This window comes from Pinus tabuliformis, chromosome 9, assembly GCF_031772625.1.
Source record: "Pinus tabuliformis cultivar Carrire ecotype Pingquan chromosome 9, CPIR1, whole genome shotgun sequence".
Lineage (NCBI taxonomy): Eukaryota > Viridiplantae > Streptophyta > Pinopsida > Pinales > Pinaceae > Pinus > Pinus tabuliformis.
Window position 1 is genome coordinate 1706264150 of NC_142307.1, and position 71714 is coordinate 1706335863.

The window sequence follows — 71714 nt, forward strand, 5'->3', positions numbered from 1 at the left end:
TGCAGGTGGCGGTGGCATCAGGTCTTTTCACTGTCATTGCAAATGAAGGTGAACACTTCAAATAGTCGAAAACATTGATATATTTCATAGGTGTCAGCTGCAATTGGTTTGCCATCGCGGGTACAAAGGAATCGATAAGCCAACTGCAAGTAATAATATGCCAAATCCAAGCGATAATAAGTGAGCATGCTGCCAAATATGTGAGAAAACATTTGCAAATTAACGCTCTCCAATACGCTGCTCCATGTACCATAACGTTGCTTCAAGACTGCTCCAATGAACGCTTTGTATATTCTATCCGAATTAAGGCATACAAAAGAGCACATTTCAAACGTCGTCCATTCATGCTTGTTATTTCCTGTCATTATATTGTTGGCCTTAGAACTAGAGGCTCTTCTTTTTGGACGAATTAGAAACTAAGAAAGCTCCAATAGGGAATACAAACATATATGTTTGATTTCAGTATGTCGTTCTGACAACAAATACAAAGGTGCGGAATGAATGCATCTTTGTATAACCTTATGCGTGTGCAGAGGCAGTGATTTGGGTAGCAACAGCTGGCTCATGAATATGGCCCAAGAGCGCTATTCAAACGGAGCCAAAATACTTTAAATTGGAACGAAGATATACATCACAACAGAAGACATAGGATTCGATTCCTATTTCAAGACTTCAGTTAACGATTCAAAGGGATCTGCGCTCCAGCATTTATCTCTTAATTGGCCATCAGAGGAATTCAAGGGAAACGATGCTCTGTTTTTAGAAAAAATGGTTTTTCATCGACCTGTAGGGGAAGGTTCTTGGTCCATTTACTGTATGTAAAAATGGTTTTGTTTCAAATAGTAACGTGGCTTGATTTTGCAATGCGCTTGTCAAAAAGGCGACCTCCACATTCCACATGCCATTTTGGTCTAACAGCAAGAGGAAATGGAAAGTATAACGTGGCAGTCTAGGTCGAAAACAAAATTAGAACGAAGACATCGATCATAAGCAGAAAAATAGGACTTGAGGCCTATTTTTATTTTCTGTTGCGATTTAAAGGAGTTACACCTACAGATTTCACTTTTTGGTCATCAACAGTTTCAAGGGAAGCGTTGTGTTGTCTTCATAACAATCCCTTAGTTGTAGTGGATCTGTTATCCCACAGATAGTTTATTTAATGTATTGAAAAATCATTTGTTTGGGAGAGACTTCTGAGAGCTGGTGGAGAACAGAGAGCTTCCATTGTACAGTCTTTGACAGAGATTTTAATGAAAATACACAGCTCTGGCTTCTGAGATTCCTATTGTATGAGATTTAACATTTGTGTCCTCCTTTGTTTCATGTAAAACCTGTTATGTGTTCATTCCATTTCATGATCATTTCCAAATGAACAAATGAAGTGTTAAGGTAGAATTCATATTTTGTATGCTCTGCTTTTAAGTTTGTTCATATTTAATGTTTTCTTCTGTTTGACAAGGATTCATCCTCTATGCCCTTGTCAGCGCCTCAGCAGTCTTGCCATTCCATTTAATCTCAATTTGATGTTAAACTTTCTTGCCTACCTTGCCTCAGGAGACAATCTGTTTTTTTTATTACATTTCTCTGTTCAAGCTGTTTCTTTGCCCCATGCAGCCCAGAAAAACCCCATCATTTTATTAAAAACCCCTTTTTTATCAATTTACTAGCCTAAAATCAGTTTCTTTTAAAGTCATCTCAGCCCCTTTTAGAAAACTTTTTGCTGAGATACACTGGAGAGAGCCCTCTTTTGTCCTCGTAGGGCTAGCTACGAGGCTGAGCTTGGTTTGATGTTACCTTGAGTTTCGCCTTCTTCAGCCTGAGGCAAATTCGAGTGCTAACAGAGAGCTTTTCTAAAATTAAAAAACAACTAAAAAATAATCTAGCCAAGGAGCAAATAAGTTCTCCAATATGGTCATGGTCAAACACATTGTTTCAATATGGTCATCATCAAACTTAATGCTCGTTCTCACTGTGATCAAACTCTATTTTTCAACCAAGAGTTGCATTATGATCATCCTCAAATTCAATTGTGCCAACCAAACCAAAACCCAAACATTTTCACTGTGATCATGCTCAAACTCAATGAGTCAACCAATGAACCCAAATAGTTTCACTATGATAATGCTTAAACTCAATGTGTCAACCAAAGAAGAACCCAAACAAGGACTTTCACATGATAATGCTAAAAAACAGTTTTACTATGATCATGCTCAAACTCCATGTGTCAACCAAAGAAGAACCCAAAAAATGACTTTAAGATTAAGCCAGACAAGGACCAAATAAGGTGACCAATACATGTTTCACTATGGTCATGGTGAAACTTAATGTTTCAATATAATCATGGTCCGGTTATGGTCAAACTCAATCTTTCAATATGGATACAGTCTAGTTATGGTCAAACTCAATGTTTCAATATAGTCAAATTCAGTGCTCTTCTTCACTATGATCAAACTCAATTTGTCAACCAGAGTTTCACCATGAGCATGCTCAAACTCAATGTGTAAAACAAAGAAGAACCCAAACAAGGACTTAGATTAAGGGAGGAATTTTCCACTTGTTTATGTAACTCTGTAATTTTTGACATCTTGACATCTTTGAAGAATTTATTTTAAGAAAAACATTTGCAGAGTTTTCGACATATTGAAATAGATTTATAACTTCAAAGCAAGTTTATTTGTTTTATAATCTCAAAGAAAATTTATTTAGTGCATACTGAAATTGATTTATATACCCGAACTCCATCAAGATATCCATTTGCAACTCATTTATTTTGCTTTTGGAATAAATGTTGCCTTGAAACAAGGAGTTTGCTTATGGATTAAAGCGTACTTTGAACAATGTACACTTGTTTAACTACATACAAAAATGTACACTTATTTTTCCCAAATGAACTACTTAAAAAAATATACACTTGTTTTCCAATGGAAGTTTGGAAAAATGATACTATGAATCCATGAAAGTTTAAATTTAGAAAAGAAAACGAACTTTAGTGGTATGCCTTTTATGAATCCATGGAAGTTTCAATATAAATAGTTGATTGAGTTTGGCCAGCATAACTAAGGCTGTAAAAGAAATAATAACTAAGGCCGTAAATGTAAAGGATATATATAAAGGATTTGTGTGAACACTTTTGCATGTTTGCAGCATATATATATTAATGATATCCGTGAACACCATCTAATGTTTGCAGGATATATATTAATGATATCTGTGAACACCATCGAATGTTTGCAGGTTGTATATTTGTGAATGCAATATGCAAAATTCAAATGCAAGTTGATTGATTGAAATTCTTAATACGTTCAATGATAATGATGATAATATTGATAATGATAATGATAATGATAATAATAATAATAACAATAATATCAACAATAACAATAACAATAACAATTACAATTACAATTACAATTACAATTATAATTATTTCCACAAAAGAGAAGAGAAATTCATGAACATAAACAAAGAAATAGCAAAGTACTACAAATCTAGTTCACAACAAGATCACATGAGTTTGCATTTCCGGAATTTTAGTCATAGTTGATCTACATGCCATTCAATTCTCAAACTGCTTATGCTCTCTTTTATTATGTTTTCTTCTTACAACCTTTCCACATAGTAAACTATGAAAGTTTTTTGGACATATGTTGTTTTTAGTTTTGGATATGCTGCCATTAGTACTGATCTTATGAGCTTAAGTCTATTTGGACTAATGGCCTTATATAACCATCTCAGATGTATCTTCTTATTTATATCTCTCGTATAATATAAAGCTTTTTCGTTTAAAAAAAAAACAAGATCACATGAGTTTCATTATTGGTACCATTTAGAAAAAAGTGGCTTGAGTTTTATTATGGGTAACATTTAGAAAAAAGTGACTTAACCACCAGATTCATACAAACACAAGACTAATTGAAATGCAATCCCATGTATCTAGCGTTGTACCACACAAGACAATTTTTAATATGTAATAATACCATGTATTCTATTGAAACTTAATCAAATCTTTTCCAAATTGAACATGGCTTTGACTTATTATCATATCATCTAAAATAAAATAATTAACCCTAATCCCATTTCAATAATAAATTATTATATTAATAGTAATAATTATTATTTCAAATAAAAATAATTATTAATTTTATTAATAATTATTATTATGAATTTATGAGGTTTACAATAATAATTATTAACCCAAAAAATTAATAACAATAATTATTAACATTATTATTACTATTTTTTTTTTTTTTTTTTTTTTTTGAATCAGACTATTTCTATTAATGATACAAAAATTTTACATAGGGGCGGCAACCTCTTGAGGTCTAGCCAGGATATTGGCTATCTCGCCTGAAGGATTTGAAAAACTAAAAACCAGACTGCCTGAGACTAAACCCAAACTGTCATTACAAAACGCATACTGACTGAGGTTCCAAAACTGCTGAACATAAGTAAAACTATTGACGCGAACTGTTTACATAGACAGTGGACCATTAAACAGAGACAAAAAACCAGTAAGCATGTTCTTTGACTAGACACTATGATTCCAGAGGAAGACGACATCCAGATCAGGTATCGTGAGCATAGGAGGGCGATTCTTCCACAATTTAGCAACCATAACGGGAGAGGTCATCCTCGTTAGATGAAAGGCCTTTATCATATGGCTGATACCCGACATCCGGAGGATTTGAGTGCGCCATAGCCGGCTGAGCCAGGAGAGAAGAATTTTTAGGTACCTAAGACTGCTGGCGATGATTCTGAGATGTGCTTGGCATATCATTCGTCTTCTGCTCTGAAGTTTCATGCGTAGTAGCAGCAGCCACATCTGCGACGCCTTCACTGAGCTGAATCGTGACAGTAGCGACGAAGGAGTGGTTGCTAAGCCTGCAAGGGATTTGAAAGCGGGCTGAGTGCTCATGAGAATGATGAGGATTCGAAATTGCAGCCCGTTGTCCCCTGCCACGGCCACGACCACGACCACGACCACGAACAGGCGGACTTTCAGTAGTGGTATCCTCGGAGGAGGCAGAGGCATGGCGCAGGGGCCGACCACGAACGCCTCCTCTGCGGCAACCCATTCTCTGTCTCAGGATGGTCATTATGCCCAGAGGATGGAGAATAGAGCAAACAACAGAACTGGGCTGAACAGGATCAACGAGAAGGGGGAGAATTGACTTGAATATCAGAGAATTGGGAGAGCTTACAGGGGAGGAGAATGCTGAATGGGCAGAGGCGTTCCAGTAGAGTCTTAACAGAAGGAGTATCACGAGCCTGTATACCTTGGATACCTGAAACCTCCACCGGACAGAGCTCTGCATCTGCGTGGAAGCCGAAAATGCGAGAGGAGGGAACAAATCTGGGATGGCTATGCGCCATCGGTTTAATGCCAGAGAACCTGTGGGGAATGTCAAACCAAGAGAGCTCGGCTTTGAATGAACTTGGCAGAGAATTGAATGCCATCTGCAGGTGGAACCAGGTGGCACGAGGCGTACTCCACGCGTCGACTGCTTCCGCCGCCATCCTCCGATCATCTGTCCTGTGCACCCGCATCTGGGAATTTTTATTATTATTATTACTATTAATTAGCTTCATTATTATTATTAATTAAGTAATTAATACTAATATTAATAATAAGTAGTTATAATAATAATGAATAATAATAATTAATTTTATTATTAATTATTAACAAGAAAAATTAATAATTAATCTATTATTAACTTTTATCCTTATATTAAGGATCAAAACTTATAATAATTATTAATAATAATTTAATAACATTATAAACAATTCTTTCTGTTTTGGTGTTTGGTTCATTCCTATTTGATTTCTTCCATCCTATATTTATTCCTTTCTTTCTCGCTCTTCTCTGTAGGAATCTGTCGTGATGATGAGTCTTGTTGTAGACTCGAAACATCGACACAAAAATGGCCACTGTGGAATTTCCAAGCACTAAAAATTCTTAACATTATTATTAATGGCTTAGTCTAACTAATACACAAAATAGTTTTTTAGCGAGATTGCGATTTCTTGTTGTTTAAAATACATTTTTGAATTTATAAATAGATTCAACAACTTGGGACATGTGATCTTTGCAAATTAAACCACTTAAACTTATGATTTTTAAAAATATGTATCCAATTTTGAACAAAATTGACTAGAAAAAAAAAATGCTCGGAAAATGGTCATTTTGTCAATTAGTTAGACTCCACTATTATTAATAATATTAAAGATTATTAAAATTAACAATGTGACTCCATATTAGTATCATAACTTCTTAAATAAACATTTTAACTAAACTTATAACCGATAATATTAATAATAGTAACAAAATTACATTATTAATAATATTAATTAATTAATTAATTAATATAGGTAATAATGTTGATTTAGAAAATTTTAATTTTATTTTAAATTGATTTGTATTACATCAAAATATCGATTACATAATTCTTTCCATAAGCACAATACTCTCGAAGATACCTTTACTACCTTATTGGTCTTAAATCCCAAGATTGTAAGACTTTGACCTTCTTTCCTTTTCTCTTATGGACGCATATCCATTCCGAGGAGTTATTAAGAGTAGATATGGAGGAGACAATGACAACATTTCCTTTAGACACTTCCATTGTTAAATGTTCTAGCATATTTGTTGTTACCTTGTCACTATCTGAGTGATCTGATTTGCGTGTACATTTGTGCCAACTCATTGGAGAAGCCAAAATTATGGCTAAGTATCTTTCCTTTTCGATCGAAGGATGAGCTTCTTCCCCGAGGGTTGACATTTTTCTACATGAGGTTGAGCTAAGTTTGAAGGTGTTGATTTGGCAGTAGGTGACTTCTGTTGTTGTATGTTTTCTTGCTTGTTAGTTGCAATAACCTTAAATCCTTTTGGTTCCCTTTGGATCTTTCCATCCACAGTTCTTTGCTTACATTTGGGTGGGTATAAGGCCTTGCGTAAAAGGGCAGACATTTTGAAAATGATCAGGCTATTGACAAGTCTTGCGGTGAAAAGCAATGTTTTCATAATCCAACAGTTGTAAACAAACCCTACCCTTGCATTGAGAAGGACTTTATCAAGCAATCATTTATTGAGGTCCACTTTGATTCATATGTGAACAAATGTGATAATTCCATTGCAATTATTTCAGTGTCAATTTTGATGAAATGACCTAGTAACATTCCCACATCTTCTAAGATACCTGGATATGACAAATAGATGAGCAGGTTAGGAGCCTTACCCAAATCGAGGTTGTTAGAGCTATCATGGAAAGAGGATTAAAATCCGGAAACCATGGTTGAAAAGAGAGACCAGAGTGGCCCCAAAGCCAATGTCCCTGAACAAAAACCTTCTACCGATCTTCTAAGTTTTTGAAGAGCACAACAAAGAATCCCTTTGAGTACAAATTCAACACAATAGTTTGGGACCAATTGTGATGCACCCACTTATGAAGAGCATGTGTTGAAGGCCAAAAACCATTAAAATGGTAAATAATTGCATGGCGTTCATAATATGCAACCAAGAATCTACATATAACGTTATCCACTTCAGGAGACGGGGTTTTGTTGCCCGATCACCATGAAGGATGGTCTAGAGATATATTTAAGGTTTGGACGTGAAGGTCCTGATTTTAGGACATCCTTAAAGGATTTGGGTTGGGATGAAGAGGACGCATCCCAACCTTTGGCTCCACCTCTTACTCTTGATACAATAATCAAGGCATCCTTGGCTATGTCGTACTTGCTAAAGGATTTTATGATCCCGAAGTTGTCGACCTCTGTTTAGGAGTCAAATACTACCATATGAGATTCTCACCCAATCGTGTATTATGGTTGTGAGCGATAAAAGAAGATATGTGGCTTTAGATTGTAGACAAAGGGAATCCTTTGAGATTGGTTTCACAAAGATCATAAAATTCACAAAAATTGGGGTAATAGTCTCATGCTAGGAGTAGAAAGAACCTCACAATAGACATGATTTCCCCTGTGACCACCTCTGGGTGAATATTACTGAGAAGGAGCGCAAAATTAATTAGTGGTGGGTGTTAAGACCTACAAAAGGGGTGGCCTTGAGATTTGAAGTTGCATCAAGCTTGATGAAAGGCCTCCAATTCCTATGATGGAATCAACTAAGCTTAGTTGTGCATGAGTTGGGAGCATCGTGGGGATTCCTCGACCCACCGCTTTGCTTAAGCTAGGGCGGTAGTGACTAGTGTGGCTCATGTTTCATCGGGCAAGGGCAAGCCTTTAATTGTCACATGGATCACTTATTCCCCATGGAGGAGGATGAGAAGGAGGGTTCATCTTTGCTCTTATGTAACACCCTCATCCCACATCTACCGAAGCTAACCGGTCCATCGGGGTAAACATGTGACAAAGAGTTACTATGATATGATTCAACCTCCTATATCACCTTAAGGAAGTGTAATCGACACAAGAAAACCTTATTGACCTTCCTCAGGAGCTACAGGATCCCTAGAAGCTAAACCATCCCTCCAGGTGCCCAAACCTTGAGTCAAATTGCCTTTTCACTGAAAAAACCCCCAACCGCTCCCACAATGCCTGCAAGGGAGAGACTACAGTCTTTTTTAGCTAGTTTTGTGCTAGAGGCTACGAGATTTAAGCCACTTTTTCAGGGCTAGTCTCTAAACCACTGCGTGGAACTTAATGAGACTTTATGAGACAATAAATGACACCAAGACAAAGCCTCTACCAAAAAAAATGATCAAGGACTTGACCTAACCAAACCCAACCATGACAGGGATTTCATCAAACATGTCACAAATATGTCTTCTACATGTCATAACAACAACTAAGCATAGGGGCCTCATACTCATTTGAGAATCACTAAGAAGCATTGATGCCTTGTCACATTAGTTGCATTATCTTGTATTAGGTCACATATTCATTGTTCATTCATTTACAAATCAAAACATGATGAGATCCATACATCACCATTGTCATAAAACATGCTTATAACTAACAAATAACCAGAGATATATCAATGAGGAAATAGCCATTAAATCCACATAACATCAAGTAACTTTACTTATGAATATGCAAAGCGAAGATGCTCTTATTAACATATGCAAAATGCAACCAGGTCTGGGACTTCCATGAATCATCCGACCATAGACTAGGCTGAATCAATTCTCTCTTTCATCCAGTCACCCTCGTGCCATATTCCAAACATGAGTGTGGGATCTCATGGAATAAATGAACATAAACCAAACTAGGGCTTCCATATTCCAAACCACCTCAACCCTCAACCAATGATTCCACCTCATGGTCAGACATAACTAACCATCACCAGATTAGTCTCTACCCAAGTTGACTCGGGCTCTATAGCGTTTGTTCTAACCAAGGCTCCAAGACTAGTAAATCAACCCACAACTACTACCGGGCTCGAGAGTGTTTGTCCAACCAAGGCTCCAAGACTAGTAACTCAACCCAAGCTGTCATAAGGATCCAGAGCGTTTGTCCAACCAAGTCTCTAGGAACTAATAACTCAACCCACATCCAAAGGAACATGAGAACCAACCAGAAAACAAAAGGGAAAGACTCCCACAACACCATGACTATCTGGGAAATGGCAAGGCTAGGCAAATCCACTGTCAATCCAGGAAATCCTCCATGCCAATGACATATCATAACCAAGAAATCACATGCATATGCCATGCATGCCAAAACTAGCGAGGAAAACATACATGCAACTTGGTACTTGCAAGCAAAACCTGTTGTAGTTGTTGATCCCGATGTCCTCTTGCACTTTCCTACTCTTTCTTTGCCTTGTTGCTCCAAAACTCCAAGTATGCCACACTCCTCCAAGAGTGCTCCAAGAAAACTTTAAGTGTCTAAGAGTATAACAGAGAGAGAATAGAGAGAGAGAGCTCTAAAACTGAACTGACAAAAGGTTGAGCAAAAACTTTCCAACTGATCCTCAAAAACCTTTTTATTAATGAGGCCTCTATTTTCTTCATTTTCCATTATTTTCCTTCAATTTCTTCCTCACATGCAACTGGTGACCTTTCACCTTTTTTTATTTTTATTTTTCTTCTTAATTTCCATTATTTTCATAAATAAAATGTGAATTAATGCGATTTTGCCTTTCCAAAGCCTTTGCATTTTCCTTTAGCCATAATAAACCAAATGAACACCCGCTAGGACGTTTTGCCCACCATTCAACTTGGAATATGTGTCCCATGACCTTAGTCTTATATTATTTTTACATGATTTTTTAACATCTTGCTCCTCTTTCTTGTCTACAACTACTATTTTGTGAAAAAACCCTAATAGCACACCAAAAGTGGTAAACGAAGTTCTAAAATTTTGGGAACAATGACCTAACTAAATTTAATTAATATTACCAATTATTTCAATAATATTTTTTAACAATACTAATAACATTAATAACCTACTTCTTCATATTTCCCCAATTTTTTCTCCTTTTCTTATTAAAATTAATCTTTTGAATTCCTTTTGTCCATTGAAATATCAATAAACATTTTAAATCTTTTAATTATTTTCTTTTCTTCTTTCTTGGTTAAATTAAAAAATTCCTAACATTGAATTATCATCAACCTTCCTCTTTTTTCTACCATGGTGAATGGGTAAGCCTAGTCTCTATGAGGGTGGGGGAGCCTATTCCTCAAGCTTTATCACAAGGGGCAATGTTGTCCCATGACATCTGAAAATAGGTGGAGGGGATATCATTCCATCATGCTAATTGCATAGAAAAACAACATAATTGACAATCACCTTGATATCAAAGTATCGAAGTGTTATGTTCAATGAGATTCCAAATTCAAACCCCCTATAAATCAACCAACAAAGTAAACAAAAAACATTCCATTATCCCAACCAACAAAATAAAGAAAAAACATTCCCTTATACAAAAAAAACAAAATTTTATTTAATAAATAATAGTGAGTAATTTCCAAAGAAAAATTGAATAGATATAACTAAAGTAATATCAATAATCTATACTAAAAAAATTAAAGTAATATAACTATTTTAAAATAATATAAACAAATTATGATTATCTCATATTAGATGCTGATTCATGATTTTAAGTAAAGAACTTCGAGAGAAATCACATAAAATTCATAGGGTCATGAGTTTCGAACCTCTATTGAGGTGTATCATCAAGATAAGGTTGATTAATTATGATTAATTTATTTTTTATTATTTTAATAATATTTCTAACTGATTTTGATAATGTCTTTCAGATTAATCACATTTCATGTTGCTGATTGAGGTTTCGAACTAACTAATGTGGTTCATAGTCCACGTTTCGAAACAACTAATATAGTTCATCTTTTAGACAAAAGTTCAACCACATTAGTTGATTCAAAAAATAATCCACCAACATAAAATAAAATATGATTAATTCAAAAACATTATCCAAATCAATATAAATCACAAAAACCTAAAATAAAATATTTATAACTCATAAATGGAAAATAAAAATTCAATTATTTTTATACCTTTCAACATCTTTAAATATAAATTACAAAACCAAATTGATTTCCACAGCCAGATTGAAAGTCTTTTCTAACTTTGGAATAAAGTGTATATTTCCATGGGAAAATTCAAACTTTTTATACCCTTCAAAATTTATAAATATAAATTACACGACTAAGTTGATTTCCTAAATTGAAAGTCTTTTCTAACTTAAAAATAAAGTGTATATTTCCATATCTATAAAATGTACTTCAGTATTTCCCCCAACTGTATATTTCCATTTATATTGTAATGTTTCCACCAAACTGTATATTACCATATCATATTTCAATATTCCCGCATCCAGTGAAAAGGCAATCCACCACCACTGCGATAATTTCTATGGGCTACATCCATATTTGTCTGGATTTTAGACCCTAGACTCGTAAATGATTTGAATGGGCCATGTCCATATATTTATGGATTTTAAAGCCTAGAATCGTACACACGTAGGAGCGCTAATTTGTCGAAGCCGAGCTTCCTATTTGGCAAGTTGACATCAAACCTACCGAACGATTCCAAATGAAGCTTTGATGGCCATATACATTTGTGCGGCAATTTTCACCACCCATTTCAGCTGCATGGCCATATATCTAGATAAGTCCGCTCTGAACTATAGGGAAGGTACTGTAGTGAAGCCCTTAAAAAATTTAGCAAGTCGTCGAGAAGCAGAAGTCATCTGCTGTTGAAGTAAATATGTCTGAAGGTGGTGGCAACGAAAGCGATGATAGCATGAACAGCAGAGCCAACAGGGACTGGGAAATGGTCTCCCTCACTTCATCCACCTGCGCTGAAAATGGTTCGAATGGGGTTTGCACAGAGATTATGGAGGGTTTGGACTCCGATACCTTCATTTTCCCCCCTAGCCGTCACGAGGGCTTGCCAATTGAATCTGAAGATCATTATGGCATCGAAAGTCCTCTACTTGGTTCCGAGAATTTGAATGAAAACATTTCAGAAAATGAAGAAGAGGCTCCTTTGGTGGGTCCAGAGTTTGAACCCCCAAGGGCGGAGGAAGAAAATTCGGGGAATTTCGATGAATTGAGGGATTCGGGCGTTAGTGGAGAAGAGAATCGTGTTTCAGAAGCTGAGGAAAATGTGGAATTGAAGCACGAGAGTTTTGGGAACGAAGGTTGGGCGGATGAGAGTTTTGGGGACGAAGGTTTTAGGGGCGATGGTTGGTGGAAGCGTCAGGCGGTAGCATTGGGACAACCCAATACTCTGTGGTCGATTGCGGTGGCTACTGCTCTGTTGGGAATCGTGTTTTTGGGGCAGCGGTGGCAGCACGAACGCTGGAACAACAAGCAGCTAAGTTTACAGCTTTGTGCGAAGGACGAGGTATCTTGAATTTTTCATTTTGTCATGTTTATGCTTACTTTTAACGTCGTTTGAGTCCTACATGCTCTATAAGAACTCTTCAATTCATATCAAAATGGAAAAGTGAAATTTATCAGGATTTAGTCAAATGCTTCAATCTGTGTTTGAAAATCCGATTCATGAAATTTCTTAGTTCATTTTATTTTTGGCTGGGTAATGTATGTTTGAGAGAAAAATATGGTTACAAATACTTCGTATTTACTATTTAGTATGTGGTTTCACCCTTTAACAAGAATGTTGTTCTTATATGATGCGCATGAGTGTTTTCCAATTCTGAATATTGTAATATGGTTTGAGATTGTGTTAAGAAAAATGGATCTGTAAACAGTCATTACACCTAGGTGCTCTTACATCCCGGGTGGAAGAGGTGTCACAAACATTTGAACCTGGCTTGTTTTAACTCCTTTCCATAAATATATAGATTTGGAGTTAAGATTGATCTATGTTTGTTTATAGCTCAGGTGTAAATAAATATATATAGATTTGGCATTAAAATGGATCTATGGTAGTTTATAGCTCAGGTCACAGGTGTATTTGGGCCATCTAGTATAAATGCTGCAATTGGTGCATTCAATTTGGAGTCTGTGCAAATATATCTTAACCTGGGTCTTATCCATCTAAACTCCAGGATGCTATGCCTGTCACTGTATTTGCAATAATCACCGAATGACCACTGGCCATCAAATGATGCTTGAAAGACCAAGTGATGACCTTAGGTGTTTTGTGGGTGAGGAGGAGAAAAGATAAATGATGTTTCAGCTACCTCGATCCCTTGTTCTTCCCTCTCCTTGCCAGATCCTACACTTTCCAGTGAACAATTGATGAGTGGCGAGCCTCATAAATCCTGCGGTATGCATCAACTCTTTTGAGTAGTGGGTTTTTCCCCTTTTTAATAGCTGGGGATTTTCCTTTTGATAGGTGGGTTGCTGTCTTCTTTAATGTTTTTGGTGGATTGCCTCATGCGTGGGTTCTTCCGTGGGGGTTTCCTTCATAACTTTTTCATCCAGGCTCGTTAGGGAAAGACTTAAAGTGTTGAAATGCCCTTTCACCCTAGGTCTGGTCTATGACTTAGCTAAGCACATAAACACAATACAATAGAGATGCCCAACTATAAAGCACTTTGCACAGCGGAATATAATAGCAAACAGATCAATAACAGTACACAAGATATTATGGCCCAAATCACATTTTTAATTAGTCTATCAATAAGAAAACATTAGGGCTACTGTACCAGGGATCATGGCCCTTTACAAACCCTCATACAATGCTATAGTACATACTACACAGTATACAGGGCTGTCCTTGGACTAGATACAACTAGGGCCGAGGTCTATTCCATCAGGTCCTCATCTGCCCAAATACAAATACAAATGGATGTCCTTTGCCTACAAAAATGACCAGCAAGAACTTGACTCACCTGGGCTGTTCCATTAGCCTTCAGTTCTCACACAAGTCTTGCTGTACCTTGCTGTAGCTCACTTCCTTCTGCTGCTACAGTCTTCCTTCATCACCTGGTCTGCTCCTTTGGAACATAGATCAGCTGCTGTTCACCAGTGTGCTGCTCCCTTTAGCCACTGTCCATACCAACCACTTGTTACCTTGTTGTTAGCTCCCTCTTTTGTCTAACAGGCTTTCCCTTGTAGCCCTTTCTGCTGCTGTCCTCTGCTGTAGGCTCCTAACCACTCAGCCAGCCTTGTAGCAGGCCTTAATTACACTGCCCAGCCCTGGTCCAGGCCATGGCTACCTCTGTCCTGCCCTCAGCTGGTCTTAACCTTAACCCTTAGGGCCTTGGCTCTGTTCCTTGGGCTGAGCCAGCCTGCGATCAGACCTTACCCCACTTAGCTGACTACCTTTTAAATAGGGTGCCGTTACAACACCTTTGATTTGACCAAGGTTGCACGAAATGGGGACGAAGCAGGGATGTTCATTGGAAGCAAAGTGTCATTTTCCAAAAATCCTTGAAAGCAAAGCATCCCAAAAATGTCTTCATATATATATATATATCATTGCATTTATATTCAAAAAAACATTTAGAGTGCCAAATTAGTTGTAGAATATATCAAAGCAGGGATATTGTACACAAATCAAGATAGAAATGACATCCATAGTACATTAATGATTATTTATTCGAGCATCAACCATCTATAATCTAGAGTCCTCTCCTCTTGTCTAGCCTTTGCCTTTACTTTGATTCTCTAGGGACATTAGTCAACATTGCCCAATTTTGATCAAACTGCCTAATCCAAGTCTTATAATATGGTAGAAAAAACTTAACATGCTTGATCAATGATTTTGACTTGAGTGAACGATACATTTTTGCTAATGCTATGATAAAGGAAGTCAACAATCAACACCATCAACACTAGGGTACATATAGGGCTTGGTGCTCTTGATTAAATGGCAATCACATACCCTCATACATGATATAATCTAATGAAATGCTACAATCCCATTGATCCTGAAATCTTGAAAACTGTTAAGTCTGTTGAATTTTGAATGGGATATGAAATTCTATTTTCTCCATGAAGTCTGATGAGGTTGGAATCACTCTCAAACATCCTGGCTAATTTCATGGTAATGTTAAAAATTTAAGTAAAATGAAAATTAAAGATAAAGGAGAATGTCACTGTTACTTTAAGAATTTAATATTACCATTGGGGAGCATCTAGGAAGCGTCTAGGGAGCATCAAGGGAGCACTTTGGGAGTGTCTGGGAAGCATGGTTCCTCACATAGTGGTTTGAAAATTCCGGAAAAAAGAAAGAAAATGCCTTGCGGAACCATGTGAGCAGTTTTCGGAATCATGGTGAAATAACAGTTAAGGTCTACGGAATCGTGCCAGAACTGCAGTTCAGAACTGTCACTGTTCCAAAAGTCCAGGAACTGCGAAAAAAAGGTGGAATCGTAGTTCTGATTTTCAAAACCGTGGTTCTGCTTGAGAATTGGCTGCGGATCCGTTCAGGATGTGAATCCGCCTCCTGAACCAGCGGGGGGGGACAATTACTGCAACTCTGGTTTCGACTGCGACGTAACTTCAGGAGCCCTTTCAACCCCATGACCAGCCTCCTAACAGGTCCAGAGGCCCTCAGTTTTTTCTGTTTGATCTTGATCTCCTTAACAAACCTCAGCCAAGTGTTCCAGCCTTGACTGCACTCCGTCCAACTATGATTCAAGCTATGGCCACTTTAAGCCGAACTTGGTTGCCATCCAAGCACAAAGCAGACCTGTGGGTGGCCTTAACCCACCTCGGCCTTCGAAAGCTAGGCCTCGGTGCTGTTCCCCTAACCTCAAACAACCCTCTCTAGCTGTGGCTAGAGTTTTGCTTCTCCAAACCACAGACAAACATTAAACAGACCTCCTACTCAACCTTCTCTTGGACAACTGCAGCGTCTTTCCAGGATCTGCTGCTTCCTTGGGCAGATTTCGGCCTCCTCTAGTGCTCTCTCACTCCACACATGAAGTTCTTCTCAACCTTGTAATTTGCCTCTCCTTTGGCCTTCTATTTATACTTTTTTCTTAGGTTACTTAGTGAACCCTTGGTCCTTTAGTGTTTTTCCCGCTCAACCACTTAACAATAAATTAGAATATTAAATTCATTATCCTGGGTTCGAAGCCCACTCCTTTGGGTCAAGACTCAAAACCCCAAACTTGGATACCTTGGCCAACAAACTCCTTTTTTGTGGGTTTCCTCCACTCGGAAATACCTTCTGAGCTACCCAAATTTCAACAGAAAGAACAAGTGATGACCTTAGGTGTTTTGTGGGTCAGGAGGAGAAAAGATAAAGGATTCTTTAGTTACCTCAATCCCTTGTTCTTCCCCTTCCTTGTCAGATCCTACACTTTCTAACTAACATTTGATGAGTGGGGACTCGGGAGCCTCATAAACCCCGTGGTATGCATCAACTCCTTTTTAGTAGTGAGTTTTTCCCCCTTTTTAATAGCTGGTGATTTTCCTTTTGATAGGTGGGTTGCTGGCTTCTTTAATGCTTTTGGTGGATTGCCTCATGCATGGGCTCCCCCTTGGGGGTTTCCTAAATTTCTTTTTCATCCAGACTGTTAGGGAAAGAAAGTGTTCTTGACGCCCTTCCTTGTCTAGGTTTCAGACAGTTTTGTTCTCTTCTTCTCTCATCTTCTTTTCTGGTTCCATCTGTAGGAGGAAGAGGACTCTGTTTAGATCCATTATTGTCTATTCTAGATATGTGAGAGATGAGCTGTAAGAAGTTGATTCTGAGATGTGGATTGCTGCGGTTGGGAATGTCAAAAAATAATGGAGGATTGTCTTTCCTTGCAAAGAAGTTTCGAGAGGGATGTACTGTGGGATATCTTCTCTCTCCAACTTTTTTTATTGGCAGGATCTAGGATTTGCCTACTCACTCATGTCTCTCAATTTTCATCCTCATGGAGATTATCCTCTCAATAATAACAATCATTTTAGAGGTGTCCCATCCTAACCTTTCAGTAAATGCCTACTCACTCTGTTGATTGAGCTTCCTTCCTCCTTATGTTCATTATCAATATGGGTTGAGCTAGATCTCAACCCCCCTCAATCATCAACAATGGGGTGGGAAGCATTATTATCCCGCATTGGGACCTCTGTGGAACCTGGGTTATTTTGGTCCTAGCTATCTTTAATAGTCAAACTTTTGAGCTTGTTGATATTCACATCTTCTAGTAGTTAATTATAGGCCAATATTAACGGTTCCACTCCATAATCGACTTCAACACTGAATATAATTTTTGGTAGGCCTTAGAGAGAACATGGGGGTGAGATTGGGTCTGAAATATGTACACATGGGTCCCAATCCTGTCAGGCAGCAGCATAGTCTCATTTATGTGTATGTTGTTTTCTCCTTTCCCTTCATTGTTTCTACCATATCTTTTGAATGATATTCAATTAAAGAAAGGTAGAATCTTGTACATGAACGATTCTTTGGTTCTCTAGCTTGTACTTGTAATGGTGAATGTTGGAACTAAATGTCCTACAAGATTGCTATTAAACCTTGTGCGGAATTGATTATAGGCGTTGTCAGGTCCATTTGGACAGACTCCAGAGATATTGACGTAGAAAGTGCTTGTAGATTAACATAAGAAAACACTCCTTGTGTTGACTTATGATTGTACCTGTTGGAAGGTTTGCAGGTGTTAAAACTCTATTGGCAAGAAGCCATTTTTAGTAAAGTCAAGTAACCTAGTGCCAGGAGATTGGAGTGGTTTGAAATAATTGCCAAGGGCACAGCAAAACTTTTGTTTTGTTTATCCTATTTGTGTCATTAACGTCTTGGAATTGGCAGAATCACTATTATTGGTTTTCTGCTAGATTTATTTCACTTGCTTTAGGAGATTTTAGTCTAACAATTGAATAACTCAATGGTTGGCAGTCTGGAAAACCTAATTGTGTGGAACACAGATGGTCTCATGGTATCTGGGATGGCCAATTGAGGTTTTGTCTGTATGATGATTATTTCTTGGATTAGAGGATATTGCATTTGTAGTTGAAAGTAATTCCAAACCAGAATTATCAATCGGTGAGAGAGTTTGGTGTCCATTTTCATCATTGGTTTGAAATTCATTCTTGCTTGTTGGAGGAACAAATTCAGATATCTGGCAACTACCTTTTGGTTTCAGTATCACCTTTGTTATATATATACATATAAAGTGTGTCCTGTGTAATTTCTTGAGATACTGTCATTTTTTTTCTATGCCTGGAATTGTTATGATGGACTAGGCCAGCTCAAGACACGGAATTAAAGAGCAGCTGGTTGATATATCCCGTGGATTTTTTTTTGGTGATTGTAGTATTAGCTTGTTAACAATATTTGTTTACTGTCATGAATAATTTTATGTAAATAAAAAATGAATAAGATGGCTAGGATTGGTTGAAAATATTTAAAGCTACGGCGAGAAAATGCAGAGAGAAATCTTATCAAACAAATATTTGTGCTAAGACCACATCATCATCATCATCATAATTGTACTTATTGTGTATTATTTATCGTTGAATGTCATTATTGGCTTGATCTATAATATGATGTAGAACGTTGCATTTATTGCATTCAACTTTGAAGAAATAATGTTCATTTGTTTCTTTAATCAGATGAATGAATGTTATACTTTCTCTATGCTTATTTTGTTAATCACAAGGTAAAAAGACATAATGTTTGATCATTTATGTGTAGCTCGAAAGACATTATCAATTTTTTGTATGTGGTATGAGTTTCATTTATGAGCTTTTGTTTTAACAGGACATGCTTGCAATGGGTGAAATGCTGTGAAATTTAGGCAGTCAGTTTGTAAATTAAGGAAAAGCATTTTGTTTTAATGTCTTTGGGGTGTTTCATCAAGTCATGCTATATTATACTTTCCTATTGAGAAAACAGTAAACAAAAAGTATTATGCCTCACATTTCCATACCTTCTTGTGGAGTGTATTAGAACGGATCCATGAGTGGATCTTATATCTGTTGGTAAAAGATAAGATAATTTTTTAATGTCCGACAAGTAACCAAAAGGTAGGTCTATCGGACTAGGAAGTACAACTAGTGATACCAATCTTTAAGAGTTTCCTAGGCTACTTCGAAAGTATAAATGTATAAAACATGAAATACAAGAACTAAATATTATATTTAAACAGAAAATCAATTAGATATCTTTATACAAGACAGAGAAGTAGAGGGTGACGAGGAAGAAGTATTTGCTGCTGCTTTAATCACTAAGGACTCAATGCACCATCTGATGATATTGTTTTGAGATAATATAAGATAATTTTATTAATGTTCACAAATGCAAGGAGCAGGTTATTGGGACTAAAGGGACTAAAGAATACAATAAATGGTCACAATACTATGGGAGTGTCTAGAACACTCCTATATGCTTAAAAGGTATCCTAAGTGTTGAAAATAATTGAGTGTATCTCAGTTGGTTGGGAGGGCTTAATGATAATTTCTCCACTCAAGTTTAAGTCCCACTTTGACATGATGCTATATTGAAAGCTATCTTTGTACTAGTTATCTTGACTATGTTGACTATGTAACTCTTCCTTATTCTTGTAAATAGCAAGAAGAGTGATATTGCCTTTAGTCAAGTCCCTCTAGCACAACCGATTGAGGATGGGCCTCGTTAGCAAGGTGACCCAAAATCAAACCTCACGAAGGTTGTTACGCCCGTGCTAGGGGGAGGAGACACACTAGAATCTAGTCAGCTTAGGGCTGGTGTGGCCTATGCCTGGTAAGATCCCTGGGTGACTTTGACGACGTAGATGCCCATGCGTTGTGGTTTCTCAAGCCATAGGTCAAGCCTGGAGGAACACAGACAACTTGACAAAAAAAGTGTTGAAAATAATAATGAGAAAGGGTTCCTTGATTTGTGCCTTAACTCAAAGAGCCTCAATGAGTTTCTCCTTAGCATACTCGAGTTCCCTATAAGTTAGGACAAATTCTTATAATTTAGGATTCGTTCCTAAAAGTTAGGACAAATTTCTATAATTGAGGAGTTGTTCCTAAAAGCTAGGACAAGTTATGAGGCAATTAACTAATGGGCTGAAGTGGAAGGTTCAGTTTAGTGTTTTCTAGTGCGAGTTAATTGTGGAAGCCAACATTCGTGAGTTCCAAGTCTAAATTTGGGCAGATCGAGTTACATGAGTCAGTTAGACTCACTTAACTCACTCAATCACCAATTTGACTTTCCAGAAATAACAACTTGCTAATTTTAGCCATTCGAATTGCCTTTAAAAGGAGGAACGAAGGCACAATTTGATCATTGTCTTGTGAGCACGAGTTGGTGAGACAAGATAATAGAGCTCACGAGTTTGTGAGAAGATTGTATGAGTTTATGTGTGGAGCTTGTGAGAAAAAGGTGTGCCAAGAGAAGCTTGTGCGCATTATTGGAGAGAGGAATTTCCTTGGGAATTGCACATGAGTTTAGGAGCAACCTATGCACAAGGATTTAGGAGGAAATCAAGGAGCAGGATCATGATTCTTGCAAGGGTTTCAGCCTTAGGACAAGCAGAGAGAACAAATGTGTTCTCTAGTGAAACTAATTTGTTTTTGTAAGAAATCTATTACTCAAATTTCTTCAATAAAGTTCTCAAACAAGCAGAGGGTTTTCCCAGTTGGGTTTCTTAGAAAAATTGTGTGATTGTGTTTATTTCTGCTCCTATTCCTTGTAAAATTTGTAGGAATTTACAGGGTAAGTTCCTCAAACAGAACACCAAAGGACATCACTCACAAACATATCATAGATCAGTACACTAGTATTCTTGACATGGTTAAAACCCTCAAAGAGGGAAACAGTCCACGTCTTGAGCCAACACGACCACTTCAGGCAATTTATTATTAAAAGAATGAAAATTTACATAAGCTTCTCTCATGAACGGTTACCCTACAAATGACCCTCCATGCTCTTAAGTAGAGATCATGGACCAATCAAGTGTTAAGCCACGGATCAAGTGTCGGTAATACCAAGGAGAGAATGAACTATCGGATCACTACATATCGTGACCATCAGATTGTAAGTTACAAAAGTACATAGTAAAGAAACACACTTTACCTAACTCTACACTAGACCAAGTTATACTTAACTATTTCCTATGTGTCGGAATATCCTAACATCCCCCCTTAAGAACAACTTGGGATAGGATTGAAGGATGTACAAATATGACACAATAAAAGAAGGAAGGAGGCATTAGAGCCTATCCCCCTTAGTGACAACTTCCTGAACTCCAACCATAAATCGAAGTCTAGTAAACATTGCCTCTGTGAGAGCCTTTGTAAAGATGTCTGCAACTTGATCATCTGTTGAACAATATTGCACTTCAAGAACATGGTCATGAATGAGCTTTCCGATGAAGTGCATGTGCAGTTCAATGTGTTTGCTGCATTGATGTTGGACTGGATCTTTGCATAGTTGAATGGCACTTTGATTATCACACCAAAGTGTAGTCGGATGCTGCTGCTGAAAGCCAAACTCTGACAAGATCTGACGAAGCCACATGGCTTCCTTATTATCTTCTACGGCACCATGATACTCTGCTTCTGTTGAAGAAAGAGAAAAGGCACTTTGTTTCTTGCAAGCCCATGTAATAGGTCCTGAACCAAGAGTGAACACATAACCTGCAGTAGACTTCCGATCATCAGGGTCACCAGCCCAATCGGAATCAGTGAAACCAACCAATAGAGGAGATGCTTCTACACTGTAATGAATCCCAAACTGAACTGTACCTCGAACATAACAAAGTATTCTTTTAGCTGCTTTCCAATGACTTTCATGTGGGTTTTGCATAAACCGAGCAATAAGGCCAATAGCAAAGGAAAGGTCAGGACGAGTATGGGTCAGATACAAAAGTTTTCCTACAAGTTGACGGTATAAGGTAGCATCAACTTCAGGGGAAGTACAAGTGATTGAAAGTTTGGCTCTAGACTGAAAGGGAGAAGGGGTTGGCTTACAGTCTTCTATGTGAAAATGGCATAGAAGATCACAGGCATACTTGGATTGGGAAAGGGAAATACCTTCCTTGGATTGCAAGACTTGAAGACAATCCAAGTGTCCTAAGTCTGTCATTTCAAACTTCTTTTTTAGGCTGGACTTCACATGGTTTATAAGGTTGGGATCACTACCAGTAAGGATAAGATCATCAACATAAAGAACAAGAATGATAAGAGATTTGCCCACTTTTTTGGTGTAGACAATATTTTCAGAATGACACCTAGAAAAGCCAGTTTCTAAAAGAAAGCTATCCATTTTGGCATACCAAGCCCGAGGGGCTTGCTTGAGACCATAAAGGGATTTCTTAAGCCGACATACAAGACTGGAGTCTGTTTGTATAAAGCCAGTAGGTTGTTCCATATAGATTTCTTCATGCAAGTCCCCATGCAAGAAGGCAGATTTAACATCCATCTGATGGACTTCCCATTTGAAAGAGGCAACAAGGGAAAGAACAAGGCGGATAGAGTTCATTTTGGCAACAGGGGAGAAGGTTTCAGTATAGTCAATGCCTTCAACTTGTGAAAAACCCTTAGCAACAAAATGAGCTTTATGTTTATCAACTTTTCCATCTGGTCCATACTTGGTTCTGTAAACCCATTTGCATCTAACAAGTTTTCATCCCTTTGGAAGAGGAACAAGATCCCATGTATCATTTGCCAATAATGAACGATATTCTTCATTCATAGCTGCGTCCCAATCTGGATGGCCTGAAGCTTCTGCAAAGGTGTCAGGATCATAATTCATTGAAGCTTGAGCCAGTAAAGAAGAGGCTCTATCAAAATGAGAACGTGTACGTCGTTGATCTGTAGGATCACCGGCAAGAGCACCTGCTGCATCCCGAATAGCACGGACCCATTTTGGAAGCTGAGGAGTTGAAGGAGTATCCTGAGAAGGTGGGGGAGGATTGTCATCCTCGCTGTCATCATCTAAAGAAGAAATATTTTTAGAAGTAGAAGGGATAGAGAGAGGTGGCACATCCGCCGAACTAGGCTCGTAGGCCGATATATTTTCAGCAAACTTTACATCTCTTCTAATGATAACATTTTTAGACTTAAGTGGAATAAGTCTATATCCTTTGACATCTTCAGAATATCCAACAAAAATACATTTTTCACTCTTAGGTTCTAAAGCTTTATGTTTCTCATCTGGAATATGGGCCCATGCTTCACTTCCAAAAACACGAAAGTGACTTACATCTGGTTTAATTGAGCTCCATGCTTCTTCTGGAGTGATATTCTTTAAAACCTTAGTAGGAGTGCGATTTACTATGTAATTTGCACAGTTAATTGCTTCTGCCCAAATATTAAGACTAAGTCCTTTAGATTGAAGCATACAATTATCCATTTCCTTTAAGGTGGGATTCTTCCTTTTAGCTACACTATTTTGTTGTGGAGTATATGCAACAGTATGTTGCATTTGAATTCCATTCTCAATGCAAAAGTTGATGAATTTGTTGTTAACATATTCTCCGCCATTATCAGATCTTAGCTTAAGAATTTGATGTCCAGATTGTTTTTCAACAAAGGCCTTAAAGGCCAAGAACATGTTAAATACTTCCCTCTTGAGTTTTAAGAAGTATACCCAAGTGCGTCTGGAGAAATCATCAATGAAAGTTAAGAAATACTTGTAGCTAGAGAATTATACAATTGGAAGTGGACCACATAAATCACTATGCAGTTGCACAAGCTGTAAAGGGGATGAGGCGTGCCAAGAGGCACATTTTTCAAAACTATCCCGATGATGTTTTTTGAGTACACATCCGGAACAAACACCATCTCTGCAAGATACCATTGGAAGACCTGTCACCATATTTTCCTTACATAGATTCTGAAGGGAGCGATAGTTTAAGTGACCAAATCGCTCATGCCAAAGTTTGCTCACTTCATCATTATGAGCAACAAATACCGAGGGAAGATTTGATGACCCAAAGTTCTTAAACTTATACAACGTTGTAGAATCATCAGTAATGCTAGTAGCTAAATTCTGTCTAGGATCTCTCAGGTCCTTAATTACAACATCGTGAGGTGAAAATTCAACGATTTTACCTTCACCTGAATGAGTTATCTGATATACAGATAGAAGGTTGCAGGATAAGCTTGGAACACATAATACATCATTAAATTGACCATTGTCTAGATGAACAGTTCCAGTCCCTACAACACTAAGGGATCTATCACCACCAACATATATATTTTTGGTGTTACAATCATTTAAAGAAGAAAACATGGCTTTGTTTTTGGCCATGTGATAAGAAGCTTCATAATCAATGAGCCACTCATGAGAATGAGAAGAAGAAGATACATTTAGTGCATAACCAGATCGAGATGCTTGACAACCACATGCAGAAAGTGCTATTCCTGAAGATGAAGTTGAAGTTGAAGAGTGCTCCAAATGGATGTTATGCTTCTTCATTGCTGCTTCCAAGGCTTCCATCTTTTTAAAGCATTTGGATTCTAAGTGGCCATCTCGATTACAAAAGTGGCAATGTCTATCAGTGTTCTTCCCTTTGTTTTTATTTGCCTTATCATTTTGTTGAAATGATTTTTCATTTTGAGGCTGAAATTGCTTAGGACCTAAGTTGCATGAAACGTCGAAACGTTTCGGAGTTTTCGAAACGGGTACGTTTAGAAATGTCACCTCCCAAAAATGGAAACGTCAGCTGAAACGTTATATATGTATATATAAAAACATATATATAAATAAATAAGTGAATAACACATTATCTTGCAAGAAAAAAGGGTATAAGACCCATAGATGACAATTTAAAAGGAAAAAGAAGCCTATATTAACTTTCATAGATGATTACATGATGGTCGAGTTTCGGCCAAGTTTCAGCCAAGTTTCAGAGTTTCGGGTGTGGGTATGGCCCGAAACGTCGGGCTCTTAGAAGTTTCGTGCAACATAGCTTAGGACCCTTGTTTGGTTTAAGATCATTCTTTTTAGGATACTGCTTCTTAGGATTCTTTGAATTTGGTTGCTGCTGGGCGGCTAAGGCTTTCTTAGAAGAGTTTCCAAGATTAAGAAGACCAAGATATAAGAGCTTTTCTTGTTCTCTTATTAAAGAATCACAAAAGGCATCAACAGAGGGGGACTTGTAGTCTTGTCTTTGAGAAATAAAGGCTTCTTTAGTAGAATGGAAGGTGGAAACAAACACAGAGTATGCTGGTCCCAATTTAGTAAGAATGGAATAGATAAGGCTACCATCTTCTTTCTTAACTTTAACACCTTCCAAGAGAAGTTGAAGGGTCTTGAACTTGGACAAAAAATCTTCAATGGAAGAAAAATTATTGGGGTCCAATGTAAGCAACAATTTATTTTCGAGTTGATGGGCTCTAATTTCATTTTTAATTTCAAAAACTTTAGTGAGCTGTTTCATTGCTTCATTAGGAGTATCAAGTTCTGTGATATAGAATCTAAGGTTTGGAGAAATAGACATCCCTATCAACCCATGTGCTTGATCTTGCTTATTTTCCCATTTGGCTTACCTTCATCTTGAGGTTTGGTTTCTTGGCCTGAGGCTATTCTGTAAAGACTTTTACTTCTAAGTAAATCCACAATGTAGGACCACCATTGGAAGTAGTTGGTGCTGTCAAGAATAACTTGGCATGGACTTTCCATTTTAACAGAAACTGAAGCTGTAGATGCTGAAACTAAGTGTTCCAATGGAAAGATCTCGAAAAATTAGGCTGATTAAAAAAAACGGCTCTGAAAACGGCTTCCGAATGAAGAAGTTATGGCTTTTTGAAGAAAAGTTGTTGAAGATGCTGACGAAGTGCGTGAATGTGTGGAAATGAATGATAATGTTATATTTAACCCCCCCCAAACATAAATCTAATTAGCTTTTAAAAAAAATTATGTGACTCACTTTTATAAATAAGTGAAAGTCACTTTTACAATGGTACTTTATGAGCTACCCACTAAATTGTAATTTAAATAAAAGATAAAGAGACTTTAGAATTATAAGTGACTCACTTTTTATAATGGGTGAGAACACTTTTACATAAAGTAACTTTAAAACATAAGCTCCATGTGCTTTTTGAAAAAGTAACTCAACAAAAAGAAAGACTTGAACCTAAGACTTCTATTCTCATAAAGTAACTTTGGACCAAGTGAGCTACTTTAAAAGGTTAGTAATTTTTCGAAAGGAGGAAGGGAGGTTTTTTTTAGTCACTGAATCTTTGGGGTGTGTGCTTGCTTGAGAAAGCTTTTTTTTTGCTTACAAAGCAAAAACCACAAAACCCAACACGGACACACAAAAAAACAAACTTTATGGTTTGAAGTTAGCTTTACCCGGAAACTAAATTTTTGTCTCAATGTTTCTGATTTTCCGAGATCACACTAAGGCGCGGCGAAAAAGAGCATACGCATGAGAAAAATCCTTCATTTCTGTTTCGGATTTGCCTAGATCGCACAGAGTCGCGGGACAAAGAGCATACGTAGAAATGAAATGTATAGATCCGGTAATAAAAAACAAAGAGATAAATAAACCGAAATAAACAAAGAGAAAATAATTAAAAACTGCAAATGAACACTGTATACCTCCAGATCTTAAAAATGACGTTGCTAGGGCTATTAGAAACGTTTTTGCGTGAAACGAAAGGGGTTCCTCACTGGAACAGATGCTCCTAACACAATAGAGCAGTCCTCTCGGCCCGAAAGCAGTCAGAAACAGTAGATCTAGGAAATGACAGTCGGATGCAGTTCTACCGGCTTCAGATTTGGATCACCAACGAATGCGGCCCTCAAATAGCTCCTATACCATGTAGGAATTTACAGGGTAAGTTCCTTAGACAGAACAACAAAGGAGACCGCTCACAAACAGATCACAGATCAGTACACCAATATTCTTGACGTGGTTAAAACCCTCAAAGAGGGAAACAGTCCACGACCTGAGCTAACACGACCACTTCAGACAATTTATTAATAAAAGAATGAAAATTTACTTAAGCTTCTCTCATGAACGGTTACCCTACAAATGACGCTCTATTCTCTTTAAATAGAGATCATGGACCAATCGGGTATTAAACCACGGATCAAGTGTCGGTAATACCAAGGAGAGAATGAACCGTCGGATCACTACATATCGTGACCGTCGGATTGTAAGTTACAAAAGTACATAGTAAAGAAACACACTTTACCTAACTCTACACTAGACCAAGTTATACTTAACTATTTTCTATGTGTCGGAATATCCTAACAAAATTTAGTAGTCTGTGTCTATATGAAAAGAAAGTGTTTTTCAGAGTGTTCATATTAGCAGATCAAAATTTCATGGATTTTCTACATTGTATCAAAGCATGGATTAGAATAAAAATAACAAATCCAAGAGAAACTCTTCATTGAGGAGGAATATATATGATTAAGCTATAGACCTTTGGAGCCTAGTGAAGGTGAGAACGATCATTCATTGGTTGGTTTGTTCTTGTGACTGTCTAGGAGCTAAGTTTGGTATAAGAGAAAATTGAGCAGAGGAGGGAAAATATGTGCGTTTTGTGTGGATTTCTCAGTTTTTTTTTTTTTTTTTTTTTTTTTTTTCTGGGTAAAGGCTACTTCTATATATTAAGAAAGGAAAAATATGTACATAGTTTACATCAGCCGAGGAGGACAAAGCCACCCTCTAACAAAAACACCTGACAACGATGAAGACGGACTTTCAGACCACAGAGCCGACATAACCAAAATGTCCAGATGGGCTTCTAGGACCCCATATTGTTCCAGATTGCCAAAAAGAGACAAGTGAAGTTTCCTGACCCTGACTTGTGACAGATTACCCTTATAGAGATGATAACAAAAAACTGAACAAGGTGAACAAAGACATGGCCTTTAGACATGAACAGGAAAGCAAAAACCTCAGAAAACACCTTTGAACAGGATCAGGTAAGGTGATTGGGCGATCCAGGTGGCTGCCTCTGCACCGGACTGGGCGGGTCAAGCCAGATGACCGAATCCTCAGCATCCTGCTGCTGGCCGTCCGAGTCCGGATGAACCGAGTCCTGGCCTTCGATTCTGTTCTGATCACGGTCCCGCAGAGGCAAAAACTCTTGAACAGAGACATCACGGAATGCGTCGTCCAGATCCGGAGCCGGCTGAGGCGGGTCTGCTGGAACATCAGCTGCCAACGGACGAGCCATTCGGTAAACTCTACCATTCATATCTCCCATTAGAATTTCGCTGCCCTGGAGGCCAGCAGAAGCAGAAGCAGGGGAAGACCAAGAAGGGCTGATCGGGGCCGCTTCAGAGAGATACACTGAAAGATTAACAATAACATCTGTCTGCAGGTCCCTTCGAGGAATTCGAAGGCGAAAAGACTGGTAGGAATTCGGCACGAACAGGAACTCCTCTTCAGAACTGGTGGACGAGGGGTAACGGGCCGCCATGGGAGCTATGGGATGCGGCTCCTCCTCATCCCTTACGACTCGCACTCCAGACCGTTCGCCTCGACGAGGCACTCCCCTCCTCTGCATAACCGTTTCCAACTGAAGCGTCTGAAGCCTTTGCTCCGCTTCTCTAATGAACACTGGCAGCAGAGTATCCTGCTCTCCGCGCGCACACACAAACATTCTCTGAGGCTTGCAGGGGTGGGCAGTGTGGTTAAATAACCAGGCCCCTGCAAATAGCATATACGGCGCACCACCAACCATAACTCCCAGATACCTCGAGACTGGAACAAACTCATTCGGCTTCAATGCAAATGCTGCAATGCTCTGCCGCTCCTTACTTTTACCTGCCTTGAACATTAAATGAGGATCGAACACCATCGCTGTCGTGTACCTGGAGATCTCCTCGGCCTTGTCAACAAGTGTTGAGGTGCGGGGAGCCTTAATGTCACGTAGAATCACCCGCATCCGGGTGTGGATTTCTCAGCTTTACAAGACAAGATTTTTTGTGTATTCTGGAAGGTGGGCCGAGCCTTGTAGCCTATGTTTAGGAGGGGCCGAAAGGCTTGAACAGGTGACAGAACAGTCCTATAGTCCAACACATATAGAAGGCTTGTAGAAGGAGGATAACTACATGTTTCTGAGGGAGTTTTGGACCAAGTTTAGGGGAGCTGACATGGATAGTCACTAGCCCTAACCAGAGGGTTGAAGCTTTAGACATAGATGCACATGCCGAGTTGATTTGGGGATAGAAGTAATCATCCAAACCAAAGGTATGTTAGTATTCTTCCAAGGTCAATGTTTTTGCTAAGTGTTTGAGTCTAGATTTGGGACATTCTTGGTGGCATCTTAAGTATAGGTGGAGGATTGTTAATAGGTTCCTAATTGTGGCCAAAGAGCAGGTCTTGTGAAGGATAAAAAGAGTGCTAGCAGCGGCAGATATATTGAAGCCCAAGAATTTGCAGACTTTGAAGGACTAAAGGAGCAGTGAAGTGGGTAGCCTAGGAGTTGTTCACAAACGAATTTGTGAACAACTCACAAAACACCCGGAGAGCTGACGATCTTGGAGGAGCAGGAAAGCGGCTAGTGAGAAAATTTGTTTGAAACAGGTGCAACCTTGAATAGCAAGGCAGGGAGTGCTCAGAGTAGAGAAGTGGTGGTTGAGCGAGAGCATGATAGAGCTCTCAAGATGCAGCCTCAACCAGTATCTCAGTTTCAGTCTAAGCTTGTTGGCAGTTGGGCTGACCAACAGGATGATGAGGATCATAGCCCAGGGTGAGTGGAGGAAACCATTCAATCAGAGACTTCTAATATAGGGAGAGTTCGAGCCAAGTGGGCAAAGGATTTGGTTAAGGGGGATCAAAAGAGAGTTGAGTCTCCTAGCATTAAGAAGTAACCACAGAGGTACATAGGGTGCATGGCACTTATGACTGAAGTGATGGACTCTCAGAACATAGTGGGAAAGAACAAGTCTTCATATTAGGTTCCGCAGAGGAAAGTAGGGAAGTCTTCTAGTTTAGAGGGAGTAGCTGCAACAACGAAGAACATGGTAGTGTTGGAGACAGATCCAGGTGGACGAGGTTTTTCCAAGAACACCTTCTTCTGTAAGAGGAAGTGTTGAAAATAATAGTGAGAAAGGGTTCCTTAATTTGTGCCTTAATTCAAGGAGCCTCAATGAGTTTCTCCTTAACATACTTGATTTCCCTATAAGTTAGGATGGATTCCTATAATTTAGGATTTGTTCCTAAAAGTTAGGACGAGCTATGAGGCAGTTAACTAGTAGGCTGAAGTGGAAGGCTTAGTTTAGTGTTTTCTAGTGCAAGTTAGTTGTGGAAGCCAACATCCATGAGTTCCAAGTCTAAATTTGGGAAAATTGAGTTACATGAGTCAATTAGACTCACTTAACTCACTCAATTTCCAGTTCGACTTTCTAGAAATAAAAACTTGCTAATTTTAGCCATTCGAATTGCCTTTAAAAGGAGGAACGAAGACACAATTTGATCATTGTCTTGTGAGTACATAGGGTGCATGGCACTTATGACTGAAGTGATGGACTCTCAGAACATAGTGGGAAGGAACAAGTCTTCATATTAGGTTCCGCAGAGGAAAGTAGGGAAGTCTTCTAGTTTAGAGGGAGTAGCTGCAACAACGAAGAACATGGTAGTGTTGGAGACAGATCCAGGTGGACGAGGTTTTTCCAAGAACACCTTCTTCTGTAAGAGGAAGTGTTGAAAATAATAGTGAGAAAGGGTTCCTTAATTTGTGCCTTAATTCAAGGAGCCTCAATGAGTTTCTCCTTAACATACTCGATTTCCCTATAAGTTAGGATGGATTCCTATAATTTAGGATTTGTTCCTAAAAGTTAGGATGAGCTATGAGACAGTTAACTAGTAGGCTGAAGTGGAAGGCTTAGTTTAGTGTTTTCTAGTGCAAGTTACTTGTGGAAGCCAACATCCATGAGTTCCAAGTCTAAATTTGGGAAAATTGAGTTACATGAGTCAATTAGACTCACTTAACTCACTCAATTTCCAGTTCGACTTTCTAGAAATAAAAACTTGCTAATTTTAGCCATTCGAATTGCCTTTAAAAGGAGGAACGAAGACACAATTTGATCATTGTCTTGTGAGTACAAATTGGTGAGACAAGATAATAGAGCTCACGAGTTTGTGAGAAGATTGCACAGGTGTATGTGTGGAGCTTGTGAGAGAAAGGTGTGCCAAGAGAAGCTTGTGCGCATTATTGGAGTGAGGAATTTCCTTGGGAATTGCGCAAGAGTTTAGGAGCAACCTATGCGCAAGGATTTAAGAGGAAATCAAGGAGCATGATCAAGATTCTTGCAAGGGTTTCAAGCTTAGGACAACAGAGAGAATGAGGGTGTTCTCTAGTGAAACTATTTTGTTTTTGTAAGAAATGTATTGCCCAAATTTCTTCAATAAAATTCTCAAACAAGCAGAGGGTTTTCCTAGTTGGGTTCCCTAGAAAAATGTGTTTTGAATTGTGTGATTGTGCTTATTTTTGCTCCTATTTTGTTGCAAAGTTTAGTAGAAAAATTCTGTGTCTATATGAAAAGAAAGTGTTTTTCAGATTGTTCATATTAGCAGATTAGAATTTTGTGGATTTTCTACTGTGAGTAATATATACAAGACCCCAAAAGAAGTAAAAGAGCATGACTAGGCAAAGGAAAATTAATTTTTTAAAGATTGTCCAGTGTTGAGAGCATTTAGTTGGGTGATCCTAGGAGGAAAATGTGAGCAATGAACATACCTCTTCCCAAGAATTGAGGCCAAATGCATGAACGTTGTGATATGGCTTTTGCCCATATTAGGTTGTGGATCTTGTATGTGCCCAGGATGGATAACTCTAGGCCGTATGGAAAGACTTGACTGACCATGGTGCAATTTGTTACATGGTCTCACTCACTTGGTGCTTGCAGTGCAAATCAAAGAAGATCTTGTGGCTTAGTGCCATAAAGTGTCAAAATTGTTTGAGAAAAAGGAGGTAATCAATCTGATAGGGCAAAGTATGGAAGAACCTGCAGGGGGTTTTTTGTTTTAGAGTCACTGCCTCATACATGTAAAGGGGAATACCTTTGGTTGGGTTATCAAATGAAGGTGAATAGGGATCTCCTTGATTGACAAAAAAGCAGTGGTACCTCCCCTTGATCTCATAGTAGTTGAGGTATTTGCAATGAAATGTTAACACATATTTCATCTTTTGCATATGACATAGCTTACATCTCCTATCCTCTTGTGGGAAATAGTGGTTATATTTGATCCAAAGATAATGGGAGCTTACCCTAAATTATTCGAGTAGGGACACGAGGCCATGAGACCAATGACTTTAATTACACTTGGGGTGTACAAGACCATTGCTTAATATCGTCAAACAAGCAGTGTCAAAACTGTTTGAGAAAAGGAGGTAATCAATATGATACGACAAGGTATGGAAGAACCTGCATTGTGTTTGTCGCTTTAGAGTCACTACCTCACACATGTAAATGGGAAGATACCTTTGGTTAGGCTATCAGATTAAGGTGGATAAGGATCTCTATTGATTTTCTAGGGCACGTGCTAGAATTAAGTTTTTCTTCAACAAATAACTATGTCAATGATCAATTAAACATTAGTTTCACATGGTATTAAATTCAATATCTTTTAGGCAGTTATACAAAAGAAAAACATCAACTAATAAACATGAAAGTAAAGTAACCATGAAACAATGAGACAAGAGACACAGAATTTGGGTCTGAGCCCAGGGCAAAACCCACAAGGAGAATGCCCAAAAATGCTTTCCTTATGAGAGAGAGAGAGCGAGTTCCAGATTCATCAATACAACAGAAATAACCATAACAGGATAATAGCCAAACCAGTGACCAAGATCATGATCAAGTGCCATGTCAAAATTCAAGTTCCTGAAATTTCAGCCCTCTCGTAATTTCGTTGGATTAGAGATGTATGAGACAAAATTGATGTGTCCAAATTGATCTCCTTTATATAACCTTCAAGTGGGGGTCGAATGGGTGCCTCTTAGGGGCCCAATCGACCTAAAACATCATGAGGGCGACTTGAAATAAATTTGGAGGCAAATTTAAAAATTCAGATATCCCATTTCTTTTCCAAGATGAAAATACCGACCATGCTACCATATTTTCCAACACTCACTCTTTTAGCTACGAAGGTACTTTTCATTCTCGCTCTCAAGAGTAATCTTCCCAACCAATCATAGGTCTCACAACCCATGGCCTAAGGAAGAGATTACAAATACAAATCTCTCTCTCTGTCAAGATCAATCTCCCCGACCAATCATAGGTCTCACAACCCATATCTTAAGGGAGAGATCACTAGTCTGATCATAAGGAAAGATACATAGCATCCAACTCATCTCAATGCATCTCCACATAAACATCAACAACTAGTTCAACATCAGAAATGTAGCCATGGTGGATCTCAAACATTTCAGCAAACAATAACATTCAATTGTTCATCCAACATTAGTCGAGGCTTCTCTCAGAAGCAAACGCCAACAACTATCAACAGACAATAATAGACTTCAGTAGTGGCTTCTCACAGAAGCAATCGTCGACAACCACATAAGTGAATATCAAAATCCATAGTCGAATCCAACAGATAATAAATGGCTTCTCTCAGAAGCAGGCACCAACAAACCATAATCGAATCCAACAAATAATAAGTGGCTTCTCGCAGAAGCGGGCATCAACAAGTTACAACCATAGTCGAATCCAAAAAACCATAATCGAATCTAGTAGATAACAATAGACATTAGTGGATACAAACATCATCAAATAGATCGATGAACCAATCAGAAAATCAACCAAGTCAATATCAGAGTCATGCAACTTCTTCAAATCATTCATCAGGGAGATGTCGATGGGCTCGCAGTCCATAGTGCCAAAGATATCACCAGACTCATGCTTTTACAAAAAGAAACTCCCTCTTACACAAAAGTCCTCTTCATGGAAATGTGCTTTAATCAGACTGATCTTGTTTGCCCCTCTGAGTATAGAGCCTATCACAAGTCTTCTTGTCATATTGTTTTGCCATCATTTCCAACGATTGACCACACCTTCGCAATCTCCATTATGTATTTGCAATCCTTGCTAGGAGGCTATGGAAGGACAAGAACAACCAAGTAAGCCAAAAGACTTATAATGAAACAATCAAGATAATAGTTATCTTTTGTGAGTGTGTCAACTCCCTCATTATTTTAGCCTTCTCAGATCGATTCAATCTCATCACATCATCAATGGGTCCATACCATCATCAAAGAGCTCACATCATTAAGGAGTCCACATCATCAAGGAGTCCACATCATCACCAAAGAGTTCACATCATCATTAAGGAGTTCTTCTCATCAACAAAGAGTTCATGAAGTCCAAATCATCAAGGAGTCCATATCATCATTAAAGAGTTCAAATCATTAAGGAGTCCATGTCATCAAGGAATCCACATTATGAAGGAGTCCACGTCATCAAGGAATCCACATCATCATTAAGGAGTCCAAGTCATCAAGGAGTCCACGTCATTAAGGAGTCCAAGTCATCAAGGAGTCCATATCATCATTAAAGAGTTTAAATCATCAAGGAGTCCATGTCATCAAGGAATCCACATTATGAAGGAGTCCACGTCATCAAGGAATCCACATCATCATCAAAGAGTTCACATCATCATTAAGGAGTTCTCATCATCAACAAAGAGCTCACGAAGTCCAAGTCGTCAAGGAGTCCATATCATCATTGAAAAATTCATTCAAAAAGTCCAATCCATATCATCATCAAGGAGTCCTTCATCATCATTAAGGAGCCCTACATCAACATCCTCAAGGAGTTCACATCATCATCAGGTCAACATCATCATTATCAATATCATCAACGAGTCCACATTATTAACAAGTCCACATCATATATCATTATCAAGCCCATATTATTATTATCAAGGAGATCATATTATTAACAAGTCATCGAGTCCATATTATTAAGGAGTCTATATCATCAACAACAAGGAGTCATATATCAATATCATCAGAAGAATGCACATCATCGAGGAGTACATGTCATTAAGGAGTCCAAATTAACAACAAGGAGTCATATATCAATATCATCAGAAGAATGGACATCATCGAGGAGTACATGTCATTAAGGAGTCCAAATTAACAAGGAGGAGTACACATTATCAAGGAGTTATTTTATTATCAATATCATTAAAGTGTTAGGATTTCTCTATCAATCGGACATAATGGTCCATAGTCCTTTGATTTCCTTCTCCAATCCCTACCTAGGGTTCATGAACAATCCAAAGTAAGTAACAATTAAAACAATAAAAGAGATACACGATACTTAATTTTTTCCGATTAAGACAACTCCTTCTTGATCTTTAGACCTCTTGATTCCAACCTGTAAATTAATCTTAACATCAAGATGTTAGATTGTGTAGCAATCAATTCATAATCCCAAGATTTTCTCAACCCTTTATATCGAGGAAGGGTCAACAACTATTGGCTAGGGTTTCTTCATAAGGCAGAAGCAATTTAATCCACAGGCCCTGCCTTTTTCTCTTGATGGGGTTTTGACTCCAAACCCTAATGACCAGGGTTTTCAAACCCCAACGCTTATCTTCATAAAGAGCTCACATCCACTTCATCAAGGAGCATCATCATTGAGTCCATATCACAACCAAGGAGTTGACCTTGTCCATATCATTAAAAGTTTGACTGCAACCATATCATGTCATCACATAATCAGATAGGGTTTCTTCTTTCAAACATAATCAGTTCTATGATCTGGTCCTTTTTCATCTCCAAGCCCTAACTAGGGTTTACACACGATAAACAGTTCAATGTTGGTAAAAAGAAATACAAGATGCTTATCTTTTGAGCTCATGACAACTCTCTCTTTATCTTCAATCTTCGTGAATCCAATCCTACAAGTTAACCTTATCAAGATATCAAAAACTTCTAGGAGCAAGGGTTCCCTTTTAAGCGGAAGCAATCCATTCACCCTTGCATTTGATTATCAGTAATGAGAGATCTGACCATAAACCCTAGGTCAATCCTGATTAGACTTTCAAACCCTAGAAGATGCTTCAAATCACATTGCTTTTGTAAATAACATGCCAGAACGTTAGAAAGTAAACAAACAACAATTATAGCAGACCAGTTTTCTTAAAATCCCAAAGTATAGTCCTACTATTCCTCAGACTTTCAATTTCATCATCTTCTTTCAGGAGACAAACTTATGAGAGTCGGCTATTTTCCCTTCAAGTCGGCTTCTGCAATGAAGGTCCTTCGTCTATGTATAAGGGGTGAGGTCAGTAATTAGATTGAGTTTTTGTTTATAGAGATCAAGATACTATCACTCGCACATTCACTAGTATGGAGCTTCAGAAATTTGTTTCTCAGACTTGGACTTCCGTCAGTGTAATTAGATCTTCATATGCTCAAGATATCAATCCTTCAAGATGCCATATAATTCACATACCACAGAGTTATATAGTGCTACAGAGATCACATATTTTTCACAGTACATGACTTTGTATAAAGATGCTTCTTGCTGCAGAGACGTTGATGAATAGAGATCATAGTTGCTATCAATAGAAAGGTCACTTAAGGTGACAAGGAGATAGATTAGGATTCTGCATGAATGACAGGCCTCTTCCCAGGTACACAAGTATTATAGATGGAAGAGTATAGTTGACTTCTTGATCCATCGTAGCCTTGCAACTTGAAGATCTTCACAGAACTTATATAAAGAATTACAGAGATACACATCATACAACCTGTCATAGGAATGGTCGCAGTTTCTAAGGAGAATTTTGCCTGTGTAAAGCCTCAGGCTTCAGGGTTTCTCATATATCACAGGTCCAAGTACCTCCAATCTTCACATATGCATTCAGAGATTGGATGTCACAGGACTCGATTCTCTTGATGTCACAGATCTCGCCTACAACACCAGCATATTCCCTCAGTAATTTGATGTATCCAGGTGATAACAAGGTACCATAGAAGGGTTCCTATGCTACTGATACAGTTTGCATTAAGAAGTTACAGAGCTCACAAGTATTCATAAAATATAGGAGCCTTAAAGTCTGCAATTTCCACAGGAATTTTACTTCAGATTTTGCACTTTTATTTCAGAGATGTTGAGCATTGTTACCATGGAGAAAAAGGTGCCAGGGGTCTGTAAACTATCACAGAGTATAGATAACACTGGTCCATAATTTTTCATAATTAGTGTCACAGAGCTCGCAGACAGAGCACACATAGGAATGACACAGAGTTCAAATAAAGGAACCACAGAAGCTTGCATTCCACAGGAATCACAGAGCTTCGGTCACAGGAGAAATTTGGATTTTCACTCAAATAGCAACTTCAGATTTTAGCTTGGGCCACAGAGAGAGAAATAGGTGACATAGATCACAGACCTTGGTTCTAAATTTTTTTTTTGATCTTCTTACACCGAACACTTGGTGACAGAATCAAGATCTCAGTTAAGAATAGATAAGAATCTCGGTCTAAATCAAACTTACTTAGCCCAGAAGCTTGGTTGCTCCACAGGAGTAATTTTGTAACTTAACTTGTCTTCTTTTGTGCTTGTCTTTCCTCAACCTGCTCTGATACCATGTTGATTTTCTAGGGCATGTGCTAGAATTAAGTTTTTCTTCAACAGATAACTACTTCAATGATCAATTAAACATTAGTTTTACATGGTATTAAATTCAATATCATTTAGGCAGTTATATGGAAGAAAAACATCAACTAATAAATATGAAAGAGTAGTAAAGTAACCATGAAACAATGAGACAAGAGACAGAGAAATTAGGCTTGAGGCCAGGGCAAAACCCACAAGGGGAAAACCCAGAAATGCTTTCCTTATGAGAGAGAGAGAGTTCCAGATTCATCAATACAACAGAAATAACCATAACAGGATAATAGCCAAACTAGTAACCAAGATCATGATCAAATGCCATGTCAAAAATCAAGTTCCTGAAATTTCGGCCCTCCTGTAATTTCGCTGGATCAAAGATGTATGTGACAAAATTGATGTGTCCAAATGAGGAGAAATGATCTCCTTTATATACTCTTCAACTGGGGGGTCGAAGGGGTGCTTTTTAGGGGCCCAGTCGACCTAAAACATCATGAGGACAATGTAGAAATTTCTCATTTCCCACCCCGGTTTTCAGTTTCTCCTTATTTCTTCCATATAGTTAAATGCCCTTTCCCATAGCCATACATTTAACAAGCTGAAAAAAATAAATTTGTTGAAAACACAAATTCTGGAAATTTTACAGAATGCTGGAAATTGCAGAAATAAAAATCAGCAGTAATAAAAAGCCATTAAAACACATTTAAACACTGAGTTTTTTGGTCAATGCGACCCTGGAAAAACCCCCTACAACTCTTGGGGAAAACCAGTTTGAGAGCTCTTTTTTATTTTTGAAAATTGCCTTTTACAGTGAGAAATTTTCAGCAAAAAAATCAGCAAGCAAATTTACAACTTATCTTTTTTCCCATGCTTCACAGCAAACTGGAAATTACAGCAAACAGGACAGCAATAAATGCTGTACGGTCTCCTTGATTTTCGTGCCCACTTTCAGCATTAAATGCTGCTGTATGGCCCTCGTTTTGCGTGCAGAAAAACCAGCAAACTGCTCCTCGATTTTTGTGCAAACCTCTCCTCGAAAATCATGCCAAAATCTGTCTTTCACTGTGTGTTGAATCAGCTGTACAAATCTGCTCAACTGCTGCCTTGGAATGTGTGCCAAGCTGCTGTCTCCTTCTCCTCCCTGCTCAGAAATCTCTCTTGCTCTCCTTCTCCCAATCTGCTCATGAAAGAATTGAATCGAATGTGATCTTTTCCTCCTTTTCCTCTCTTAATATAACTCCAAATGACTTTTGGGTGACCCAAGTGACTTTTGGGTGATCTCTAAATCCAATGGCTGAAATAGATTTAGATCAATGACTGAGATTAAATGCTCATTTAAATCTCACTTTTTATATTTTAATTCACCCCACTTTAATAAAGACCCACTTAGTCATTTATTTCCAAAGTCACTTTTCCTTTCTAATTTTTCATTGACTTTATAAAAGTCACTTTAAAATTAGACTTAGTAACTTTATCACTTAAAGTCACTTTTAAATTAGATTTAACTTTATAAAATTATAAAGTCACTTTAGGAGAAAAATTAAATTCTTTTTGGACACTTTTCCCTAGGCCAAAGATCAAAGCCTAAGGGAACCACCTGTCCTCCGGTACCAAATTTCAACAGACAACATGAAATAAATTTGGAGGCAAATTTAAAAATTCAAATTTCCCATTTCTTTTCCAAGATGAAAATACTGACCATGGCTACCATTTTTTCCAACAATCTCCTCAATTGACAGAAAAGGCAGTGGTACGTCTGCTTGATATCATAGTAGTTAAGGTATCTGAAAATGGAATGTTGACTCAGATTTCATCTTTTGCATATGACATAGCTTACATATCCTATCATCCTGTGGGATGTAGTGCTTAGATTTGATCCAAAGCTAATGAGAGCCTACCCTAAATTATTTGAGTAGGGACATGAGGCCATGAGACCAATGCCTTTAATTACACATTTGGTGTACAAGACCATTGCTTAATTGCATAAAACAAATAAACACAACCAAATTTGATTGTCATGATAAAAAAGAAAAGAAGTAAACAAACAACCTCGATTGGAAAATATAGAGAGAAACTTTAATTATTGTAGAATCCATAGATTATGTATGCTATGGTTCTATAGTAGTATTATGTATCTGCATGTAGTTCAATGACTCAAGCTCATGAAAAAGGCAGCACAATTGGTTCATTACCCTGCCCACCAAGTCATGGTCACTATGGTGGCATTGGGAAAGGGTCACATTGAAAAATATAGAAAGCATGTGAATATAGTGTGGAATAACAGACTGTATAATGTTGTTTTGAAGGTGCAAGGTAAGGAAATGCAATAGGAAGACTCTTGCTAATGAAAAAGGCAGCGCAATTGGTCCATTACCCTGACCACCAACTCATGGTCACTGTGGTGGCAAAGATCACATTGAAAAATATTGAAAGCATGTGAAGATAGTGTGGAATAACACATCGTATATTGTTTGTCTGAAACTACTAGGTAAGGAATCACAGTAGGAAGTAATGCTTATGGGCTAATAGCTCCACCCGGTGTATTCATCTACCAGATGAGTTCCATATAAGGCTGCACAGTCACTCAACTTTCTATGAGGTATATTTCTGAGTTCTTCTTATTTGTTTGGTTGTGGCTCCTTTACTCCGACCCAGAAACATGGAATCCAATGGTAATGTTAAGTGAATATTGACGAGAATTGTTGGGATATTCAGATCAAGAAAGGTCTGGATATACCACAACAAGATAAAGAAAAGGAAGAGTTCTATATGTTTAATGTGTTGAAAGAGCTATTGGCATTGAAGCCTGAAGTGTACACTCCTCAATCCGTTTCTATTGGCATTTAGCATACCCAACAATACATGCAAATTTACAAATAGAAAAAACTAAACAAGTGCCCTATTTCCAGCATCTAACAAGGTATGACATGGGAATACTTACATCAGTATAGTCTTGATCAGTTAATCACCATGAACACCTTTTTGCAGTGTCATAAACTCTCCTACACTTCCTACACACAAATGGATATATGCCTGAAGGAAGTTCAATGCCTTCCCTGAGAAATGCATCTTTATATGATGAAGCAATGAAGCAGTTGATATCTCATCTTTGTGAAATGAATAGAAGACCTAATTCAGTGTAGCATCAAGCAAAACCTTTTGCCTCTCTAATATCAGCTCGATAAAGCCAGTTTACACTTAGCTTCATGTGGCCCTCTTATTCTGAAGTCCAGCAATGAACAATCCCAATGAAAGGCAATGCATTACCACCCTGAGAGAGTGCACAATCTCTGATGCTGATTTATGGTTATCCTGGAAATTCAAATGATTTCGGAGCTCTCTCTATTCATCATCACAGAATATTACAGGAAAGAGAACAGATGCAAAATCTACAAATCCTGTGCATCCAGGGAAAACTGACATGCCATAAAATTCCATTCAGCATTTCAAATTGCATTCATTGATATCATTGCACAGAAAGGTATTTAATTGTTCTTGTCATGTGCATTAGTAAAATGCAATAACATACGAATGAAGAGAAACTACTGTTGAGAAATCTAGGGGCAGCTAGATTATTTGATTTCTCTTACTTTGATAACTGCTTGTGATGTATTTTTACTTAACTTGATTAGCTTATTCTTTCTCTTGATTATTATTGTGTTTGCTATCATCAAACAACTACCAAACAATGAAGATCAATGAGACAAGTGGACACAAAATATAGGGTGCAAGCCAGGGCGAAAACTTCTTGTCTTGAAAAGAAAACCCACAAGAATTCTTCTCTTATAGAATGTTCAGATGACGAATTCCAAGACATAAGACCCTTGTCAAAGACCAAGTCAAACTTCTCCTTCTCGATGAACTTTTCTAGCGACTTTGACCTAGCAGGTTCCAGCCATCTTGATCCAGCGACTTCCAACAACTTTGACCCAACAACTTCGACCCAGAAACTTCCAACAACTTCGACCTTTAGCACTTGTGACCTAACTGCAACTTTGTCTTCCCAGCAACTTCGACTTCCCCAGCAACTTTGATTTCCCCAACAGTTTCTTCTGCAACTTTGACTTCCCCAGAAACTTCTGCAATTTCGGTCTAGCAGCTACTTTAGAAACCCTAACAAGAGAGAGAAAGAGGTCCAAAACTTTGATCTTTCTTTTCTTTCTTCTTTTCCTTGATTTTTGTCCTTTTCCAGCTTCTTTCTTGAGGAGATCGAACTTCTTGCTTGATCGAATTGTGCTTTCAAATGAAGTTGAGGTTCCCTTATATATAGGCTTCTTAGGAGGTCGAATTGCTGTCCTTGAGGCCGACTTGATCCTTCTTGTAGGCCGACTTGTTTGACAAGGTCTTGGAGGGTCTTTATGACATTTTTGACTTCACAAAATTTTCCTTTACAAGATACAACATTCCCAAATGTGTCTTACATGTATGACAATGACTCTTTTGACTTCATAATTCTATGACAAACCTAGAAGCACTCAATGGGTGCTTGACCTATAAATGAATTTATTTTGACTATGAAACCCATGCATCAAGAATGACAATAATAAAATTCTTCTCTTTAATATCAAATATAAAAAATCATGATTACAGTAGACATTATAAAGGCTGAAGTTCGAACCTAGTTACACATTTCAACAGCTACAACACCGATAAATATTACTCAATCTTTCTGTTTTCTTAGTTTTCCCAGTAAAGAAAGGAAAATGCAGGTTTTTAGTATTATTTACAAACAAAAAAACCCAAAATTATAGAAAATAAAATCCAATATGTGTAGCGAATTGTATATCTACTATCTGTGATGACTGATCATCTACCAAGTTCATCAACAGCTAAAGAGATATCTATGAAAGAGTGGCTTCCTCAAATAATGAGGTAGAAAATTTTAGTTGGATTTGCTTGTAGGTCTGTGGACTGATTCACAAGTTCCCATGATTCCGACATATTTCATCATTACTTCCTACAGATCTTTATCATTTTTCACTTTTAGTATTGATCTAGGAGATGCCATCACACTCTTACATTATGGCTACACTGGATGTACACTTTTAGTCCCATTAACTTTTTGGTAGTTTGTCAATCATTATTAAAAATGATCGTATCTTATCTATCTGCTATCTGTGGAATGTTTCTTACCAAATGCAGTACAGAAGCAAATCGATGTTTCAGAATTTTGTAACCTTTTCAAAGTAGATCCTGTGAATAGTTATTGTTATCACTTGAATCCACAGCCACAGAACAGCAATAATCCTGAGACCTTCTGCAAGAATTTTCAAATGATAGCTAGTAAGCAATCAGCCCAAAGATCACTAGCTGATTGCCTCTCTGTTTGGATTGGTGCTTTTACAATCTCGGTGGGGGGTGTTGAAATATGTATCTAGCTTCAGTCTTCATAATGACATATGTAATCAAGATTTTATATATTTGATACAATGAGAGAAATAAATTTGTTATTGTTGATTGAGGCATGGGTTTCATGCTCAAGGATATTAGGTCAGGCTCCCATTGTGAGCTTTTAGGGTTTGTTATTGAATCATTGTCATGTATAAAAGACCCATGTGGGGCATGTTACATATTGTTAGAAAATTACTTGAGTCAAAGAAAGAGTCAAAATGGCCCTCCAAGATCAAGTCAAGGGCTATCAATCAAGTCAGCTACACCAACAAGAAGTGGGCCTTAAACAAAGACAATTTGGCCTCATATCAAGTGACAAGGAGCCTATATAAGGAAAGGTCTCGGCCTCATTCAAGGACACACTTCTCACACTTGACACTCGATCACAAGGAGAAAAGGAGCGAAGAAGAGAGAGATGAAGGAAGAGAAGAAAGGACAAATTTCTGAATTGTTTTTGGGTTATTATCTCTCCACACGTGCGAGGAAGCTAGGGCACATTCTGCTATTGCAAATAAGAAATCTAGTCACCTCAAGAAGATCGAATCAAGGCAAGGAAATGATCTATCTTGCAGGCTGAATCCACTAAGAAACTAGTCCAAGTCTAGTGAAGGAGAAAGAGGGTTTCAAGAGCCCTAATCTTGTCACACGTGTGAAAAGAACAGTCAATTGCAGGGGGCCGAGAATTGCAGGAAGGAGGGCCGAAAGTTTCAGACCAGGATTGCAGGGCCGAGGGTTAAGGATGAAGTAAAGATTGAAGCAATATCAAAGAAGAAATTGTCTTTGACTTGAGGCAAGGATTGACTTGATCTTGGAGGGGTTATTGGTCAAGGGTCTAGGTATTGGAATTCGTCAATTGAAGACTCTATAAGAAAAAGAATTCTGTGGGTTTCGTCTCAAGATTGAAGAGGGTTTGGCCATGGCTGATCGCCTATATTTTGTGTCCTTTGTCTCATTGTTCATTATGTTTTGGTCCGTCTTTGATAAAGGAAACACTAATAATAATCAAGTGAAGAAGAAGCTAATCTAAAGAAGTAAAATCACATCACAAACAATTATCAAGCAAGAGAAATCACTTGCTGCCCCTCGATTTCTCAACATGGAATTAGAGCTAAGGTGACAAGTCAAAGAAGGGAAACTCAATAAAGGATATTCAAGAAGAGAAGGATTAATTTTCTTGGGCTATAAATCCTATCACTCATGGAGAATCTAGGGCATCCTCCACTAAAGTAGCACCGAATTACAGTCAAGAGTCGAGATATTGAAAAAAAGAAGGCAACCATCTTTTGAAGACCATAATTAACTACAAAAAGGAATGAAAGTCTGATTATTGGCACCATTACATGAAGTCAATCCTACAACAACTACAGATCCGAGATTCTGAGGTAGCATCAATCCAAAATTCATCAAGGATTCCAAAACCTGATTTGGGCATATGTAGATCAGATTCTCATCTTTGTAAAATTTGGATTCATAGACCGTATCACCCTCTGGTCATGCATATGGTTGTTCTCTGTAAAAAATTCAAACTTGCTAAAAGGATGAAGAACATATCTCTACATGTTAGATCTTAAGACTTTTGTGATCCATAATGTAGATAGATGTCTTTCGGATTAATCACATTATCAGGAATTGGTCGATGTTTCGAACCAACTAATGTGGTCCATCCTCAGGACAAGGTGAAGAATCATTCGATCTTAAGGAATAAATAACATGGATGCATCATTGCCCAGAATTAGCGGTTGAAAACTAGCCGCTGGAAAATTAGTTAACAAGGTAAGTAAAATATTATTAATTATTAGAGGTGGGGAGTTATTTATTAAAATAATAATATATATTTGGTTAAAAAGTCGCTGTTAGGAATAAAAATAAATATGAAATATTAAAATATTATATATTTATTTAAAAACTAGTTGTTAGGAATAAATAAATATTATATTAATTTTAATAATTAATTAAAGTGTTGAAATATTATATATTTATTTAAAACTAGCTGTTATAAAATATTTAATTCCAATATTTTAATAATTAATGAATAAGGTAAGTGAAATATTATATTAAAGTTTTAAAATCTATTTTGGAGTAAATATTTTATTTTAATGTTTTAATAAGTAATTAGATATTATCAATTTATAAAATATTATTTGGGTCGAACTTAATCCAAAATAAAATATACCTAGGATCAAGGTATAGAACTCAAGTTATAGCTTAAGAAATAATTCTATAAATTAAAATATGAAACTGAAAAAGAGGTTACTTATTATTATTAAATATAAAAAGTTATATACATATAATAGATATATTAACTGACCTAATAATAATATTGTGAGAAATAAAAATTAGAGAAAGACTCAAATTTTATAAAAATTCAGATAAATGAAGTTTAAGAGATGAAACGAGATAGTAACTAATATCTAGAGGGTTACATAAAATGTATAATATAAAAGGAGGAAACAAGAAAAAAGATTCATAAGTAAAACGAATGAAGAAAACAATAGTACAAATAAAATAAAAACCTAAAAATAAGCTAGAAATAAAAATAACTAGGGAGAAGAAAGGGAGGTAAAATCAAGAAGTGAGAGCCGAAATCCAACTCTTACTTAATTTCCAACCATCATCCCTATTAAGATTTTTGGCATGCCTTTCAATCTCAATCGCTTCCCTAAGCTTCCTATGGTGGAAGTGATCAACCCTGGCAATGACTTTGGATTCTTCAATGCAGACATGGTGTTTTGTTTTCTTTGCATGCTCAGCTAGGGCTGATGAGTGGGATCGATTATGTCTAATATTTGCAGCATTCTTATGGATTCTCTGTTTAATAGACCTAATATTAAATAGATATATAATATTTTAACACTTTAATTAATTATTAAAATTAATATAATATTTATTTATTCCTAAAACTAGTTTTTAAATAAATATATAATATTTTAATATTTTATATTTATTTTTATTCCTAACAGCTAGTTTTTAACCAAATATATATTATTATTTTAATAAATAACTCCCCACCTCTAATAATTAATAATATTTTACTTACCTTATTAACTAATTTACCAGCGGCTAGTTTTCAACAGCGAATTCTGGGCAAGGATGCATCCATGCTATTTATTCCTTAAGATCGATTGATTCTTCACCTTGTCCTAAGGGTGGACCACATTAGTTGGTTCGAAACATTGACCAAACCCTGATAATGTGATTAATCCGAAAGACATCTATCTATATCTCTGTGATAGCATAGATCTCATCTTCAAGATGTCCCTGTGCCATCACTTCTCTAATATACTTACAAGTTAAAATCCTGTGGTGACCGAGTACATGTGGTAGTCACCTATCTCATATATATATCTGATCACTGTAATGAAGTTTGAAAGATCCGAGCAAGCAACTCTGAAGAAATATAGTCATCAAGCAGATGTCGAAACTGTATCATCTCCAGAGAGAAAAAATTGATATGCTTTCAAATATCACTTGTATGAAGATCCGTGAAGCTATAGGAACATAGATCCAAGTTCAGTAAACAAAGTCTTTGTGGCAATCATATACTTGGAAGAATCAACAGATGAGTACAGTGAAGAATATCTCACACTCGAAAAGAAATCAATGAAGATGGCATCTGAAAAATGCAAGTCATCTCGACAAAGATAAGTAACCATAAGGTATGTATGATATTTTTCTTACTGTTAAGAAACCCGAATCTTAAAGTACTTGTTCCCTATGATTTGACTTCTAGGGTTTGTTAGGATTTTAGGGCATGAGAGAAACCCTAGTGTGACGTAATATGATTTAGGGTTTGAACCCAATAAACCCTAGGATGACCACTTGGTTGCATAGAAACCCTAGAAGGATAACTTGACATCATGTTTTGGTATCATATTTTGCTTGGGGTACTTGTTAATTAGTATTGCAGGTACAAGAAGTAAAAGATGGATGGGCTGATCCTTTGAGAGGCATGATGGAAGAAGGGAACTATACAGACCCTTAATGTAGACGGATAGCAAGGAAAAATAAAAGATGAAGGACCTCTGCCATGGTTGAAAAATGATAGGACGCATCTTAGTAAGAAGGCATCATAGAAAGAAAAAAAATTGAAGCAAGAGCTCATGTCATAGCTGAAGTAAAAATCTACATACTTGCAGCAGTAATCATAGGAAAAAGTAGCCCTTGGTGACCTCATTAGAAGCATAAGTAACACTTATGGAAGAAGGAAGTCATCTAGTATAGATCTCATCATACATCATTAGAAAGGAGCATTTGCAGGACAAGGATGTTCAAGATCCTTCATAGGAATCTTCATTAGAAGGTTCATCTCTTGGAAGAAAAAGTGTCTTGCTAAGAATACCACCTTGGATGGGATTCACTATTTGGAAGAATGATGGTATGATGACAAAGGAATGCAACATGTCAAAGATGATTGAAGCACTCTCAATCAAGGACAGGAAGCTGCTGAAGGAAGTCTAGATGACCAAAGAAGAAAAGAGGTATGTATGCATATGTTCAATGAGTCAAGTCATGTCATTATATAGTTGCAGATAGTAAGGATGCATGCTCTACCTCATGAGCAATATCAAGGGAAAATGATCCCTTTCATTAAAAGGATGCATGAAGGCTTGGGTCACATATTAGTTTAGATGAAATCAACATAATATGTCCTCATACGAAGTATGAGGTGGTTGACAAAAATGAAGGAACTATGATTGGGCGTTCCTGGGAAGTAATATGTGAATAAAGTAAAAAAAGAGACTGCGAAAGATGTAATTATGGAGAAGGAAATCAACATCCAATGACTAGAAGAATTGACTATGATATCTCCATGGGAAAGATATGAAGACCTTGGAAAAGTCTGAAAAGAAAGAAGACCCTTGACAAATGAATATCTTGGAGATGTGTCAATATGAATGCAGGATGTTGATGTTGCAACAAACATATGTCATGATGAAGGGCCATCACAAAAGGTAATTTTTGATTTGATGTTCATTTCTGATTTTTGAATAATATCTGGATGGGCTAATACAGGGCTACCTAAAGAGAAGTGTGGATGTCATCTACAACTGATACTCATGTGGAAGGATGGAAGATCCTAAAGGAGACATGATGTGAAAAAGGTAGCTGTATGAGGAAAAGCCAAATATGGTCTAATGGATCACTCTCCGATGAAAGGAAGGATGACATGATTGCCCTGATTCAAGAAGGAAAGTGATGGATGGCCGATGCCCTACATAGAAGTCCCAAATATGAAGGCTCCATAATATTAAAAATGAAATTCATGACATCGAATGGAGGAGCTATACAAGCAATTGAAGGTCCCATGATCTCCACCAATGAATAAAAGAGCTGCTGCTAGGAACAAGTCCCTAGTTAAGAGGGAGCCTGGAAGCAAGTTTCTGATTTAGTAGAAACTTGGAAGCAAGTCCCTAGGCTAAGAAGGAGCTTGGACAAGTCCTTGGTTAAGAGGGAGCTTGGGTACATTCCTTTTATAGGAATGGGTACATTCTTTCATTGGAATGGGTATATCCTCCCAAGTTGAGAGGGAGAAATAGACACATCATTCTTGTCTTCACTTGGGAAGAAAAGGATGGAGGATTGGGTAAGAATTTGGCATCCAAGTAGGGCATCCGAGATAAGAGTAGTCGTAGAGGTCCGATATTCTGAGGACTGGGAATCCAAGATAAAAATAGTCCTGGAAGGACATACCTTGTGAACACTCGGGTGGGGTATGTTCCTTGAGAAACAACGATGAAGGTGTCTATAAATCATTGGTCTTGCCAACATTGTGCTCTAATCTTGTGGAGAGATAGAGCTATGTGACAATGCTAGATGATATGATGCTATACAAATGGGTTACCAATCCGACTCCTCATATGAGAATTCTTCAGATTGAGAATGTCCAAATGCCTTGTATGGATTATGAATACCTCCCTAGTTAAGTGGGAGTGATGAAATAAGTAACTAGGTTCGGTCTTCATAATGACATATGTAATCAAGAGTTTCATATATTTGATACAATGAGAAAAATAAATTTATTATTGTTGATCTTGAGGCATGGGTTTCATGCTCAAGGAAATTTATTTTTAGGTCAAGCTCCCATTGTGAGCTCTTAGGGTTTGTTATTGAGTCATTGTCATGTATAAAAGACCCATTTGGGGCATGTTACATATTGTTAGAAAATTATTTGAGTCAAAGAAAGAGTCAAAATGACCCTCCAAGATCAAGTCAAGGGCTATCAATTAAGTCGGCTAGACCAGCAACAAGTCGGCCTTAAACAAAGACAATTCGGCCTCATATCAAGTGACAAGGAGCCTATATAAGGAAGGTCTTGGCCTCATTCAAGGACACACTTATCACACTTGACACTCGATCACAAGAAGGAGAAAAGGAGCGAAGAAGAGAAGGACAAAGGAAGAGAAGAAATGACGAATTTTTGAATTGTTTTTGGGTTATTTTCTCTCCACACGTGTGAGGAAGCTAAGGCACATTTTGCTGTTGCAAATCAGAAATCTAGTCACCTCAAAAAGACCGAATCAAGGCAAGGAAATGATCTATCTTGCAGGTCTAATTCACTAAGAAACTAGCCCAAGTCTAGCGAAGGAGAAAGAGGGTTAAAAGAGCCCTAATCTTGTCACATGTGTGAAAAGAACAGTCAGTTGCAGGGGGCCAAGAATTGCAGGAAGGAGGGCCGAAAATTTCAGACCGGGATTGCAGGGCCGAGGGTTAAGGATGATGGGAAGATTGAAGCAATATCAAAGAAGAAATTGACTTTGACTTGAAGCAAGGATTGACTTGATCTTGGAGAGGTTGTTGGTCAAGGGTCTAGGTATTGGAATTCGTCAATTGAAGACTATAAGAAGAAGAATTCTGTGGGTTTTCCTCTCAATATTGGAGAGGTTTTGGCCCTTGCTGATCGCCTATAACTTGTGTCCTTTGTCTCAATGTTCATTATGGTTTGGTAGCAGTTTGCTGAAGAAAACACTAATATAATCAAGTGAAGAAGAAGCTAATCTAAAGAAGTAAAATCACATCACAAACAGTTATCAAGCAAGAGAAATCACTTACACTTGCTGCCCCTAGATTTCTCAACAGTGGGAGGGCAAGGTGGTGTGTTGGTCCCTAGTTCTCATGCGCTTAAAATCGACTAAAAATATGCACGCTAGTATAAGAAATCAACACATAAAAATGGATCCTTGGCAGGCAATTAAGTAGCCAAAGACTTAAGGAAGTTGATAATTTAAAGTATATGAGATAATTTTAACCTTCAGCAAAATATGAGAGAAAAGGTAGATGAATATGTGCTCTAGGTAATTGATAAAATAAAAAATAAAGGCAAAAGGCTATCTACACCACCGCATAGAACATGAAATATCATGTCCACAAGTTGAAAAGCTGCAAGAGCATGGTCAAATTTTGTCTTTGTATTGTTCAAGAGATTAGCTGTATCATGGAGATGAAATATAAGATTGATTGCAATACCTTGCCCTGCAAAGAGTATAGATAACAAGAAAATAAGAAGAGAAGGGATGGAGGTGAAGTGCTGCTGATTTGCTGTCAAAGAAACTCTCTGCTTTACAATCATCCTTGTGTCCTCATTTTTTAGATTTTGATCTTCCTAAAAGAGGTGCCTAGCTAAGAGTCATGTGCCTTCATTAACTTGTCCAAAAGAGAAGTGAAGTGGAGCAAGAGCCATGTACCCTCAACTCACACGAAGTATAGTGAAGTTGCCCTGCATTTGGTTAACTGAAATTTGAATACAAGTGAAGATAATCGAACTCAAGTCCCAACGAGGTGCCTTCTGTTGGAAATCCTGGGAAGCAAGAGGATCTAGAACAATTTATTATTTCTGAACTTATGATAATTACTTGTGATTATGTTAGTTTCTTCAATTATCATCAAATAATTATACTTAAGAAATTTAATCAATAACAAAGCATAGAAAGTAGAGATCACAATGCACAAGAAACAAGAGACAATATCTACCCTGGGAAAACCCTCAAAAGGGAAAAACCCAGCAACCTTCTTAAAAAAATAGTCAATTCAACAGGAGATACAAAGTCAAGACAAACAAACCAGATTTGTTGCTTGTCAAACCTCCTTGTGCCAAGTCAGCCCTCTAAGATTAATATGAAGAATCGACTTCAAGGTCCGATTGCAACGAAATGCTCTGCCACAGACTTATAGATTCGGCTTCTTATCAAGGATACAGACTTCTGTCCATCAATTCGGATATCTTCCACAAAATTTTCGATTGCCCTTTTCACATAGTATTCAGATTTCTTCCATAGAGAAGACAGACCTCAAAATCCGGATTTATTAGACTTAATGTGCTGAAGGGACTTCAATCTGAAAATATAGTCCATCACTTTGGCCTTTTATCAGAATTGACAGCGAGCTAAAACAGGAATGGTGAGGCTTCGAATTTGTCTTGAAAATGCTTCAACCTTCTTCACTGGAATCACAGAAGCAAGTTTGGATTGCTTGCTCTAGGAGGATGCGAGTAGGTCCATATTTATAGGCATCTTGGCCATGCGAAATGTTGCCTTGATGAGGAGCCAACTTGGCACAAAAGGAGGAAAAATTATTTTGAACACCAATTCAAATTTATTCTTTTTATAAATGGTTTTCTTCTTTGATCAAGCATGATGAACATGCTATACAATATTGTATTTACAATTTACAAGTACAACAGGAATTATGAAGACTGAGCATAGCTACATTTTCCAACACCTTCATGTGAAACTCGACCATGTTCATGTGCACTTCCTCGTATATGTTCATGTGTCCTCACTTTAACTGAATAACTGGAGATGTCTAAACTGAAGTGAGGATGAGTAAAATCAAGTCCCAACAAGGCACACAAGGTTAGATCTCATGAGATGGCACCCATTGCCACATCATTGTGATATCACTGCCATGTGGTACCTTCTCCTGTTACCACTTGTCATCCTACATGGTGACCACACCTGCTATGAATAGACCTGCTATAAATAAACGTGCCAAAAATAGCAGCCCTTCTTAAAAATAGGAAAAGATGAAAAATGTGGGGAACTGCTAGGAGAACCCTGCCAAATATAGCACGCCTAAATTTAGGCATTGCTAAAGTTAGCAACTCTTCGCATGTCTATGAAATCAGGCTCATCGTGTTCAATTTTCTGCAAGGAATCTGGATATATGTTCGGAATCATCATATGAGCCCCGAAACTCTAATTGCTAAAAATAGCAATGTCTTGCATGTTACCAGGCAAAAACTCATTGTCATCATGAACTCGCAAGGATCCAAAATATGTAATCATTTCTGACATGTGGACTGATGAACTCTATATCCAAAAAAACAGGAAGACTGAAAAAAATAGCAATTTTCCGTGAAATTGATGAATATGCCTCTGCCTCTGAAATAAACTCAAATCACCGAAAAACCTGTAGCTGATCTCCATGGAAGGCATCTCTGACCTGTGTGAAAGCCAACTCTGAACACCACCTTGATGAAAGCTAGCTGGCTTTTAACCCTCCTGTTGCTATAGGTGAATCTGGAGGTTAACACTTCCAAAGCTTCACGGTAGTTTTGAATCACTTTAAAGCAGTTCAAGTCACACAAACATGTAATCAGGCACTCCTGATAGCACTATAAGAAATATTATCAGAGGCTACCACCAAAATGCAATAGAATCCCATCTAGAAACATGGATTGGGAAGCTCACAATATACATAGGGAGTAAAACAGATGACTTATTTCATATGGCAATACTCTAAAAAGTATGTCGCCAACTCCCGGATATGGAAAATTGGATGAATCTGGTGTGCAAAAAAACCCAAAATATGATGAACACGTGCCAAAGCACCACAGAAATGAGGCAGGTCAAATGTATGTCTCTACCAAAAAAACTTCACACATTAATCAGACACAAACCAGAAATTCCATACAATTTCGGTGATGACAGCAATCAAGAGTCAACTTGCTTATAGGTAACACCAGACATTCATTAATGCAGAATTTGTGATACAAATCATCCTTAACCTTCAACTCTCAATTTTTAACTAAAAATGTTGACATAAGAGGCCATTTTCTTGCCTTCCTATTACCCATGAGCAAATGTATCATCCTTCTGATTTATTCCTATTATTCCAATTCTCTTTAAACATTAGGTGCTTGGAGAAATCCCTCCACCCACAACATATGTCCCCTCGCTGGCCAATAACCTGGTACCATCCACCAAACAATCAGCCTGCTTATAAATCCATCTGAACCAACTGATAAATCCAGAGCCTACCTGCCAGAATTTAATCTTGGGTTAACAGTAGACCACAGGCTGATGGACTAGAAGATGGCATGATTATTCTCTTCAATTCACATTGGTTTAAACTTTATAAATATTAATTTTTCAGACTAGACAAATGTGGTCCATCATCAAGATGAGATATGAAGAAAATCTGATCAAAAATATTACAATTTTTATTGATCAGATTAATATATTTCTCCAAAATATTCAAGGACTAAAATTCAAACATCCATTTGCATAATTTGTGTTGTCAAATTAAGAATAGAAAGATTAGTTGTGAGAATGTGAGGTGAAGCCTGACATCTTTAGTGAACGACCTCTGTGATGATCCTCATCTGGGATCATGTTGCTGAGAGAAGACAATTTTGTTAGATTGTAGTTTGATATGAGTAGCAAATTTAATTGTGCATTTTGTAGTGATTCTTTGTGTAGTTTTTATTTTTTTCAAAATAAGCTGTTTTTGTGAAATTATAATTGCACATGTCGATGCTATCTTCTCTTTGTGCTTATCTTGCAGAAAATAAGCGAGCTCTTGTACCAAGTTAGTAGATTGAAGGAAGTAGCTTCTGGTCGGCGAAAAGTGACAGTAGTAAGGAATGGCTCTTTGTAGAACAACTCTATCAGCCATTATTAGGGATGCAATTTTCCTTTCACAAAATTATCAGGCAAATTTATATTTGGAAGCTGCAGGCTTTGATTTTAGCATGGTTGATCATTCACCTATTTCTACATGTAGGATTTTGTCTGATCAAGTTAATACTTAATCCAGGTTGAAGACTGTATGCTAGCTGGTGTTGATGTTTGGCATGTTAATTTTCTGCACAGATAGTATTTTGTAAAGATGTGGAAGGGTTTGGTGTTTTCTTCTATTTACTGGGCAAAAGTTATGTGGACAATGAACTTTTGAAAATATCCTGTGTTTATGTAAACAGCATAACAGAGCGACTTGTTAATATGATAGAAAGATGACTTTATACTATACGTCTTAGTTCACGTTGTTAATTTTCTTGGCAGATTAGTGCTTTGTAAACATGAGAAGGGTTCTCTAACTTCTCGTATTGGTCTTGTGAAAGTGGTGTGGACAGAACTTTTTAAAAATATCTCATATTTAATGTAAGCCACATAACAGAGTGACTTGGTTATATCAGAAACTCGTATAACATACGCATATTCAACTGCATATTTTCCTTTTGTTGATTAGTTCTATGGGTCCAGATGCAGCTTTGGTATGGATTTATCATCTGTGAACTCTTTTAGGTCTCCAAGCTTGATTTGTACATAGAGCCTTTTATTCAGTTAAGATGGGTATGGCCTTTAGTTGATGTAGGAGATTTTATGGCTGTGTATAGTCTACTGCATGGTTCATCTTTGTTATTTTTTGCACAGATTAGTGCTTGTTGATATGAGAAGAGTTCGGTAATCTCTGATTCTCTCCAATTGGTCTTGGGGGAAAGTGACGTGGAAAGAATTTTTTAAAAGCATCTCATATTGCAACTTGGTTACATCAGAAACTCACGTAACTCATGCATATTCACCTGTATAATTTCCTTTTGAAGATTAGACAGTGCTTTGGGTTCAGAATAACTTCAGATGCAGCTTTGGTATGTATTTATCATCAGTGAACTTTAGTTAGGCCCCTCAAATTGATTTGTACCTAAAATCTTTTATTGAGTGAATTTGTACCTAAAATCTTTTATTGAGTGAAATGGGTATCGCCTTTGGTTGAATGAGGAGAATATACTATCTGATTTGTAATATCTGTATCTTTGTGGTCAGGTGGAGGGGAAAACTATATTTTGTACAGTTTGTACAAATCCTGGATAGTCTGAACAGTGAAAAAGGCTAAGAAATGAGTGTTAAAGCAAAAAAATAGCATAATGTTTTTCACCGGAGTTATTTTTCAAAACAACTTATCTTTTTAGAAGTTATCTTTACGAGCATCTGTGAAGCAGGTTGAGCTAAATTAAAATTAATCTTTTGCTGTTTCCACCTTTTGTCTTGTGGGAGCATAAACAATTATGGTCGATCTATGCAATTTCTTCTGATTTATTGATTGGTTTCAAGGAAACAATTTTTTTTATGAATTTATGTATAAGACGATATTTTTGGCAGCAGACCTTCCACCTTTCAAAATTGCTTTATGCTTGAAAGTCTTCACCATTTGTCATCTGTTGTGCAGCCTCTATTTTTATGATTCCGTTGAAATCCTACCTTTTATACCCTATGTATGCCATCCGGGTAGCTCTACATTAAATTTGGAAGAACTAAGTCATCATCGACAAGGGTCTGTATTTAACAACCATACTCTTGATTTAAGAAATTACGAACATTCAATTTCAAGTATATTATATCTTTTTCCTTTTTATTTTTGTATTGAGCCCGCTCGGAAAGGGCCAAATTTACATTTAGTATCCCCTTTGTATATCACTTTTTTGTATGAGTTTTTGCATTACTAACTCTGCTTATATTAATCAATACCCAAACCCAAAGGTCATGTCTCTTTAGCGCTCTGCAATTGTTGGGTCTCCATCCAAATTATTCTCAAACAATCAACAAAGCTCTGCACTGAGGTTTGAGTGTTAAGCATGTTGGTATTTTAGAAATTGTTTTGTAGGTTGTAGGTGTTGAGATTTGTAGCTTGGGAGGTACTCCAAGCCTTGAGGATCAATGTTTTGGAGGAAGGAGCTCCACAAATGGTCTTGTGGGCTTGAAACCCAAGCTTGGGGTTTTGCACCCATCGATGTTGGGGAAAAACTATGGAGATATTTCAACATATGATGGATGAGGATGATAGTACTCATCAAGACGAATCTGATGCATCGAAAATCATCTGATTCTGAGTTGTGGTTGAAGAGAAATGCATTTTTTGAAGTTAAGATGGGTAAATTTGTCTACTTGGGTAGGTCGGTTTGAGGTTAAAGTAGTGCCCAAAGACCAATTCGTTGGAGCCACTTGATGCCTATAAATAGGTGAAGTGTGAGGCATTTAGACACATCCAAGAAGCATCTTTCATAGTCTACACATCAAGGAAGGCAATGCGAGTGCAGGAATGTGAGTGTAGACAGTGTGAGTGCAGGCAACGCAAGTGTAGGCAACGTGAGTGCAGGTTGAGTGTGTAGCAGACTGCACCAGGGTGACACAGACGCTGAGCAGGGCTAGGTATGTATTATATTCATGTGTTAAGGTTGAATTGATGCTAGTAGATGGTGTTCCTAGGAGAGGACGGTTTGGAAGTCTGGTGGCAGCCAAGAGGAGGAGTTTCCTAGGTGGTTGGATGCCCTAACCAGGAGCAGATGCTACAATAAGGATTGGTCACTCGTGGTCTGTTGGAGGGCAGCGTGAGAGTGGACCAAGTGTGGATAATGGATTGAGAATTTATGTTCTGTTGGAGGACAACGTGATAATGCCCAAGTTGGAGCTCGGTGTGCACCATATTCATGGGCTTATGTGGTTGCTAGAGTGGTAGTTGTTGAGCTCATGGGTTTGATCAACCAGGCACAGTTTGTACAGTGCTATACTTGTGCGTGGAGAAGGACATCTATAGCAGACGATGGGTAGTCCTCCTAGTGCGTGTTCATTGTGGGAGATGGACATCTTGCAGTGATAGGTGGCAGCGCTCCGTGCCCTACGTTAGTCTTCATGGGAGCAACACAAGCAGACTACAATGGGTTGAAATCCCTGAGTAGTCAAGGAGCAATAGTGGGCAGATGGAGAGTTGTTCACAAGTGGAGTAGTGAACAACTCGACTAGAGTCTTGATGTGTTGATGCGTTGATGGACGAACGATCAACTAGTAAGCAGATTGGAGAGCGGAGGTTTAGTGACCAGATGGACTTGGATCATTGATAGAGGCAGTGTTGCAGATTGGGGGTGGAAGGACTGAGCTGGTACAGGGTATGACCAAGGCAGTTGTGAGGAGCTCTAGATCAGCTAGACGGCCAGAGTATCTTGTTGAGGGTAGATTGATTGTCGATGGATTGACACTAAGCCCCAGTTTTGTATTCTTGTACTAGTGGATGTATGAGGGCCATTATCCCTGTTACGAGAGCCCTAGACTGTTGTATTATTCAATTGGATTAATATAGCGAAGTTGGGTTGAAAATTGTAAAACGTTGTCTATATCTTGTGCACTAGTAGATTTACTGTTGTTTATATTCCACAATGCAAAGTAGTATCATTGTGATCCTTTGTTTGGTAGCGTCGTAGATTTTAAGATTCTATCCTAGACACCACGATCGTGGAAAAACAACAGTAGGAATACTTTAACACCTCATCCTGCCCATGTCTTTCCATGTTTGTGCAAATCCATGCTCCATTGCCATTTGAACAAAATTTTAGTTCTGGCTGGAGCTGCTTTTTCTAATAGAATTTCAACTTTCTGCTAAGATTTTCTCATGTTGCTAGTTTTAGAATAATTTTATATGTGCTTCAAAGATATTTTCGGTGGAGCTCCAGATCATGCAAAGAAAATTTTCTTTTCTTTATGGCTTCTAAATGCATTAAAAAATGTATGTTACATCTTTGAACTCTGAATCCGTTTCAGAATCTGTCATTCAACTCCTGGCAGAGCAACTGTAGGACAATAACAAGACTTTTAAGTCCATGATGATGCAAGATATGTATACCAATAATTCCTTCAATGACCTTAGAATATTCCTTCTACCATCCCATTAGGCCAACCATTTTTCCAACTCGACAATAAGATCTCAATGGGGACAAGCTTGATTCTTTGGATCCACAACTTTGTTTTTTATTTTATTTCAAGAGGCAACCCAACATGACCAATGCTCAAAAGTTCATGGTTGGTGAGGTGCACTTGGAAGTGTAGGGACTCCCTTTACTCCAATTGTGGGCCAACATAAACTAACAAGCTATATCAGAAACTGTGATGTTTTCAAAACCGCCATCCAGAAATCATTCTACCTGCTCATATATAGGGAAAGACGATTAATTAGCTTACTGGTTGTATCAGACAATTCTTTGGATAGAAGAATTTATTGGTACGTTGATGTCTTCAACAAACCTTCCACATAATGCTAGAGGTAAGTGATATTGAAGAAATCCTTTAAATTAAATTTCATATATGGTTTATGTTTCGGCATTTGAATAGGAGTTCTAGCTACATTTCTCTTCTATCCTTGCTTTCCATTTGGTCATCAAGATAGAAGGAAAGTTGACCAAGATTCAAACAATCTGCACATAAGAAGAGCTATTATCCTCATCACTCCCCTTCCATTATAAGCCTCATTCTCACAATAGTGGACCGAGTAAAGGGACAACCACTTCCACATCCTTTATTGGCAATGGGAAGACCATGTTTTTCCCTTTTCTTAGGAAACTAGTGCCTAGAAAAGAAGAGTGTTAGGCTTAACACGCTGTTGGGTCCTTCGTTTTAAAATAGAGTTTTGACTAGTCGACCACATTTTCCCTGGAAATGATCGTTGGGAAGTTGCGGATGAGACAATTGGAGCAGAGGAAGGAACCCGACAAAGACCGACAATTGCGGAAGGATGGCCAGAGGAATCCAGACTCAAGCAAGAAATCACTGAGCAACTAAGACAACCGAGTGGAGAAGAGAGCTGACAGTTGAGGTAGTAGGAAACAGCCGAGCAACAGAGGCAATCGAAAGGGAAAGAGGCAGAGCATCCAAGAGAAGAGTGGCAGTTCAAGTGAGCGGGAGACTTAAGAAGGGCTAGGAGAAAGCTAAGGAAGAGGTTAGATGGTGGGATACACGAATGATGTTGCGGAGCCGTTTGAGCCTGCTTTGTATCTGGTTGCCTTGATTATACATTGCTCTGTTATGTTGATGAATGTTCGATCTGGGGCTTTGAGCCTGATGTAATATTATATCGCTGTGGTGTTAATGAAAGACATGGTTACGAGGAAATTTGAGCATTTTGTGTGCGATTTGTTATGGTTTTCTAAAATTTTTAATATGTTTGCATCTATCTAATATTTATCCTTTGTATATGCTGATTGGATCCAAACTGTTATATTTCTGAGTTATTTTCATTGTTAGTTCCTTGAGATTTATCCTAACGCCTGATTCCAGTCCCTCAATTAACTAAGGTCACGACACGCCTCGGGTGAGACGCCTCATTCATCCATGATGAGGTGAAAATGCCAGCGTGGTGCTAGACTACAACAAAGCTTTTGTTTGCCCCTGTGCCTGAACCTTGGGTCTCAACCCATATGTTATTTTTCCGCCAACAAATGGTTTCGTTTATGGGATCTAAAAATTTCCAAAGGGGTTTGGAATATGGTGTTGAGGATCTTTAAGGAGCTTAAAGATTGGTGGCATGAACAATTAGAGCGGTTCGCTTCTCAACAAGCTCATCTTTTCTGACGAAGTTTGAAGCAATTGAAAGAAGAGATTTTGTACGCTGAGCCTGTGAGTGATCAATACAAGATTTTATGGTGCAAGTTCCTAGAGGAGCTCTACAACTGGTTGTAGAGACTGAGAATAAAGGGAAAGATCAACAGATAGAACCGTTCTCGGCGTCCCTGGACTCATGCAAATCTAGTTGAGATGCATAGGCTTAACATCGATCTGACATGAGCTTTAGATTTCTTGGTGCATACCACATTAGAGGGATATATTATTGAGTTCGCTGCGGAGGGTCATTAGTCCTTTTCTAAGGCGGAGGCCGTGTTTAAGTCCGGGATGCGAGGAACACTGTTGAGGGAAGTTCCGCTGTGGGTTAAGGCTCTGATGGTAGAAGATAACTTGTTAGTGTTCCAAAACCCTTCAATGGCAGCTTAAAATCCCAGTACTGGGGGAGGACCTAAGGGGAGGGATGCTACCTGAATGGGAGCGATGAAAATATTGAAGAAATGGATGCAGATGACTTTCGAAGGGCCAAAGATTTAAGGGCACAAAGAAGATCACGAATCACTGAGGAATGGCGGGAAAGAGCTCTATAGGAGATTGATAAAAGTCAGAGGGGACTACACCAAGCGGAAGTGGTATTGAGCAACCCATAAGACTGGGAAAGAGAAGGAAGTCGACATAAGTTGCAGAGCAGTGCAAGGATAAAGATTGGTTCCATAGGAGGAGCTGAGACAACGATAGTGACAAAGGATTAGAAGAACAGTAGAGACTCCATCCTATGAGCAAAAATGGGAATGCCAGATGAAATGGGTTGCACGGGCCTCGAGGAAGGCCAAACGATGATATGCACTTTACCATGAGAAGATTGTTTTCCGAGAATGATGTGTCCTCTAAAAGTCGTGATTCGCTGTCCAACAACTCATGTAGTCCCTCCCCAAACCTTCCCTCGGTACTTTATCACAACCCTGATCAATTTTTATCCAAGTTAATTAAAGATATTAAGGTTCATAGTGTGCACACAACCTACAATGCTGGTATAAATAGAAAGAAGAGTAGTAACAATAGTACAAGTATCCAAGGGTCATCACAACCTGGTTCTCAAGGATTTATACTTATTCCTCAAGTTCAATCAGCCATGGCGGGATCCTTTACCCGATATCCTGAGTTCTCTGGTAGGGGGAATGAAGACGTAGAGCAACATTGGTACCTATGTGAAGCTATCTGGAGGGCTCACCAAACTCCAAATGCTACGACGCTGATTGAGTTTCAGACCACGCTTCGGGAAAGAGAATTGAGATGGTTTATTAAATTGTCTGCATTGCAACAAAATCCAACTGTAGATGAAGTCAGACAGGCTGCCTCAGACTAACCATCAAGGGTTGTTTGAGTTATGGGAAATCAAGTAGCGGGAAGGAGAGACTGCCTAGTAGCCAATGCAAAGATTCAAAGATGCAATTGGTAAGTTGAGCCACTGGATCGACCCTAACCATAAACGAGATTGGTTCATTAAAGCATTGCTGCCGTTGACTCGCACACCGTTGACTCATTAAAAGATTGATACTCTACAAGACGCTTTAGATCAAGCCACTCTAATTGAGGTTATCGCCAGATACCCACATGAACATAGGGGAGGAGCAACTTCCCATGACCCCTCTATTTTGGGACTGCAACATCAGATCACAACTCTGATGGAGACACTTAAGGACCTACAACCAGTCTGACTCGCGCAACTGTAGGTATGGTGTACCAACTACCTCATTGAGGGGCATCACGCCATGAAGTGCTCAAGGTTGCGAGGCCCAAGCACTTCCTCCGTGCCCGCGGGGCCGTCCACATCTTTACCCACTGTTAGAGTTGCGCAGATTGGTACGCAAGATACATACACAGGACACACTCAGTTCCATGCGTTTCCAAACTAGCAGGGCGTGACACCAACTGAGTATTGTGAGGTATGCAGAGCATATGGAAATATCCCTCGCCTCTGTCCAATCCTACAAAAGTATTCCAATGTTTCAAACAACACTTCTTGCAAATTTTGTGGCTCACCAACACACCACACAGATTAGTGTAGAGCACTAGATGCCTTAGTAGATTGATTGGATCGTTTTGCTTATCGGATTAATGAGACCCCTTGAGGATGAGGAGGCAGAGGAACAAGGGGGAGGAAGAACAGGAGATAGAGGTCCGATCCGTTGCTACAACTTCGATTAAGAGGGTCATGTTGCAAGAGATTTCCCTTTACCAGGGAGACCTTGGTGCTCCCAGTGCAGGGTCAACACACATGCAATAGAAGACTGTCCAGAACTGATTTCCAGGTGGGAGCGCAAACACAAAACGGTAGCAAATTTAATTAATGTTGAACCAAGGATGCATGCGACATCTACCCTCTCAAACATTAAAATGGTTACCCCTAGGGGGGTGGGGAAGACCAAATTTGATTGGGGAACAACTGAACAACCAAAATGATAAGGCTGACCTCACTGAAGCGTTCATACAATCCTGATCAGTAGAAGAAGTACTACAAGGAAGTTGTCGAGACTTTTAATAAATTGACTCTGAATGGGGAATCCCAGGGGGAACAACCAGAGGTTTCAAAACTCAGGAGCTCAAACCCACCTTAACTTTCTAATCGACCCATAGCGGAATTGTTCAAGCTATTTCTATAGATTGTGAATGATGACCAAATGCTTGGGCAGTGGCGGGAAAGCCTTAAGATGACTGTAAAGGATGGGATGGTGGGAGAAGGATTCATCTCCGCTAATTTGCTTGAGGGACACTCCACAGGGTGCGCAGGAACAAGAAGAGAACATGAAGGGATTTCTGGATCAATTCTAAAATTGCAGGGATTCAGATTAAAGATACACTGTTAGACCTGGGATTAGATGTGAATATACTACCACAAATGACTTGGGAAGCCTTGGGTAGACCTAAGTTGGTTCTCTCCGATTCAGCTACGTATGGCGAATCAATATTGTATACTCCTGGTTGGAAGGTTAGAAGAAGTAGAAGTTAACATAGCAGGGGTGAAAACTTACGCTGATTTTGAAGTGATAGATATCATGGGGGCAAAGACCCCTACCTAACATTGCTTGGAATAGACTGGGCCTTTGAGAACTATCCAATAATTAGATGTCGCTTTGCAAGCAACACCGACAAGGTGGCGGGGTTCTCATTGCAACCATCTCTGAGAATTACAGGAAATTAAGATGACAACGAGGGTTAGATTTGAGCCTTCATATTCTCTACAAAATTTGCTTAAGTACCGAGGGAGCTCTGACCCTTGACAACATCTACAAGCTTGTGAGGCCAAGTGGACCCGCGAAGGGCTTCCAAAAGACCTATGGGTACACTACTTTGTACACACTCTGGGAACAATTCCGAAGGCATGGTATGTAAGGGAAGAGATAAAGAGACAGACCAGTGATTGGAACTACATAACAACCTAGTTTATTAGTGACTTTTCCTTCACAGATATTGATGAGAGAATGACAACTGCGCTGCAAGCTGTCAAAAGAGTTTTGCTCACCGCAAGACAATTGGTGGAGGGATGTATAGACCAGAACACTCTTGAGCACATATACGAATCCAAGTTCCATGAAGCCGTAGCTTGCAGAAAGGTAGACCAAGAGCCTGAGGAAGATGACTTGGAGGAATTAAGGCATTTAACGTTCAAAGAGACTGAAGGAAAACGAGGTGTTGAAGATGGGCTTGTAACCAATGGTTCACAGTTTCTACCCCTGAAGTTGCGGAAACATAACATTGACACTGAAGAAACGCTGAAGCTAGCCTCGATTGGAGATTACTGGAATGAGTAGAGTACCAAAGAGATCTTCAATCTTCTACGAGAATATGAAGACTTGTTCCTTGCATCGGTTGCGGAGCTAAAAGTAATTAAGGGGGAGCTAAGAGAGATGAAGATTATACTTAAACCTGATGCAAAACTAGTAAAACATCGACCATATAGGCTAAACCCAAGAATCAAAGAAAAGGTGAAAAAGGAGATAGATAAGATGTTGGCAACGTGGCTTATTTTTCCAGTAGATGAGGTTGAGTGGGTCAGCCCAATTGTAATACAAAATAAAAAAGAGGCAGATGAAATCTAGGTTTGCGTGGATTATTGAAGTTTAAACAATGCTTGTGTTCATGATCCTTTCCCCACACCCTTCAGTGACGAAGTACTAGACAACGTGGTGGGGAATGAAGCTTACTCTTTCACAGATAGATTTTCTGGATACCATCAGGTCTGGATTGTAGAAGAGGACAAGAAGAAAACTACATTCATAGATTTTCTGGATACCATCAGGTCTGGATTGCAGAAGAGGGCAAGAAGAAAACTACATTCACCACTGAGTGGGGATCTTATGCATATCATGTCATGTTGTTTGGACTCAAGAATGCACCAACAATATTCTTAAGGATTGTAATTGCCGTTTTCAAAGATTATATTCACCGGTTTCTAGAAGTTTACATGGATGATTGGAATGTCTATAGTCTACTGAATAAACATTCTAGTCTGCTCCGGGTGATGTTTGATCGATGTAGGCAACTGCAGATATCTTTGAACATGAAAAAGTGCATATTTGTTGTCCCCTTCGGAACACTTCTGGGTCATATTGTTTGCAAAGAGGGAGTATGTGTTGATCCCGCTAAGGTCACAACGATCCTGAACATGACCCTGCCAACAAGTGTTCGACAGTTGAGGTCTACCCTTGGTCAAATAGGATACTGCAAGAGGTTCATCCACAACTATGCCTTGATCATTGCTCCCTTCGAAAAGCTGTTGAAGAATGCTGAAAGGTTCAAGTGGACAGATGATTGCGAAGTCGCTTTCAACGTGCTAAAAGAAAAACTGGCGAGTGCACCGATTCTGGTTTATCCAAATTGGAACAAGCAATTCCATGTTCACATTGACGCATCAGGTATTGCTTTAGCTCAGCTAGGAGAAGGAAATCTTGATCACCCCATTTATTTTGCTAGCAAGAAATTATCTACAACAGAGAAGAATTATACCACAACTGAACAGGAAGCGCTTGCGATGGTATATTCATTATAGAAGTTTCAACACTATCTTCTGGGGGGCCCATTCAAAATTTTCATTGATCATTTTGCCCTAAAGTATTTAGTGAACAAGCCTGTATTGGAAGGAAGGAGTTGTAGATGGCTGTTACTATTTCAGGTATTCACATTTGAAGTGATTGTTAAACCCGAAAGACCGAACGTCAGCGCAGATCATCTTTCTCGGTTAGAGTCAGGCGAAGCTGGAGGGTCGTTAGATGATCAATTGTTGGATGCTGATTTATTTCGAGTTGAAGCTATATTAGACCATCTCGAGGACATTGCAACGTTTCTTGCCATTGGTAAGTGCCCAAAGGAATACACGACGATACATCGAAGACACATGGTGGTTCGCGCTGCAGATTACCATTTGATCGCGGGACCACTGTGCAAGTTGGGCCTTGACCACATCTTGCAGAGATGTGCCCTGGAACATGAGAGACCAGACATATTATGGGAATGTCATTCAGGGGTTGCAGGTGACCATATCATTAGGGGAATTTTGAGGTCTAAAATGGGTCTCTTAAGAAAAATGTACAACAAAACTAATCTTTATAAGAACCAATAGGATTCAAAATGATGAGGTCAACCATGGGGGATGATTCACCATTTTTGGAGTAAAAAAGTAAAAAGATTAAAAAATAATACAATAATAAAACTATTTTTTCAACTTGTATTTTCAACTTATTTGCGTAAGGTTTTACTCAAATTTCGAGCAGGAGTACTCGTTGAGTGCAAAATCTAATTCATCATTTAAAGAGTACCCATGTTGCATACTTTTGATGGACCTTGCTACACGAAAAATGAGAAATACATGAAAAAATGTGATTGCAATCACGTTTTTCATGTATTTTTCATTTTTCGTGTAGCAGAGCCAAAAAGTTGTGTGAATATTGCATTGTAATAGGTAGAGTTTGTAACAAGTCAGGAAGCCTTAGACCTTTGAACAAAGTTAGTTTCAACTTTCCTGCTTTCAGTCTGGTTGATAAATGTTCTTACAGTCAATCTCTGTACTTATAATGTATCTGATGTGATATTTGCTATCAGTCAATAAAAGTTGTGCCTTGTCCTTCTATGAGTTGTCTTTATTATTTGAGCAAGCATTCTAAGCCATATTAACTATCAGTATAACAAGAGAGATGTGGTTAGTAATGTGAAGACGTTGTGCGAAAGCTTCTTGCAACAAAGATTGCTAGTGGACAATGTTTCAGAGAATTAAAGCCAAAGGAAGGCATTGTAACTTTGAGAGAGTCCTATTCCTCAGGTGCATAGTATTTTACCTTCACATATTTCTTTTCCTTACCTGCTTGCGCAACACTGAGTAGTGAATTGCAGTAAGAAATGGCCTTAAGTAGTTTCGATTTCTCTGTTAATATGAAAGTTTCAAAGAAAACCAATTGGATTTGAAGGATATTAAACAAATCACAATCTGAGTCCTTGTATGATACCGGGGTAATAGTTCAGGAATTTACCCCCACTCCTAATTGGCATCTTCTTATATCTCCTAATAACATTTATGACCATCCAATGTTTAAGTTTCGTGCAACCAATCTCATTAGGTATGCCTCTGTAAATGTACCTATCAATCTTACCGAGCCTATGTATCAAATACCTCTCATAGAACTAGAATATGTCCAATGGGGGCTAGAATTAACCCTCTTGTTAGAGTTGGTTTGAATGTGTCTTGCTTAGCTTTTGTGATTGATTCACACCATAATCAAGTCACTGATGCTTTGTTAGGTGATTTTGAGGCCCCTTTGCACAATGGTCCAGTTTGGTCATCCATCGTCCCACGATACCAAGTTTCGTTAACCGATCCCCATATTAATGAACTACTTCAAGCTTACATCCATTTTTCTGGCTTTAATATGACTGAGTAGTTTGATATTGCCCAATTACATTCCACAGTTTGTTTATGATCTCTACAACTGTTCCAGCACTCAATCCCCAGCTTACTCAAAGAGCCACAATAGAAGGAGTGGTTGTTGGACCTGGTAATGTCATTCCTATCACAATAAGGTTTTCTCAATTAACAATCCCTGATGAGTGGACTGCAGAATACCATCCATTGTCTCAAAAGTATTTTCCGACTCTAGAACCTAAAAGATTGTCTATTTTTGAGCTGAGGAGAGAACTAGTCATTAGACTAAGGAATGAAATTGCATTATCCAAAATCCTTGTTAGAAGCCACTCTCTCAGAAGCCATGATACTTCAGACCTAATTAGGCATCTGGTAAAACACAAGTACAAATCATCCTCTCAATGCAAATTTTGTACTGCGTTTAGGAGTCCAAGTTTTGATAAAAAATGTCAAGTCTTTCATAGACCTCAGTGCATATTGAAAGAGGAACATTTGGGCCATCATACAAAATATCAGGAATGTCTACAGATTGCATGTTCGAGAGATATTAAGTTCATGAGATACACACTTCCTAGAGAAAAGGCATGGGAAGATTTAGAAAAGCTTCTACTCCCAGAAAGAAGACTTGCTCTTGACAATTTTGACAAAAATTCAAAGATCAGAATGTTGTACTTGATGTGGATTTCCTACAATATAGGAAAGTGATAGATGAGAAGTCCCAAGATATTATAAGGCTTCAGAACTACAACAATTACCAGCTAACATGTGTAGCACAAAATTTAGATGATCTAGCACAAGAAGTGCTGAAAGTATAGTCCCATGTGTAAGCACTCCATTCTAGTTTAGATGATTTGAGCCAAAAAGATTCTAAGCATTTTGATAATTTAAAATATGTAAATATGAAGTTAGAGAAAATTATGGAAGTAGTAGTAGATTTAAAGCTGAGTCTGGAGAAAGAAAATCTTGAGTTAAAAGAAGCACTTATTGTAGCAGAAGTTTATAGCCAGACATTCCAGCTAGAAGAAAAGAACCTTGAAAAGAAAAATACTCCACTATTGCTCAAACAATTCTCTGTACATAATCCCATATTTTTCAATTCTAAAATGTTATTTCATTTGCTAGAGAAAAACTGGCTCTAGTTCAATCACAAATCCCAGTCTTTGATCTGCGACCACAAAACAAAACATAAATTAAAATGGTAAAAGAAGAGGGAGAAGGATCCAACAAAAGACCAAGAAGTGCAGATAGCGATAGACCAAACCAACTTTTGGAATCTGTATGGGAAAAGTGGTGCAATGCCAATATGGTTCTCCTGGAAAAACTCCATATGATCCTTCAAACATTGATGAGTTCTCTACTCTTAGTCGAGCTAACATAGATCAAGCTCCAATGACAAATCTGAACTACAAATTTAAAAATGAAATCCTCAGGGCAATCCATACTTGGAGTGCATGGGAAAGCACTCAAAAGCCCATTCACAGAAACATAGTCTCATGGTTAGAATTAGATTTAAGGATAACTTGGGGTTTCCAAGGTTACTTAGAATTATGGTAGTCTAGAATGCATGAATCTAATAAGCTGAATATTATGAATAGTGATAAGCCAGTGATTGAACTTGACAAGGAAGTTCTCCATGAGTTTTATGGATAAATTAAGGTTGACGACCATCATTATGCATATATGTTCATGAGCCAAAGACTTTGTGATATAAAAGAACTTCCTGAGTTCTTTTGCACAATGCAGGATCTTCTTTATAAGGCAAGAGACCCATAGAATAAAACTTATTTGAGAAAATATTTGTCTGCAATGCCTGGTAGAATCCCAGACCTTGTCAGGGCTAGATTTGAAGCTGAAAATATAGATATTGAAAATCTTTCTCTTGTAGGACTCCATGAACAAATTGTATTTACTCTGCAAAAAGAATGCCTCTGAAAGAAGACAACCAAATCAGTGAAGAAACAACTCGGTTTCAATGCAAGTGTTTGTGATATCTATGCCGAAACTTATCATTTTCGCTGCAAAAGCAAAAATAAGGCTAACAAAGGACAATGTGGAAGTGATTGCCAATGTCGAAAATGCACGAAGAAAATACAGCGTAGAAGGTTTTACCCTAGGAGACAAAGGTTTCAGAGACCGAGAAAATGATATTTCAAGAAAAGGCAAGAAAGCGCCCAAAGAACACAATCATGAACTTGTTTCATCTGTAAGAAGCAGAGCCATTGGGCAAGAAAATGTCCTTTGAAGGGTAAAACTCATTTCCAAAATAAATCGTTTGATATTTTTTCTAATATTTATTATAATCTCACTGAATGGGAGCAAGTAGATCAACCCCCACAAAATGAAGAATATTTTTCAGTCACAGATTTAGATAAGACAAACCCTCCATCTCCACACCCTGAAGACTCATCTTGCTCTGAATCCACGTCAAATCTTGACTTCATTTCCGATGTCAAGATGTTTCATTTGGAAAATCCCACAGACCTCTACTCTGAAAATGTATCCATACAATCTCATATTTCTTCCCTCACACCAGGAGATTTCACCATCCAACACCGTCTCATAGAACGTCTCTCAAACCTCCAACATCAACTTGCCAAAATCACGCAACCAACTGTGGTGAATCTTGGCGCCTACTATCCAAGTGATGCACCTACCACATCTGCACAAATTTCCATTACACCCTCATCTAACATTCCAACAAAGACGCAATTTCTCCACAGATCTACTATAAGCAGAGAAGAATTAAGCTTTCTCCATAAGAGAAAATCCTATGGGTTTAAGAAAGCTACTCCCATCATTGAGAATCTTCCAAACGAAGAAGAAGCAGACCAAGCTAGTAATCTGCAAGGAGAAATAGTGCATCTAGAAACCACCATTGAAGAAGAAAGAGGTTTGGTTAAAGAAATTCTAACCAGTATGAGAGTTGACCAAAAGGAATTGGCCGAAAAACAAAAACAACTTGCAAAACTAAAAGATTCAATGATGATAGAAGAATTTGAAGATGTGCTCAAAGAAGAAGATCATAACCGAGAAGAACAAGCATTACAATGCATACCAAAAGATCACCAACCAAAAACAGGTACATCCATTCTCCAGATGAAGGCATTTGAAGATATGATTGTTATTAAAGTAGATGTCAAATTCTGTGGTTATAAACAATACTCTCTGGATGCACAACTAGACACAAGAGCTATGAATTCCTGTGCAAAACATAGTGCCATTCTTGAATATTATTGGCAACCCACAAACTTGCAGTTCAGCGCTGTAAATAAGACGCTAATGACTATCAGAGCTATGGATCCTAATTTCCCGATTATTCTTAATGGAATTCATATCTCTGTAAATTTGTACAGTGTTGATACAGGTAGTGATATTTTGTTGGGACAAGGTTTTGTAAGGATACATCTTCCTCTTGTTGTAGAAGCAAAACATATTTGCCTCAACATCCAAGGAAGAACTGTAAAAAATTCAAGCAAGTCCAGCTATGTACATAGAATTGTAGACCCTATCCTAGATATAGTTGAATGTTCTTTTGAAAAGCTAGCAAAAATCAGCAAAGTAATCAGAAATGCGGAGATCCAAGGGCCATAATACATTAGAGAAATAAAAGAGAAAATTGAAGCAGAATGTACAACAGATGCACCCAATGCATTTTGGCAAAGGGAACAATACTTTGTGGATATTCCCTACAAATACTTTGTGGATATTACCAGATGTCCCCACCAGAGCTCGAACTCTATAAAAAGGAGTTTGTTGAACTATTAGAAAGAAAGTTGATCGAACCAAGCAGAAGCCCTTGGGCTTGCCCAACATTCTATGTCAACAAGCATTCAAAACAAAAGAGAGGTAAACCTCGGATGGTGATTAATTATAGAACATTAAATGATGCTTTGTTGCCTATCAGGTATTCTTTGCCATCTAATGAAGCTTTATTTCAGAAAATCAGTGATAATAACGTGTTTAGAAAATTTGACCTTAAGAGCGGTTTTTGGCAAGAATGGGAGATATTTTTGGAGATTTGAAATTTGTTATTGTTTATATTAATGACTTGCTAATCTGTTCTTTTGACTTAAAAGAACATAGAAAGCACTTGGAGATAGTTCACCACAGGATTTTTAAGCGAGGGTTAGTCCTCAACAAGCCTAAGCTTGAGTTTGCAAAAACTAGAATTGAATATTTATGACTAATCCTATTCCAAGGAAAAGTTGAATTACAAGTACATGTGTTGAAAGCTTTAACAGAATTTCTAGATGCCATTTATCACTGCAGACAATTGCAAAGGTTCTTAGGAAGCCTCGATTACATTAGGCAATTTTATGAAAATCAAGCTAAAGATGTCAAGGTCCTACAAAAGAGGCCCATAGGAATAGAATCGACCCCATCTATGAGGACTACAGTTCAAATTATTAAACAAAAGGTCCAAAATCTGCTAAGTCTGGTTCTTCCAAGACATAAATTTCCCTATATTTTAGAAACAGATGCATCCAATGAAGTATGGGCAGGAGTTTTGATGCAAAAGCATGCAAAAATGGAAGAAGTTTGCTCATATGCATCAAGATGTTTTAATGACACTGAACTCAGGTATCCATCTTCTAATAAAGAAATCCTTGCTGTCAAAAATGGAATCAAAATATTCAGGTTGTTCCTAAAGCTAGTGAGGTTCATTGTAATAACAAACCTCATACTTATCGTTGGAATGCTTAGAAACAAAAGATTGTTAGAGCAAGGCAACAATAGGATACTAAGATGGAGCCTATGGTTGGACGAACTCGATTTTGAGATTGAATATAAAAAGGGTAAAGATATTTGTTTAACAAATTTTCTTACAAGAGAAGCAACTCCAAAAGAAATCAAGATGTTCAGTTGTTCATCAACGTCAACTTCATCAACGCCTCCCCTGTTCCAGAGGGTTTTAATATGTAAATATT

The 71714-nt window shown here is 38.0% G+C and overlaps 1 protein-coding gene and 1 pseudogene across 1 annotated transcript; both read left to right on the top strand.

Moving 5' to 3' along the window:
- LOC149155468 (enolase 1 pseudogene) overlaps positions 1–46 on the top strand; it is a 4008-nt pseudogene extending 3962 nt beyond the window's left edge.
- Positions 47–11848: 11802 nt separating this feature from the next.
- On the top strand, positions 11849–54519 carry LOC149155469 (ATG8-interacting protein 1-like). The gene is made up of 2 exons (XM_089445614.1): positions 11849–12834; positions 54058–54519. Exons 1-2 carry the CDS (start codon positions 12193–12195, stop codon positions 54148–54150), a joined length of 735 nt encoding a protein of 244 aa, XP_089301740.1. The 5' UTR covers positions 11849–12192; the 3' UTR covers positions 54151–54519.
- The last annotated feature ends 17195 nt before the right edge of the window (positions 54520–71714 follow it).

Bases quoted from the DNA above. Each gene is read 5' to 3' on its own strand.
- LOC149155469 (XM_089445614.1), top strand. From the start codon at position 12,193: ATGTCTGAAGGTGGTGGCAACGAAAGCGATGATAGCATGAACAGCAGA. The intron at 12,835-54,057 runs GTATCTTGAATT...CTTATCTTGCAG, and splicing joins AGCTTTGTGCGAAGGACGAG to AAAATAAGCGAGCTCTTGTA.